Source organism: Anomaloglossus baeobatrachus, chromosome 10 (assembly GCF_048569485.1).
Source record: "Anomaloglossus baeobatrachus isolate aAnoBae1 chromosome 10, aAnoBae1.hap1, whole genome shotgun sequence".
Taxonomy (NCBI): Eukaryota; Metazoa; Chordata; class Amphibia; order Anura; family Aromobatidae; genus Anomaloglossus; species Anomaloglossus baeobatrachus.
In genome coordinates, this window is record NC_134362.1 from 212,827,339 (window position 1) to 212,899,427 (window position 72,089).

Genomic DNA, 72,089 nt, shown 5'->3' on the forward strand with positions numbered 1-72,089 from the left:
GAGGCATCTGAGGCGTCTTCTTCTTGCTGTCGTTGTTGGAGACGTCTTCATCTTGGTGTCGTTGTCCGAGGCATCTGAGGCGTCTTCTTCTTGCTGTCGTTGTTGGAGACGTCTTCATCTTGGTGTCGTTGTCCGAGGCATCTGAGGCGTCTTCTTCTTGGTGTCGTTGGAGGCGTCTTCTTCTTGGTGTCTTGGTCAGAGGGGTCGTCTTCTCAGAATCCTCCTTTTTTTTAAATCAGATCTTTTTTATTAAATCATTAGGGATCAATACAGAGAGTATTTCACTTTTCATATAACTGATAACAATAAACACATATGATTTATAAATCAGGTTCTTTCTCTGCATATATGTAAATATAATAATAGAGTTCTCAAATCATAATTATATTATATAACTTGAGCCTACAAACCTCGTGGCTCTACAAATACAGAATCCTCCTTCACTTTCCTGTTCTACATTCTTGTGTCCCCAGCGTCTGCTGCTCTCTGGGATTCTTTTATGCTCCACTCCATTAACTCTTATACACAGCAGCAAACTCTATATACCATCAGTAACTGACCCTCAAATACAGTAAGGGGCAGCCCCACGTAGAACATCAGTAACTGACCCCCCCCTTATGTACAGTGTGGAGCAGCCCACCGTAGACCATTAGTGACTGACCCCCCTTATATACAGTAAAGGGCAGTCCCCCCCATAGACCATCGGTTACTGATCCCCCCCTTATTTACAGTGGCACCGTATACAGATATTGCCCCCTTATACATGTCACCCCCCCTATACAGGTATTGCCCCCCCCCCCCTATACTCAGTTGTACCCCTCGTATACAGGTATTACCTCTCTCTTATACACAATTGCACCCCCTATATACAGGTATTGCCCTCACTTATACACAGTGTCACCCCCTGTATAGTTTTTGACCCCCATATACAGGTATTACCCCCAGTATACAGCTTTTTCCCCGTATACCCTCAGTGTGTACAGCAGCCTCCCTCCTCCATCCCCAGGTTTGCTGTTACACTCCTTCCGTCGCTCGGTGATCACTTTGCGCACTGCACGGGGCTGGAGGCGGCAGCACCCTAGTATCTGCACGCTGCGAGGGGCTGGAGGCGGCAGCACCCTAGTATCTGCACGCTGCGAGGGGCTGGAGACGGAAGCACCCCGATATCTGCACACTGCACGGGGCTGGAGGCGGCAGCACCCTAGTATCTGCACGCTGCGAGGGGCTGGAGACGGAAGCACCCCGATATCTGCACACTGCACGGGGCTGGAGGCGGCAGCACCCTAGTATCTGCACGCTGCGAGGGGCTGGAGACGGAAGCACCCCGATATCTGCACACTGCACGGGGCTGGAGGCGGCAGCACCCTAGTATCTGCACACTGCGCGGGGCTGGAGGCGGCAGCACCCTAGTATCTGCACGCTGCGAGGGGCTGGAGACGGAAGTACCCCGATATCTGCACACTGCGTGGGGCTGGAGGCGGAAGCACCCCGATATCTGCACACTGCACGGGGCTGGAGGCGGCAGCACCCTAGTATCTGCACGCTGCGAGGGGCTGGAGACGGAAGCACCCCGATATCTGCACACTGCACGGGGCTGGAGGCGGCAGCACCCTAGTATCTGCACACTGCGCGGGGCTGGAGGCGGCAGCACCCTATTATCTGCACGCTGCGAGGGGCTGGAGACGGAAGCACCCCGATATCTGCACACTGCGCGGGGCTGGAGTCGGGGGCCTGGCGGACTCTTGCTGGGGTCAGCGACTGTTTCCATTAATGTACGAGGCTCCGTATCGGCCTCTATGATATCATCTGATGCGGCTGATTAGCTGCTCGGCAGCAGCAGGCGAGGGGTTAATTGCAGCTGTGCGGTGACATAAATACCGGCACACAATGGCCGCCTCCAGCACAAAGCCCTGAGCCGTGAGAACCGTGTCTGAGCCGTGGGAACCAGCTCCCCCCTCCCCCAGCCTAACCCCGCTGCCTCCCACCCAGCAAGGACGCAGACCCCAGAAGATGCTCCGGCCGCCAGTCCCTGCACCCCGGATACACGCAGCGCCCCTCCTGTAATCCGCCACCGGACCTCCGCTTCTGGATTAGTGGAAGGGGCAAATTGAAGGTGAAACAAGCGGACCAGCAGATGCCAGATTACAGGACCCCGACACTACCGCGAGGAGGGGGCTGCCTAGAGCGCGGGGGGGGGGGGGGGGAATGGGATGATGAAGGGGGGGAATGGGATGATGGGGGGGAGGAGAGAGAATGGGATGATGGGGGGGAATTGGATGGAGGAGGGGGAAGAATTGGATGGGATGGGGGGAATGGGACAGTGGAGGGAAGAATGGGATGGGGGGGGAGAATGGGATGGGGGGGCTTTGCTTGATAGGAAGACACAGCAGACACTTCTCAGACTTTATTCATAGAAAAAGCGAGTAGGGAGGACCGCCATCCAGAGCCACCGCCACTGACGACATCCGGCCAATTACAGAGAAGCCTCGGGGATGTGCCGCCATCTCTGACCGGGGGACAACCAGAATGTTGTGCGTCTAGAAGATTGCACGCCCCCCCCCCCAGCCCCTGCACACCGAGGGACCACCCCAGCTCTGTGTGATTGGTGGCAGCGCGAGTTTGGGGTCCAGCCTACGAGGGAGCAGGGATGATCCACATAAACAGAGACGAGGTCACCAGCGTCACCCACCCCCCGGAGGTGGTCCCCAGCATCCCCCACCCCCAGAGGCCAGGTCCCCAGCGTCCCCCACCCCCAGAGGCCAGGTCCCCAGCGTCCCCCACCCCCAGAGGCGAGGTCCCCAGCGTCCCCCACCCCCAGAGGCAAGGTCCACAGCGTCCCCCACCCCCAGAGGCAAGGTCCCCAGCGTCCCCCACCCCCGGAGGCGAGGTCCCCAGCGTCCCCCACCCCCCGGAGGCAAAGTCACCAGCGTCCCAGCTCGGAGGAGAGTCACTGCCCCAGGCGGCGGTCCACGATGTCCCCGCCTCGCTGGTGTCTCACTTCCAGGTGCTTGTTCTGAACTCTCTCGAAGTGCTGCAGCAGCTCCATGTAGTCTATCCTCGCGGTGTCGGACGGTGGGGTGCAGCGGGGTGCGGGCTCAGTGTGCCTGTGGAGAGAACAAACCACAGAGATGACAATGCGCACTTTCTCCGGAGGGTCTCGGGGTCCGGCTTCCACTCACCCGGATCTCATCAGCTGCGGGTCGGGGACACACTGCAGCCGGTGGGACAGCAGCTGGAAGGCGCTGCTCTGGGGCAGCAGCATGAGGAGGCCGTAGAGCGCGCGGATCAGGTACGGGTGATTCTCCACATCCAGGAGCTGCAGCCGCAGATCTACGGGGAGGAGAGCGGTGGTCATCAGCAGATAGACCCCACACCACCGCACATATCCCCATACGTGCTGCCCCGACCATCCCCCACCCTCCACGTGATGCAGCTCTATCCTGACATGCACTGCTCAGATTCTCCCCGTGCAGCGTCTCATCACTTCTGCTCTATTTCCCACCGAGCGCTGAAGGTGCCGTGTACACGGGGGGTGCAGTGTACGCAGGGGGGGTGCCGTGTACGCGGGGGGGGGGGGCGCTGTGTACACGGGGGGTGCAGTGTACGTAGGGGGGGTGCCGTGTACGCGGGGGGGGGGCGCTGTGTACACGGGGGGTGCAGGGTACGTAGGGGGGGTGCCGTGTACGCGGGGGGGGGGGCACTGTGTACACGGGGGGTGCAGTGTACGTAGGGGGGGGTGCCGTGTACGCGGGGGGGGGGGGGGGCGCTGTGTACACGGGGGGTGCAGTGTACGTAGGGGGGTGCCGTGTACACGGGGGGTGCAGTGTATGTAGGGGGGGTGCCGTGTACGCGGGGGGGGGCGCTGTGTACATGGGGGGTGCCGTGTACGCAGGTGGGGCGCTGTGTACATGGGGGGTGCAGTGTACGCAGGGGGGGGCGCCGTGTACGCAGGGGGGCGCCATGTACGCAGGGGGGGCGCCATGTACACGGCCGGCGCTGGTCGCACTCACATGTGAAGATCGGACATTCTATCAACTGCACCAACTTGTCCACTTCAGTCAGGAAATCCACCGTCACCTCCAGGTCTCCACTGCAGGCAGAGTTAAAGAATGGGACCACGAGCAAAGCCCCTCCACCCCCGCCCCCACTCAAATACAGAAAGTGCCCACTCCCCCAGGAACAGCTGACACCGCATAGAGCAGAGCAAGGATACAACTTCTGGATGAGGTGATAAGCGTGGCGGTAATTCTGGGTGAGGAAGCAGAGAGACACGGTGGCCACCGGACTGTGACACCAGGAGCGGTACAGGCAGCAGAACAAGGCGCAGCTCTCCTGGAAGGAAACACTTGTCAGTACACCGAGGCAGGAGGGAAGGTGGAGGCACGTACCGAGGCAGGAGGGAAGGTGGAGGCACGTACCGAGGCAGGAGGGAAGGTGGAGGCACGTACCGAGGCAGGAGGGAAGGTGGAGGCACGTACCGAGGCAGGAGGGAAGGTGGAGGCACGTACCGAGGCAGGAGGGAAGGTGAAGGAACGTACCGAGGCAGGAGGGAAGGTGAAGGAACGTACCGAGGCAGGAGGGAAGGTGAAGGAACGTACCGAGGCAGGAGGGAAGGTGAAGGAACGTACCGAGGCAGGAGGGAAGGTGAAGGAACGTACCGAGGCAGGAGGGAAGGTGAAGGAACGTACCGAGGCAGGAGGGAAGGTGAAGGAACGTTCCGAGGCAGGAGGGAAGGTGAAGGAACGTACCGAGGCAGGAGGGAAGGTGGAGGCACGTACCGAGGCAGGAGGGAAGGTGGAGGCACGTACCGAGGCAGGAGGGAAGGTGGAGGCACGTACCGAGGCAGGAGGGAAGGTGGAGGCACGTACCGAGGCAGGAGGGAAGGTGGAGGCACGTACCGAGGCAGGAGGGAAGGTGAAGGAACGTACCGAGGCAGGAGGGAAGGTGAAGGAACGTACCGAGGCAGGAGGGAAGGTGAAGGAACGTACCGAGGCAGGAGGGAAGGTGAAGGAACGTACCGAGGCAGGAGGGAAGGTGAAGGAACGTACCGAGGCAGGAGGGAAGGTGAAGGAACGTACCGAGGCAGGAGGGAAGGTGAAGGAACGTTCCGAGGCAGGAGGGAAGGTGAAGGAACGTACCGAGGCAGGAGGGAAGGTGGAGGCACGTACCGAGGCAGGAGGGAAGGTGGAGGCACGTACCGAGGCAGGAGGGAAGGTGAAGGAACGTACCGAGGCAGGAGGGAAGGTGAAGGAACGTACCGAGGCAGGAGGGAAGGTGAAGGAACGTACCGAGGCAGGAGGGAAGGTGAAGGAACGTACCGAGGCAGGAGGGAAGGTGAAGGAACGTACCGAGGCAGGAGGGAAGGTGAAGGAACGTACCGAGGCAGGAGGGAAGGTGAAGGAACGTACCGAGGCAGGAGGGAAGGTGGAGACACGTACCGAGGCAGGAGGGAAGGTGGAGACACGTACCGAGGCAGGAGGGAAGGTGGAGACACGTACCGAGGCAGGAGGGAAGGTGGAGACACGTACCGAGGCAGGAGGGAAGGTGGAGACACGTACCGAGGCAGGAGGGAAGGTGGAGACACGTACCGAGGCAGGAGGGAAGGTGGAGACACGTACCGAGGCAGGAGGGAAGGTGGAGACACGTACCGAGGCAGGAGGGAAGGTGGAGACACGTACCGAGGCAGGAGGGAAGGTGGAGACACGTACCGAGGCAGGAGGGAAGGTGGAGACACGTACCGAGGCAGGAGGGAAGGTGGAGACACGTACCGAGGCAGGAGGGAAGGTGGAGACACGTACCGAGGCAGGAGGGAAGGTGGAGACACGTACCGAGGCAGGAGGGAAGGTGGAGACACGTACCGAGGCAGGAGGGAAGGTGGAGACACGTACCGAGGCAGGAGGGAAGGTGGAGACACGTACCGAGGCAGGAGGGAAGGTGGAGACACGTACCGAGGCAGGAGGGAAGGTGGAGACACGTACCGAGGCAGGAGGGAAGGTGGAGACACGTACCGAGGCAGGAGGGAAGGTGGAGACACGTACCGAGGCAGGAGGGAAGGTGGAGACACGTACCGAGGCAGGAGGGAAGGTGGAGACACGTACCGAGGCAGGAGGGAAGGTGGAGACACGTACCGAGGCAGGAGGGAAGGTGGAGACACGTACCGAGGCAGGAGGGAAGGTGGAGACACGTACCGAGGCAGGAGGGAAGGTGGAGACACGTACCGAGGCAGGAGGGAAGGTGGAGACACGTACCGAGGCAGGAGGGAAGGTGGAGACACGTACCGAGGCAGGAGGGAAGGTGGAGACACGTACCGAGGCAGGAGGGAAGGTGGAGACACGTACCGAGGCAGGAGGGAAGGTGGAGACACGTACCGAGGCAGGAGGGAAGGTGGAGACACGTACCGAGGCAGGAGGGAAGGTGGAGACACGTACCGAGGCAGGAGGGAAGGTGGAGACACGTACCGAGGGAGGAGGGAAGGTGGAGACACGTACCGAGGCAGGAGGGAAGGTGGAGACACGTACCGAGGCAGGAGGGAAGGTGGAGACACGTACCGAGGCAGGAGGGAAGGTGGAGACACGTACCGAGGCAGGAGGGAAGGTGGAGACACGTACCGAGGCAGGAGGGAAGGTGGAGACACGTACCGAGGCAGGAGGGAAGGTGGAGACACGTACCGAGGCAGGAGGGAAGGTGGAGACACGTACCGAGGCAGGAGGGAAGGTGGAGACACGTACCGAGGCAGGAGGGAAGGTGGAGACACGTACCGAGGCAGGAGGGAAGGTGGAGACACGTACCGAAGCAGGAGGGAAGGTGGAGACACGTACCGAGGGAGGAGGGAAGGTGGAGACACGTACCGAGGGAGGAGGGAAGGTGGAGACACGTACCGAGGCAGGGGCGGCATGTACCGAGGCAGGGGCGGCATGTACCGAGGCAGGGGCGGCATGTACCGAGGCAGGGGCGGCATGTACCGAGGCAGGGGCGGCATGTACCGAGGCAGGGGCGGCATGTACCGAGGCAGGGGCGGCATGTACCGAGGCAGGGGCGGCATGTACCGAGGCAGGGGCGGCATGTACCGAGGCAGGGGCGGCATGTACCGAGGCAGGGGCGGCATGTACCGAGGCAGGGGCGGCATGTACCGAGGCAGGGGCGGCATGTACCGAGGCAGGGGCGAGGGGCGGCATGTACCGAGGCAGGGGCGAGGGGCGGCATGTACCGAGGCAGGGGTGAGGGGCGGCATGTACCGAGGCAGGGGTGGCATGTACCGAGGCAGGGGCGGCATGTACCGAGGCAGGGGCGGCATGTACCGAGGCAGGGGCGGCATGTACCGAGGCAGGGGCGGCAGGTACCGAGGCAGGGGCAGCAGGTACCGAGGCAGGGGCGGCAGGTACCGAGGCAGGGGCGGCACGTACCGAGGCAGGGGCGGCACGTACCGAGGCAGGGGCGGCACGTACCGAGGCAGGGGCGGCACGTACCGAGGCAGGGGCGGCATGTACCGAGGCAGGGGCGGCATGTACCGAGGCAGGGGCGGCACGTACCGAGGCAGGGGCGGCACGTACCGAGGCAGGGGCGGCACGTACCGAGGCAGGGGCGGCACGTACCGAGGCAGGGGCGGCACGTACCGAGGCAGGGGCGGCATGTACCGAGGCAGGGGCGGCACGTACCGAGGCAGGGGCGGCATGTACCGAGGCAGGGGCGGCACGTACCGAGGCAGGGGCGGCATGTACCGAGGCAGGGGCGGCATGTACCGAGGCAGGGGCGGCATGTACCGGGGTCTGCAGGTCTTTGAGCTGACTCCTCAGCTGGAACAGTTCGGAGGAGGTGAGTAAGATGCTGTTCAGGTTTTGGACCATGGTGGAGGCAAACTTCAGATCCTCCTCCCGCAGCAGGATGTCCGCCATGGAGTGGAAGATGTTCTCCGCATTCAGGAGAAGACACAACTGCCTGCGGGAAGAAGCAGCAGCCATGGAACGAGGGGCCTCTACCCCAGACCAGCCCCTAGATGAGCAAAAGCAACCAGTGGGACCCCCGAAATACCACCTGATTAGGGGGCAGCGGGGTGGGGGCCGAGACCCTGACTTATCATTAAAATAGGGGGCAGAGGTGTGGGGGGGGGGGCCGAGACCCTGACTTATCACCTGATTCGGGGGCAGTTGACACCGCACGGTGTTGCCGGGATCGGGGGGCGCAGCCGCCATGGTTACCTGATGATGAAGGCCCCCCGGGTCTCCAGCAGTTTCCTCTCGCTGCTGAACCTCTTCAGTAGATTCACCATGAAGCGGTGGAAATAGGAGTTCATGGTGGGTGTAGAGGGCGAGACCTCCAGGGTCCGGGCACCTGGCGGAGAAGGTAGACGTGAAGCCCCCCATGAATGACGCCACTCACTGATATCACAACTGTAAAGAGGCGGAGCAGAGAATCCCGGCAACCAATCAGGATGCAGATTCTAACTTAAACGTTCTGACCTGATTGGCTGCTGTCGCTGCAGGGAGGCAGAGAATGACCCGCCTACAAACAAGTGCCCCGCCTCCGATCCCCTCCCCCAGGGACTCCGCACTCCCTCCGCTCCATAATCCCCATAACACAGAGGGGACTAACGAAAGCCGCCACCTGGAGAGCGAGACAAGGTCGGGGGTCTCCACCACAGCCCTCCAGGCACCGCAGAGACTCCCGCCCTCCCGGAACCGCAGAGACTCCATCCCTCCCGGAACCGCAGAGACTCCCGCCCTACAGGCACCGCAGAGACTCCCGCCCTCCCGGAACCGCAGAGACTCCCGCCCTCCCGGAACCGCAGAGACTCCCGCCCTCCCGGAACCGCAGAGACTCCCGCCCTCCCGGAACCGCAGAGACTCCCGCCCTCCCGGAACCGCAGAGACTCCCGCCCTCCCGGAACCGCAGAGACTCCCGCCCTCCCGGAACCGCAGAGACTCCCGCCCTCCCGAAACCGCAGAGACTCCCGCCCTACAGGCACCGCAGAGACTCCCGCCCTCCCGGAACCGCAGAGACTCCCGCCCTACAGGCACCGCAGAGACTCCCGCCCTACAGGCACCGCAGAGACTCCCGCCCTACAGGCACCGCAGAGACTCCCGCCCTCCCGGAACCGCAGAGACTCCCGCCCTCCCGGAACCGCAGAGACTCCCGCCCTCCCGGAACCGCAGAGACTCCCGCCCTCCCGGAACCGCAGAGACTCCCGCCCTCCCGGAACCGCAGAGACTCCCGCCCTCCCGGAACCGCAGAGACTCCCACCCTCCCGGAACCGCAGAGACTCCCACCCTCCCGGAACCGCAGAGACTCCCACCCTCCCGGAACCGCAGAGACTCCCACCCTCCAGGCACCGCAGAGACTCCCACCCTCCAGGCACCGCAGAGACTCCCACCCTCCAGGCACCGCAGAGACTCCCACCCTCCAGGCACCGCAGAGACTCCCACCCTCCAGGCACCGCAGAGACTCCCACCCTCCAGGCACCGCAGAGACTCCCACCCTCCAGGCACCGCAGAGACTCCCACCCTCCAGGCACCGCAGAGACTCCCACCCTCCAGGCACCGCAGAGACTCCCACCCTCCAGGCACCGCAGAGACTCCCACCCTCCAGGCACCGCAGAGACTCCCTCCAGACACCGCAGAGACTCCCTCCAGACACCGCAGAGACTTCCTCCAGACACCGCAGAGACTCCCTCCAGACACCGCAGAGACTTCCTCCAGACACCGCAGAGACTCCCTCCAGACACCGCAGAGACTCCCTCCCACCCTCCAGGAGCCTCGAGATTTGTTATTGGAGCATCTTATTCCTGCAGCTCCTATGAGGCGCACGGTGCCCGCCGTCAGTGGTGTGCGCCCCGCCAGCAGTCAGCGCCGCCATTATTGATGGCTTTGATGGGCCGCGCTCCAGCCCAATTCTCTTTGATTCACTTCTAGTCAGAGATGTCTGATCACACAGCGGAGGTTTGTTACAGTGTGTCAGTGACAACAAGCGGAGATCAATAAACCAGGAAGAGGCGCTGCTGACAATCACTGCAGATATCCATGGTGTGACCCCGCTGTTGGTGTCTGTGAAGCCCCTAATGATGCCTCCGCTCACCCTCACCACAGCCGGCGGGCAGCGCTCCTCGGGCCGGGGACGGCACCTGCAGTCTGGTGTGGACGGCGGCCGGCTCCTCTGCGGCGGCGGCATCGGTCTGTCCGGCAGGAGAGGAGGCGATCTCTGCCAACACCTCCAGATCCTTCAGGATGACCTAAAGAGAGCAGAGAGAGGGGGTCAGAGACGGGGGACCCCCACCCAGAGCAGAGGGTCAGAGACGGGGGACCCCCACCCAGAGCAGAGGGTCAGAGACGGGGGACCCCCACCCAGAGCAGAGGGTCAGAGACGGGGGACCCCCACCCAGAGCAGAGGGTCAGAGACGGGGGACCCCCACCCAGAGCAGAGGGTCAGAGACAGGGGAACCCCCACCCAGAGCAGAGAGAGGGGGTCAGAGACGGGGGACCCCCACCCAGAGCAGAGGGTCAGAGACGGGGGACCCCCACCCAGAGCAGAGGGTCAGAGACGGGGGACCCCCACCCAGAGCAGAGGGTCAGAGATAGGGGGTCAGAGACGGGGGACCCCCACCCAGAGCAGAGGGTCAGAGACGGGAGACCCCCACCCAGAGCAGAGGGTCAGAGACGGGGGACCCCCACCCAGAGCAGAGGGTCAGAGACAGGGGAACCCCCACCCAGAGCAGAGAGAGGGGGTCAGAGACGGGGGACCCCCACCCAGAGCAGAGGGTCAGAGACGGGGGACACCCACCCAGAGCAGAGGGTCAGAGACGGGGGACCCCCACCCAGAGCAGAGGGTCAGAGACGGGGGACCCCCACCCAGAGCAGAGGGTCAGAGACAGGGGACCCCCACCCAGAGCAGAGATAGGGGGTCAGAGATGGGGGACCCCCACCCACCAGAGTAGAGATAGGGGGTCTGCCGCTGACACACGCAGTGACGAGTGTTGACACCCCCCCATCATGTTGTGGGTCCGCAGCCCCCGTCCCCCGCAGGTGACAGCCCCCATTCTGCTGTGTGACTCCTGGGTGCAGCGGACCCCAACAAAGCAGCAGCCAGTGAGCCCAGATATCAGCGCGGACCCCCACACTGACCCGGCCTCGGACCACCACTGCACAAGGGGTTACACGGTGACAAGTGACGGGAGCAGAGCGCGGCGCTGCATTAACATTCAGGACACAGCAGCCGCTGGTGCAATGCTCTGCAGAACAACCCGGCCTCCTGTCACCATGGAAACAAGCCGGCTGCCCGCAGCTCTGCTACAGGAGGGGGGAGCGGGCGCCGGAGCCATTAACTCCTTCCAGTCTGGACACCGCACTGCCAACATACAAGACACAGAGGGGGGCGATCAGGACCCCAGAACCGAGCTCCGCCGGCCGCAGAGAGACGTCACTGCCAGAACCGCCATACCCGGGACACACAGGAGGGGGCGCTGCCAGAACCGCCATACCCGGGACACACAGGAGGGGGCGCTGCCAGAACCGCCATACCCGGGACACACAGGAGGGGGCGCTGCCAGAACCCCAATACCCAGTACACACAGGAGGGGGCGCTGCCAGAACCACAATACCCAGTACACACAGGAGGGGACGCTGCCAGAACCACAATACCCAGTACACACAGGAGGGGGCTGCCAGAACCACAATACCCAGTACACACAGGAGGGGGCGCTGCCAGAACCACAATACCCAGTACACACAGGAGGGGACGCTGCCAGAACCACAATACCCAGTACACACAGGAGGGGGGGCTGCCAGAACCACAATACCCAGTACACACAGGAGGGGGCGCTGCCAGAACCACAATACCCGGGACACACAGGAGGGGACGCTGCCAGAACCGCCATACCCGGGACACACAGGAGGGGACGCTGCCAGAACCACAATACCCGGGACACACAGGAGGGGGCGCTGCCAGAACCCCAATACCCAGTACACACAGGAGGGGACGCTGCCAGAACCACAATACCCAGTACACACAGGAGGGGGGGCTGCCAGAACCACAATACCCGGGACACACAGGAGGGGACGCTGCCAGAACCGCCATACCCGGGACACACAGGAGGGGGCGCTGCCAGAACCACAATACCCAGTACACACAGGAGGAGGCGCTGCCAGAACCGCCATACCCAGTACACACAGGAGGAGGCTGCCAGAACCGCCATACCCAGTACACACAGGAGGGGACGCTGCCAGAACCACAATACCCAGTACACACAGGAGGGGACGCTGCCAGAACCACAATACCCAGTACACACAGGAGGGGGCGCTGCCAGAACCACAATACCCAGTACACACAGGAGGAGGCGCTGCCAGAACCGCCATACCCGGGACACACAGGAGGAGGCTGCCAGAACCGCCATACCCAGTACACACAGGAGGGGGCGCTGCCAGAACCGCCATACCCAGTACACACAGGAGGAGGCTGCCAGAACCACAATACCCAGTACACACAGGAGGGGGCGCTGCCAGAACCGCCATACCCGGGACACACAGGAGGGGGCGCTGCCAGAACCACAATACCCAGTACACACAGGAGGAGGCGCTGCCAGAACCACAATACCCAGTACACACAGGAGGAGGAGCTGCCAGAACCACAATACCCAGTACACACAGGAGGAGACGCTGCCAGAACCACAATACCCGGGACACACAGGAGGGGGCGCTGCCAGAACCACAATACCCGGGACACACAGGAGGAGACGCTGCCAGAACCACAATACCCAGTACACACAGGAGGGGGCGCTGCCAGAACCACAATACCCAGTACACACAGGAGGGGGCGCTGCCAGAACCACAATACCCAGTACACACAGGAGGGGGCGCTGCCAGAACCACAATACCCGGGACACACAGGAGGGGACGCTGCCAGAACCGCCATACCCGGGACACACAGGAGGGGGCGCTGCCAGAACCACAATACCCAGTACACACAGGAGGGGGCGCTGCCAGAACCGCCATACCCGGGACACACAGGAGGAGGCTGCCAGAACCGCCATACCCAGTACACACAGGAGGGGGCGCTGCCAGAACCGCCATACCCAGTACACACAGGAGGGGGCGCTGCCAGAACCGCCATACCCAGTACACACAGGAGGGGGTGCTGCCAGAACCACAATACCCAGTACACACAGGAGGAGGCGCTGCCAGAACCGCCATACCCGGGACACACAGGAGGAGGCTGCCAGAACCGCCATACCCAGTACACACAGGAGGGGGCGCTGCCAGAACCGCCATACCCAGTACACACAGGAGGAGGCTGCCAGAACCACAATACCCAGTACACACAGGAGGGGGCGCTGCCAGAACCGCCATACCCGGGACACACAGGAGGGGGCGCTGCCAGAACCGCCATACCCGGGACACACAGGAGAGGGCGCTGCCAGAACCGCCATACCCGGGACACACAGGAGGGGACGCTGCCAGAACCACAATACCCAGTACACACAGGAGGAGACGCTGCCAGAACCACAATACCCAATACACACAGGAGGGGGCGCTGCCAGAACCACAATACCCAGTACACACAGGAGGGGGCGCTGCCAGAACCACAATACCCGGGACACACAGGAGGGGACGCTGCCAGAACCGCCATACCCGGGACACACAGGAGGGGGCGCTGCCAGAACCACAATACCCAGTACACACAGGAGGAGACGCTGCCAGAACCACAATACCCAGTACACACAGGAGGGGGCTGCCAGAACCACAATACCCAGTACACACAGGAGGGGGCGCTGCCAGAACCACAATATCCAGTACACACAGGAGGAGACGCTGCCAGAACCACAATACCCAGTACACACAGGAGGAGGCTGCCAGAACCACAATACCCAGTACACACAGGAGGGGGCGCTGCCAGAACCACAATACCCAGTACACACAGGAGGAGGCTGCCAGAACCACAATACCCAGTACACACAGGAGGGGGCGCTGCCAGAACCACAATACCCAGTACACACAGGAGGAGGCTGCCAGAACCACAATACCCAGTACACACAGGAGGAGACGCTGCCAGAACCACAATACCCAGTACACACAGGAGGGGGCGCTGCCAGAACCGCCATACCCAGTACACACAGGAGGGGGCGCTGCCAGAACCACAATACCCAGTACACACAGGAGGGGGCGCTGCCAGAACCACAATACCCAGTACACACAGGAGGGGGGGCTGCCAGAACCACAATACCCAGTACACACAGGAGGAGACGCTGCCAGAACCACAATACCCAGTACACACAGGAGGGGGCGCTGCCAGAACCACAATACCCAGTACACACAGGAGGGGGCGCTGCCAGAACCACAATACCCAGTACACACAGGAGGAGGAGCTGCCAGAACCACAATACCCAGTACACACAGGAGGGGGCGCTGCCAGAACCACAATACCCAGTACACACAGGAGGAGGCTGCCAGAACCACAATACCCAGTACACACAGGAGGAGGCGCTGCCAGAACCACAATACCCAGTACACACAGGAGGAGGCTGCCAGAACCACAATACCCAGTACACACAGGAGGGGGCGCTGCCAGAACCACAATACCCAGTACACACAGGAGGAGGCTGCCAGAACCACAATACCCAGTACACACAGGAGGGGGCGCTTCCAGAACCACAATACCCAGTACACACAGGAGGGGGCGCTGCCAGAACCACAATACCCAGTACACACAGGAGGGGGCGCTGCCAGAACCACAATACCCAGTACACACAGGAGGGGGCGCTGCCAGAACCACAATACCCAGTACACACAGGAGGGGGCGCTGCCAGAACCACAATACCCAGTACACACAGGAGGGGACGCTGCCAGAACCACAATACCCAGTATACACAGGAGGGGGCGCTGCCAGAACCACAATACCCAGTACACACAGGAGGGGACGCTGCCAGAACCACAATACCCAGTACACACAGGAGGAGGCGCTGCCAGAACCACAATACCCGGTACACACAGGAGGAGACGCTGCCAGAACCACAATACCCGGTACACACAGGAGGGGGCGCTGCCAGAACCACCATACCCAGTACACACAGGAGGGGACGCTGCCAGAACCACAATACCCAGTACACACAGGAGGAGACGCTGCCAGAACCACAATACCCAGTACACACAGGAGGGGACGCTGCCAGAACCACAATACCCAGTACACACAGGAGGGGACGCTGCCAGAACCACAATACCCAGTACACACAGGAGGGGGCGCTGCCAGAACCACAATACCCAGTACACACAGGAGGAGACCCTGCCAGAACCACAATACCCGGGACACACAGGAGGGGGCGCTGCCAGAACCACAATACCCAGTACACACAGGAGGAGGAGCTGCCAGAACCACAATACCCAGTACACACAGGAGGAGCTGCCAGAACCACAATACCCAGTACACACAGGAGGAGGAGCTGCCAGAACCACAATACCCAGTACACACAGGAGGGGGCGCTGCCAGAACCACAATACCCAGTACACACAGGAGGAGACGCTGCCAGAACCACAATACCCAGTACACACAGGAGGAGGCGCTGCCAGAACCACAATACCCAGTACACACAGGAGGGGGCGCTGCCAGAACCACAATACCCAGTACACACAGGAGGGGACGCTGCCAGAACCACAATACCCAGTACACACAGGAGGGGGCGCTGCCAGAACCACAATACCCAGTACACACAGGAGGAGGCGCTGCCAGAACCACAATACCCAGTACACACAGGAGGGGCGCTGCCAGAACCACAATACCCAGTACACACAGGAGGGGGCGCTGCCAGAACCACAATACCCAGTACACACAGGAGGGGACGATGCCAGAACCACAATACCCAGTACACACAGGAGGAGGCGCTGCCAGAACCACAATACCCAGTACACACAGGAGGGGGCGCTGCCAGAACCACAATACCCAGTACACACAGGAGGGGGCGCTGCCAGAACCACAATACCCAGTACACACAGGAGGAGGCGCTGCCAGAACCACAATACCCAGTACACACAGGAGGGGGCGCTGCCAGAACCACAATTCCCAGTACACACAGGAGGAGACGCTGCCAGAACCACAATACCCAGTACACACAGGAGGAGGAGCTGCCAGAACCACAATACCCAGTACACACAGGAGGAGACGCTGCCAGAACCACAATACCCAGTACACACAGGAGGAGGCGCTGCCAGAACCACAATACCCAGTACACACAGGAGGGGGCGCTGCCAGAACCACAATACCCAATACACACAGGAGGGGGCGCTGCCAGAACCACAATACCCAGTACACACAGGAGGGGGCGCTGCCAGAACCACAATACCCGGGACACACAGGAGGAGACGCTGCCAGAACCACAATACCCAGTACACACAGGAGGGGGCGCTGCCAGAACCACAATACCCAGTACACACAGGAGGGGGCGCTGCCAGAACCACAATACCCAGTACACACAGGAGGGGGCGCTGCCAGAACCACAATACCCAGTACACACAGGAGGAGGCGCTGCCAGAACCACAATACCCAATACACACAGGAGGGGGCGCTGCCAGAACCACAATTCCCAGTACACACAGGAGGGGGCGCTGCCAGAACCACAATACCCAGTACACACAGGAGGGGGCGCTGCCAGAACCACAATACCCAGTACACACAGGAGGGGGCGCTGCCAGAACCACAATACCCAGTACACACAGGAGGGGACGCTGCCAGAACCACAATTCCCAGTACACACAGGAGGAGGAGCTGCCAGAACCACAATACCCAGTACACACAGGAGGGGGCGCTGCCAGAACCACAATTCCCAGTACACACAGGAGGAGGAGCTGCCAGAACCACAATACCCAGTACACACAGGAGGGGGCGCTGCCAGAACCACAATACCCAGTACACACAGGAGGGGGCGCTGCCAGAACCACAATTCCCAGTACACACAGGAGGAGACGCTGCCAGAACCACAATACCCAGTACACACAGGAGGAGGAGCTGTCAGAACCACAATACCCAGTACACACAGGAGGGGGCGCTGCCAGAACCACAATACCCAATACACACAGGAGGGGGCGCTGCCAGAACCACAATACCCAGTACACACAGGAGGAGGCGCTGCCAGAACCACAATACCCAGTACACACAGGAGGGGGCGCTGCCAGAACCACAATACCCAGTACACACAGGAGGAGACGCTGCCAGAACCACAATACCCAGTACACACAGGAGGGGGCGCTGCCAGAACCACAATATCCAGTACACACAGGAGGAGGCGCTGCCAGAACCACAATACCCAGTACACACAGGAGGGGGCGCTGCCAGAACCACAATACCCAGTACACACAGGAGGGGACGCTGCCAGAACCACAATTCCCAGTACACACAGGAGGAGGAGCTGCCAGAACCACAATACCCAGTACACACAGGAGGGGGCGCTGCCAGAACCACAATTCCCAGTACACACAGGAGGGGACGCTGCCAGAACCACAATACCCAGTACACACAGGAGGGGGCGCTGCCAGAACCACAATATCCAGTACACACAGGAGGGGGCGCTGCCAGAACCACAATTCCCAGTACACACAGGAGGGGACGCTGCCAGAACCACAATACCCAGTACACACAGGAGGAGGCTGCCAGAACCACAATACCCAGTACACACAGGAGGGGACGCTGCCAGAACCACAATACCCAGTACACACAGGAGGGGGCGCTGCCAGAACCACAATATCCAGTACACACAGGAGGGGGCGCTGCCAGAACCACAATACCCGGGACACACAGGAGGGGGCGCTGCCAGAACCACAATACCCAGTACACACAGGAGGGGGCGCTGCCAGAACCACAATACCCAGTACACACAGGAGGAGACGCTGCCAGAACCACAATACCCAGTACACACAGGAGGGGACGCTGCCAGAACCACAATACCCAGTACACACAGGAGGAGACGCTGCCAGAACCACAATACCCAGTACACACAGGAGGAGACTGCCAGAACCACAATACCCAGTACACACAGGAGGGGGCGCTGCCAGAACCACAATACCCAGTACACACAGGAGGAGACGCTGCCAGAACCACAATACCCAGTACACACAGGAGGAGACGCTGCCAGAACCACAATACCCAGTACACACAGGAGGAGACGCTGCCAGAACCACAATACCCAGTACACACAGGAGGGGACGCTGCCAGAACCACAATACCCAGTACACACAGGAGGAGGAGCTGCCAGAACCACAATACCCAGTACACACAGGAGGGGGCGCTGCCAGAACCACAATACCCAGTACACACAGGAGGAGGCGCTGCCAGAACCACAATACCCAGTACACACAGGAGGAGGAGCTGCCAGAACCACAATACCCAGTACACACAGGAGGAGGCGCTGCCAGAACCACAATACCCAGTACACACAGGAGGAGGCTGCCAGAACCACAATACCCAGTACACACAGGAGGAGACGCTGCCAGAACCACAATACCCAGTACACACAGGAGGGGGCGCTGCCAGAACCACAATACCCAGTACACACAGGAGGGGGCGCTGCCAGAACCACAATACCCAGTACACACAGGAGGAGGCGCTGCCAGAACCACAATACCCAATACACACAGGAGGGGGCGCTGCCAGAACCACAATACCCAGTACACACAGGAGGGGGCGCTGCCAGAACCACAATACCCAGTACACACAGGAGGGGGCGCTGCCAGAACCACAATACCCAATACACACAGGAGGGGGCGCTGCCAGAACCACAATACCCAGTACACACAGGAGGGGGCGCTGCCAGAACCACAATACCCAGTACACACAGGAGGGGGCGCTGCCAGAACCACAATACCCAGTACACACAGGAGGAGGCTGCCAGAACCACAATAACCAGTACACACAGGAGGGGGCGCTGCCAGAACCACAATACCCAGTACACACAGGAGGGGGCGCTGCCAGAACCACAATACCCAGTACACACAGGAGGAGGCTGCCAGAACCACAATACCCAGTACACACAGGAGGAGGAGCTGCCAGAACCACAATACCCAGTACACACAGGAGGGGGCGCTGCCAGAACCACAATACCCAGTACACACAGGAGGAGGAGCTGCCAGAACCACAATACCCAGTACACAAAGGAGGGGGCGCTGCCAGAACCACAATACCCAGTACACACAGGAGGGGGCTGCCAGAACCCCAATACCCAGTACACACAGGAGGGGGCGCTGCCAGAACCACAATACCCAGTACACACAGGAGGGGGCGCTGCCAGAACCACAATACCCAGTACACACAGGAGGAGGCTGCCAGAACCACAATACCCAGTACACACAGGAGGGGGCGCTGCCAGAACCACAATACCCAGTACACACAGGAGGGGGCGCTGCCAGAACCACAATACCCAGTACACACAGGAGGAGACGCTGCCAGAACCACAATACCCAGTACACACAGGAGGGGGGCTGCCAGAACCGCCATACCCAGTACACACAGGAGGGGGCGCTGCCAGAACCACAATACCCAGTACACACAGGAGGGGGCTGCCAGAACCACAATACCCAGTACACACAGGAGGAGGCTGCCAGAACCACAATACCCAGTACACACAGGAGGAGGCTGCCAGAACCACAATACCCAGTACACACAGGAGGAGGCTGCCAGAACCACAATACCCAGTACACACAGGAGGAGGCTGCCAGAACCACAATACCCAGTACACACAGGAGGCGGCGCTGCCAGAACCACAATACCCAGTACACACAGGAGGGGACGCTGCCAGAACCACAATACCCAGTACACACAGGAGGAGGCGCTGCCAGAACCACAATACCCAGTACACACAGGAGGGGGCGCTGCCAGAACCACAATACCCAGTACATACAGGAGGGGGGCTGCCAGAACCACAATACCCAGTACACACAGGAGGGGGCGCTGCCAGAACCCCAATACCCAGTACACACAGGAGGGGGCGCTGCCAGAACCACAATACCCAGTACACACAGGAGGGGACGCTGCCAGAACCACAATACCCAGTACACACAGGAGGGGGCGCTGCCAGAACCACAATACCCAGTACACACAGGAGGAGGCGCTGCCAGAACCACAATACCCAGTACACACAGGAGGGGGCGCTGCCAGAACCACAATACCCAGTACACACAGGAGGGGGCGCTGCCAGAACCACAATACCCAGTACACACAGGAGGAGGCTGCCAGAACCACAATACCCAGTACACACAGGAGGGGGCGCTGCCAGAACCACAATACCCAGTACACACAGGAGGAGGCGCTGCCAGAACCACAATACCCAGTACACACAGGAGGGGGCGCTGCCAGAACCACAATACCCAGTACACACAGGAGGAGGAGCTGCCAGAACCACAATACCCAGTACACACAGGAGGAGGAGCTGCCAGAACCACAATACCCAGTACACACAGGAGGAGGAGCTGCCAGAACCACAATACCCAGTACACACAGGAGGGGACGCTGCCAGAACCACAATACCCAGTACACACAGGAGGGGGCGCTGCCAGAACCACAATACCCAGTACACACAGGAGGAGGAGCTGCCAGAACCACAATACCCAGTACACACAGGAGGGGGCGCTGCCAGAACCACAATACCCAGTACACACAGGAGGGGGCGCTGCCAGAACCACAATACCCAGTACACACAGGAGGAGACGCTGCCAGAACCACAATACCCAGTACACACAGGAGGGGGCGCTGCCAGAACCACAATACCCAGTACACACAGGAGGAGACGCTGCCAGAACCACAATACCCAGTACACACAGGAGGAGGAGCTGCCAGAACCACAATACCCAGTACACACAGGAGGGGGCGCTGCCAGAACCACAATACCCAGTACACACAGGAGGAGGCTGCCAGAACCACAATACCCAGTACACACAGGAGGGGGCGCTGCCAGAACCACAATACCCAGTACACACAGGAGGGGGGCTGCCAGAACCACAATACCCAGTACACACAGGAGGGGGCGCTGCCAGAACCACAATACCCAGTACACACAGGAGGGGGCGCTGCCAGAACCACAATGCCCAGTACACACAGGAGGAGGCGCTGCCAGAACTACAATACCCAGTACACACAGGAGGGGACGCTGCCAGAACCACAATACCCAGTACACACAGGAGGGGGCGCTGCCAGAACCCCAATACCCAGTACACACAGGAGGGGGCGCTGCCAGAACCACAATACCCAGTACACACAGGAGGAGACGCTGCCAGAACCACAATACCCAGTACACACAGGAGGGGGCGCTGCCAGAACCACAATACCCAGTACACACAGGAGGGGGCGCTGCCAGAACCACAATACCCAGTACACACAGGAGGAGACGCTGCCAGAACCACAATACCCAGTACACACAGGAGGGGACGCTGCCAGAACCACAATACCCAGTACACACAGGAGGAGACTGCCAGAACCACAATACCCAGTACACACAGGAGGGGGCGCTGCCAGAACCACAATACCCAGTACACACAGGAGGGGGCGCTGCCAGAACCACAATACCCAGTACACACAGGAGGAGACGCTGCCAGAACCACAATACCCAGTACACACAGGAGGGGACGCTGCCAGAACCACAATACCCAGTACACACAGGAGGGGGCGCTGCCAGAACCACAATACCCAGTACACACAGGAGGGGGCGCTGCCAGAACCACAATACCCAGTACACACAGGAGGAGGCGCTGCCAGAATCACAATACCCAGTACACACAGGAGGAGACGCTGCCAGAACCACAATACCCAGTACACACAGGAGGGGGCGCTGCCAGAACCACAATACCCAGTACACACAGGAGGAGGCGCTGCCAGAACCACAATACCCAGTACACACAGGAGGGGGCGCTGCAGGATGAAAACAGAAGTACTGCAGCCCCCTGAGGACAGAAGACCCCCGGTTACTCACCTCATCAGACTCATCAGACAAGGTCTTCAGTAAGATGGGGAACAGGAGATCCGTGTGCCGAAACATCTGCAGCAAGAGGGGACACGGGTCAGGATGGCTGCGGCCCCCGATAGTGTCTATACACTGCCCCCGTATATACCGGGAGGGGTGCACCGCTGTATACAGGGGCCATCTTCAGGCTAATATTGGGGTACGCACCTTGCGGGGGGTCTTGATGTACAGATGATACAGCCACTTCAGCACACAGATTCGGGTCATCATCCCGGTGCTCGGCTCATGAAGGTAGCGGTCTAGGACCTGCACAATGCCGTCCAGGTTAAGGGTCACCGCTGCACCCGCGGAGCTGTGGACGTAGGAGAGAGTGATGGCGGGGTCCCGGGGGCGGCAGCAGAGGGACCAGCGGGGGGGGCGGCAGCAGAGGGACCAGCGGGGGGGGCGGCAGCAGAGGGACCAGCGGGGGGGCGGCAACAGAGGGTGGTTTCTGTTAAGACCGCCGGGGGGGAGCTGTTAACACCAGGGAGGCAGTGACCATTATACCCTCGCCCTGCAGGAGCGGCTGCAGACGCTCTGTAAGACTTGTTTCCATCACCTATGGCTAAAGATCTCTGCTTGCTGTCAGCAAATTGGAACAGTGTTTCATTTAGGCTGGGGCCACACGGGGATTACTGCGATCCCCTTGCATGAGACTCGGCTTGTGCTGGCAGTACAGCAGAGCCGAGTGTCATGCGTGTGTCCTTGCTACTGAGGTCCGTTCGTGCGAGCACACCTCAGCTGCGGGGGGCGGGCCGGCACTCAGGAGGGGAGGGAGGGATTTCTCTCCCTCTCTCCTCCATAGCCGGCTATAGCCATTCTCGCACTGCACTGGCAGTACACCGGTGTACCGCGAGTGCAGTGCGATTTTTCTCTCGCCCCATTCACTTGAATGGGTGCGAGAGAAAGAGTCTCGCATTACAGTCGCTGCGATTGTTTTCTCGGTCTGATTAGGGCTGAGAAAATAATCGCTCATGTGCGCTGACACACAGGCTAGAATTGGTCCGAGGGGAATGCGAAGTTTTATCGCACTCCACTCGCACTGTTTTTCTCGCCGTGTGGCTTAGGCCTTAGAGGCGGACTGGGGTCTGAGCGGCTGTCCCGGCGGGCTGAGCTGGGGTCTGAGCGGCAGTCCCGGCGGGCTGAGCTGGGGACTGAGCGGCCGTCCCGGCGGGCTGAGCTTGGGTCTGAGCGGCCGTCCCGGCGGGCTGAGCTTGGGTCTGAGCGGCCGTCCCGGCGGGCTGAGCTTGGGTCTGAGCGGCCGTCCCGGCGGGCTGAGCTTGGGTCTGAGCGGCCGTCCCGGCGGGCTGAGCTTGGGTCTGAGCGGCCGTCCCGGCGGGCTGAGCTTGGGTCTGAGCGGCCGTCCCGGCGGGCTGAGCTTGGGTCTGAGCGGCCGTCCCGGCGGGCTGAGCTTGGGTCTGAGCGGCCGTCCCGGCGGGCTGAGCTGAGGTCTGAGCGGCCGTCCCGGCGGGCTGAGCTGGGGTCTGAGCGGCCGTCCCGGCGGGCTGAGCTGGGGTCTGAGCGGCCGCCCCGGCGGGCTGAGCTGGGGTCTGAGCGGCCGCCCCGGCGGGCTGAGCTGGGGTCTGAACGGCCGCTCCGGCGGGCTGAGCTGGGGTCTGAGCGGGTCATGTGACTGCTCCGATCAGCAGAGTCCCCGGAGATTTAACACTAAGGATCAGGAGGAGCCGGAGGAGAACTGCGAGCGCTCACTGCCATCTGCTGGTAACAGACACTACTGAGGGGACCCACCCACGTACTGCTGAACCCCTCACCTCCTGGGGGCGAACACACCGAGGTCACTGGAGTCATTGTCCGTGTCCGGAGTCCCTGAAACAAAGCAGAAGAATCAATCACAGCAGAAGAACCAGAGGAGTCCTTGGGAGAGCCCTACACTGGGGGATCAGAAGATGCATCTAATTCATCCATACCGCCGATCAGCCCCATCCTCAGAAGTGCCATACTGCCGATCAGCTCCATCCTCAGAAGTGCCATACCACCGATCAGCCCCATCCTCAGGGGTTCAGCACCACCGATCAGCCCCATCCTCAGAGGTGCCATACCACCGATCAGCCCCATCCTCAGAGGTTCAGCATCGCCGATCAGCCCCATCCTCAGAGGTGCCATACCACCGATCAGCCCCATCCTCAGACGTTCAGCACCTCCAATCAGCCCCATCCTCAAGGGTTCAGCACCGCCGATCAGCCCCATCCTCAGGGGTTCAGCACCGCCGATCAGCCCCATCCTCAGGGGTTCAGCACCGCCGATCAGCCCCATCCTCAGGGGTTCAGCACCGCCGATCAGCCCCATCCTCAGGGGTTCAGCACCGCCGATCAGCCCCATCCTCAGGGGTTCAGCACCGCCGATCAGCCCCATCCTCAGGGGTTCAGCACCGCCGATCAGCCCCATCCTCAGGGGTTCAGCACCGCCGATCAGCCCCATCCTCAGGGGTTCAGCACCGCCGATCAGCCCCATCCTCAGGGGTTCAGCACCGCCGATCAGCCCCATCCTCAGGGGTTCAGCACCGCCGATCAGCCCCATCCTCAGGGGTTCAGCACCGCCGATCAGCCCCATCCTCAGGGGTTCAGCACCGCCGATCAGCCCCATCCTCAGGGGTTCAGCACCGCCGATCAGCCCCATCCTCAGGGGTTCAGCACCGCCGATCAGCCCCATCCTCAGAGGTGCCATACCGCCGATCAGCCCCATCCTCAGAAGTGCCATACCGCCGATCAGCCCCATCCTCAGAAGTGCCATACCGCCGATCAGCCCCATCCTCAGAGGTGCCATACCGCCGATCAGCCCCATCCTCAGAGGTGCCATACCGCCGATCAGCCCCATCCTCAGAAGTGCCATACCGCCGATCAGCCCCATCCTCAGAAGTGCCATACCACCGATCAGCCCCATCCTCAGGGGTTCAGCACCACCGATCAGCCCCATCCTCAGGGGTTCAGCACCGCCGATCAGCCCCATCCTCAGGGGTTCAGCACCACCGATCAGCCCCATCCTCAGAGGTGCCATACCGCCGATCAGCCCCATCCTCAGGGGTTCAGCACCGCCGATCAGCCCCATCCTCAGGGGTTCAGCACCACCGATCAGCCCCATCCTCAGAGGTGCCATACCGCCGATCAGCCCCATCCTCAGAGGTGCCATACCGCCGATCAGCCCCATCCTCAGAAGTGCCATACCGCCGATCAGCCCCATCCTCAGAAGTGCCATACCACCGATCAGCCCCATCCTCAGGGGTTCAGCACCACCGATCAGCCCCATCCTCAGGGGTTCAGCACCGCCGATCAGCCCCATCCTCAGGGGTTCAGCACCGCCGATCAGCCCCATCCTCAGGGGTTCAGCACCGCCGATCAGCCCCATCCTCAGGGGTTCAGCACCGCCGATCAACCCCATCCTCAGAAGTGCCATACCGCCGATCAGCCCCATCCTCAGAAGTGCCATACCGCCGATCAGCCCCATCCTCAGAGGTGCCATACCGCCGATCAGCCCCATCCTCAGAAGTGCCATACCGCCGATCAGCCCCATCCTCAGAAGTGCCATACCACCGATCAGCCCCATCCTCAGGGGTTCAGCACCACCGATCAGCCCCATCCTCAGGGGTTCAGCACCGCCGATCAGCCCCATCCTCAGGGGTTCAGCACCGCCGATCAGCCCCATCCTCAGAGGTGCCATACCGCCGATCAGCCCCATCCTCAGAAGTGCCATACCGCCGATCAGCCCCATCCTCAGGGGTTCAGCACCACCGATCAGCCCCATCCTCAGGGGTTCAGCACCGCCGATCAGCCCCATCCTCAGGGGTTCAGCACCACCGATCAGCCCCATCCTCAGAGGTGCCATACCGCCGATCAGCCCCATCCTCAGAAGTGCCATACCACCGATCAGCCCCATCCTCAGGGGTTCAGCACCACCGATCAGCCCCATCCTCAGGGGTTCAGCACCGCCGATCAGCCCCATCCTCAGGGGTTCAGCACCACCGATCAGCCCCATCCTCAGAGGTGCCATACCGCCGATCAGCCCCATCCTCAGGGGTTCAGCACCGCCGATCAGCCCCATCCTCAGGGGTTCAGCACCACCGATCAGCCCCATCCTCAGAGGTGCCATACCGCCGATCAGCCCCATCCTCAGAGGTGCCATACCGCCGATCAGCCCCATCCTCAGAAGTGCCATACCGCCGATCAGCCCCATCCTCAGAAGTGCCATACCACCGATCAGCCCCATCCTCAGGGGTTCAGCACCACCGATCAGCCCCATCCTCAGGGGTTCAGCACCGCCGATCAGCCCCATCCTCAGGGGTTCAGCACCGCCGATCAGCCCCATCCTCAGAGGTTCAGCACCGCCGATCAGCCCCATCCTCAGGGGTTCAGCACCGCCGATCAACCCCATCCTCAGAAGTGCCATACCACCGATCAGCCCCATCCTCAGGGGTTCAGCACTGCCGATCAGCCCCATCCTCAAGGGGTTCAGCACCACCGATCAGCCCCATCCTCAGAGGTACCATACCGCCGATCAGCCCCATCCTCAGAGGTTCAGCACCGCCGATCAGCCCCAGCCTCAGAGAACATTCCCTTAAAGGAGCAGTGCTCCACAGACAGCACCAGTCTCACCGTGGAATGATGGCAGCTCTTCCTGGCTTGGTAGCTGACTGGTGTCATCACTCTCATCATCCTCGGGGGTCACCAGCTTCATCAGGCTCAGGTTACACACATTTGCCACCTCCTTGATACCTGGAGTCACAAGATGTAAGGAAGACGCAGGCGGAGAAGGCGCGGGTGTCACCAGCGGGGAGCGTGCACCACAAAGGATAAGGAAGATGCAGGCGGAGAAGGCGCAGGTGTCACCAGCGGGGTGCGCGCACCACAACGGATAAGGAAGACGCAGGCGGAGAAGGCGCGGGTGTCACCAGCGGGGTGCGCGCACCACAACGGATAAGGAAGACGCAGGCGGAGAAGGCGCGGGTGTCACCAGCGGGGAGCGCGCACCACAACGGATAAGGAAGACGCAGGCGGAGAAGGCGCGGGTGTGACCAGCAGGGAGCGCGCACCACAAAGGATAAGGAAGACGCAGGCGGAGAAGGCGCGAATGTGACCAGCGGGGAGCGCGCACCACAAAGGATAAGGAAGACGCAGGCGGAGAAGGCGCGGGTGTGACCAGCGGGGAGCGCGCACCACAAACGATAAGGAAGACGCAGGCGGAGAAGGCGCGGGTGTGACCAGCGGGGAGCGCGCACCACAGCGGATAAGGAAGACGCAGGCGGAGAAGGCGCGGGTGTCACCAGCGGGGAGCGCGCACCACAAAGGATAAGGAAGACGCATGCGGAGAAGGCGCGGGTGTGACCAGCGGGGAGCGCGCACCACAAAGGATAAGGAAGACGCAGGCGGAGAAGGCGCGGGTGTCACCAGCGGGGAGGGCGCACCACAAAGGATAAGAAAGAAGCAGGCGGAGAAGACGCGGGTGTGACCAGCGGGGAGCGCGCACCACAAAGGAAAAGGAAGACGCAGGCGGAGAAGGCGCGGGTGTGACCAGCGGGGAGCGCGCACCACAAAGGATAAGGAAGACGCAGGCGGAGAAGGCGCGGGTGTGCCCAGCGGGGAGCGCGCACCACAAAGGATAAGGAAGACGCAGGCGGAGAAGGCGCGGGTGTCACCAGCGGGGAGCGCGCACCACAAAGGATAAGGAAGACGCAGGCGGAGAAGGCGCGGGTGTGCCCAGCGGGGAGCGCGCACCACAAAGGATAAGGAAGACGCAGGCGGAGAAGGCGCGGGTGTCACCAGCGGGGAGCGCGCACCACAAACGATAAAAAAGACGCAGGCGGAGAAGGCGCGGGTGTGACCAGCGGGGAGCGTGCACAACAAAGGATACCTTTCTTGCGGTCGTCATAGGACAGACATGGCAGCACGGCGGTCAGGATGCCGGAGGAATATGGCAGCATCACTCTGCCGGCCAGCTGCAGGAACTCCCGCATCCAGGACATGGCGGTCAGCTGGATCAGGTCGTCTGTCAACAGCAGGGACACGTGAGAGGCGGCAGCACCACAGCCACAGCTGCCACCGCCACAGCCACAGCTGCCACCGCCACAGCCGGCACCGGCGGCACACGGCACTCACCTGACGACTGGCAGTGGATCACCAGGATATTGGCCATGTCTGCAAACTTCACACTGTCTGGAAACTTCTTGATCTCCTTCAGAAACTCACCGAGAGACACCTCACACCTGCAGGACCAAGCAAGAGGTCAGGGGGCGCAGCCGTCCACGCACCTCCCCACCCTCCTACTGACACAATGATCCCGAGAGCGGGGGGGAGGGGGGCACAGAGAGAGCGGGGGGGAGGGGGGCACAGAGAGAGCGGGGGGGAGGGGGGCACAGAGAGAGCGGGGGGGAGGGGGGCGCGGCGCAGGAAAAGGGGGAACACAGAGCGAGGAAAAGGGGGGACACAGAGCGAGGAAAAGGGGGGACACAGAGCGAGGAAAAGGGGGGACACAGAGCGAGGAAAAGGGGGGACACAGAGCGAGGAAAAGGGGGGACAGAGCGAGGAAAAGGGGGGGACAGAGCGAGGAGGGAAGGGGGGACAGAGCAGAAGGAGGAGGGGGCACAGAGTGGGGGAGCACTGCAGGCTTAAAGGGAAGCTCTGGAAATGCAATACATTGCTGCAGTCACAAAAATGATGACTGTGACATTACATCTACAGGAGCGGCAGAGACCCCCGCAGAGGAGAGACGCCACCAATGCAGTGCGGAAGGAGAGGACACCATACACCATGCTGAAATACCCCCTCCCCCGCCACACACAGAAGCCAGCACTCACATCTTCCGGATCTCTTTACTGTTATCGCCAAGTATTTGAAACAAACCATCCAGAATCTCCGGCAAATACTCCAGAAGGTGGATGTCAGGAACGTTCTCCAGAACAAGAATCTGAGAAAGAAACACACCACTAGGGGGAGCTCCCTGTATACAGAGATACATGATAAGATCCTGTCTGCAGCCACCACTAGGGGGAGCTCCCTGTATACAGAGATACATGATAAGATCCTGACTGCAGCCACCACTAGGGGGAGCTCCCTGTATACACAGATACATGATAAGATCCTGTCTGCAGCCACCACTAGGGGGAGCTCCCTGTATACAGAGATACATGATAAGATCCTGTCTGCAGCCACCACTAGGGGGAGCTCCCTGTATACAGAGATACATAAGATCCTGTCTGCAGTCACCACTAGAGGGAGCTCCCTGTATACAGAGATACATGATAAGATCCTGACTGCAGCCACCACTAGGGGGAGCTCCCTGTATACACAGATACATGATAAGATCCTGTGTTGTGAATGTCAGTTATGGTTTTGCTGCTGTGAGGCTCCCTCTTGTGGCCCGGAATGGTTTGGACAGAGACCAGGTGTGTTGAGCAATGGGCGTTTCCATTGCTAACTCTCTGCTTATTTAAACCCTGGTCTGCTGGCAGGCTATGCCGGATGTCAGTTGTTCTTTGTTCACCAGCCTGCTTCACCCTGCTCCACACCACATCTACCCCAGATAAGTGCTTTGCTCTTTATTTGTTGTTTGGTTCTTTTTACTCTTATCTGAGTTTGTCATTTGCTGTGGTTGTTTTCAGTTTATTTGCATGCAGGAATCTTCCCTCTCAGTTGCTTAGCTGGGAAGCTCCCTGCAGCTATGTTTGGAGTATAGCTCCTATAAGTCCATGTGTTTGTGGCTTTTTGAATTTGTAATGATTCTTGTTTTCTGTTCATTGGTATGACAAGAGTGCCTGGTATAGGACGGAGTGAGATCAATGCCTCAGAGATCGGAGCAGGAGCTCTTCTGTCTCAACGAGACGCTACTTCGGGTAAACTTAAGCCCTGTGCCTTTTTCTCTCGGAAGTTTGCTCCTTCTGAACGGAATTATGATGTGGGGAACTGGGAATTATTGGCTATGAAGTGGGCATTTGAAGAGTAGAGGCATTGCTTGGAGGGGACTAGGCATCAAGTTCTGGTGCTTACGGACCACAAGAATCTCATCTATCTGGAATCGGCCAAGAGGTTGAATCCTCGGCAGGCCAGGTGCGCTTTGTTTTTTACCCGGTTTAATTTTGTGGTCTCTTTTTTGCCGGGCACCAAGAATGTTAAGGCTGATGCCCTTTCCAGGAGTTTCTGCGCGGACTCTTTGGAGGTTGTTGAGCCGTCTACTATCCTGAATGATGGTGTTGTTTTCTCGGCTATTTCGACTGATCTGCGGTTGGCACTGGCGGAATTTCAGGGGGATGAACCTGAGAGATGTCCTACGGGGAAACTGTTTGTCCCGGACCAATGGAGAGACCGAGATGTCTCTGAGGTTCATTGCTCTGTTTTGGCGAGTCATCCTGGCATTTTTGGTACTCGGGATCTTGTGAGACGCTCTTTTTGGTGGCCTCCCTGTCCAGAGATGTCCGTCGTTTTGTGCAGTCGTGTGGAGTTTGTTCTAGGTCCAAGCCCTGTTGTTCACGTTCTAGTGGGCTATTATTGCCTTTGCCGGTACCTAAGAGACCTTGGACGCACATCTCTATGGATTTTATTTCAGAGCTTCCCGTCTCTCAGAAAATGACTGTGATTTGGGTGATCTGTGACAGATTCTCCAAGATGGTCCACTTGGTTCCCCTATCTAAGTTGCCGTCTTCATCAGAGTTGGTGCCTGTGTTTTTCCAACATGTTGTCCGTTTGCATGGTATTCCCGAAAACATTGTTTCTGACAGAGGGGTGCAGTTTGGAGTAAAAAATCCTCCAAAACCTGGTGTGAGGAAAATCCTGGGATATGAAGAGGAATTCACAGCACAACAAATAAACACTTTTTGTCTGCTACTTGGCAAAACCCATGTGCGCTATACTAAATCGAATGCGCTGAATCCAAATCTGAAGTTAGTTTTTTTGTAGGACGTCAGGATATTAAGTTATTCCAATTTTTGTGAAAATTAAAATAAGCAATTAATAAAGATACAGAATCGTTATGTCCCACAGTTTCACAACATGTATTATCATTTTTATTGAAAAAGAAGTATAGGTAAATAAACCAAAAAACTTAAAAATCACTTATAGTAGCTTAAGAAATCGCCTTGAACTCAGCAGAGTACTTTTAAAAGTGCTTCAGGCACTTGCTTTTGCGCTTGTGAGTGGTCCTAGTGGCCCGTTGCAAAAACCAGCAGTAATCGCCCATCATGTTGGGGTTAAAGCGACCTGGGTATCTTTTTTCCATAGTAGAAATGTCCTGGTGGAATCTCTCACCATGTTCGTCACTGACATTACCCATATTTGGAGGAAAGACGTCAAGATGTGAATGTAGGAAATGCATTTTCAATGACATTCGGGCACCATGCATTTCGTATGCTTGAAGCATATTGTCTATTAGTTCAGCAGAGTTTTCTGCTCTTTCGTTTCCAAGGAAGTTTTGAACTACTACTATAAATGCATCCCATGCAGTTAGTTCAAGTGGGGCGAGTTCTTTCTTGAAGATTTCATCATGGATTAGTTGGTGGATTTCAGGACCAATAAAGATTCCTGCTTTGAGTTTGGCCTCAGTTTTCAATGCACTAAACTTTTCTTTCAGATACTTAAATCCATTCCCTTGACGATCCATTGCTACTACAAAATGTTTCATTAGTCCTAGTTTAATGTGAAGAGGTGGAAGATAAACTTTATGTGAATCGACAAGTGATTCGTGTTGAACATTGTGCTTACCAATCTTATGTTCATCTCTATTGGGCCACCGTTTAATTTTATAATGGTTGTTGTCATCTCGACTGTTCCATAGGCACAGAAAGCACATATGCTTAGTGTAACCTAACTGCAAACCAAGGACTAGTGCAACAACTTTGAGGTCAGCACAAATGTTCCATTGATGTTCTGAATATTTAATCAATTTCAGAATGATCTGCATAGAAGCATAGGTCTCTTTCATTCCAACCGCATGTGCAATGGGGACAGATGGCTTTTCATTGCCATTGTGCAACAGAACAGCTTTCAAGCTTGCTTTACTAGAGTCTATGAACAGTCTCCATTGATCTGGAAAATGTCTACAACCCAACTCTAGCATAAGCCCATTCACATCAGTACAGAAGCAGACACCATTTTCCATGACATAGTATGAAGCTAACTTTGTGTGTCGATAACGAAAGTGTGATATTGATGTGCCTTCTTGTAACAAATTCCATTCCTGAAGTCTAGAGGCTAACAGTTCTGATTTCTCTTTAGACAACGACAGATCAGGTCAACGAATGTGTGTAAGAATATCTTCAACAATGCCTGAATAGGCGTATGGCTTTTTCTAAGTATAACTCAAAATCTGGACGTGCTGTGCAAATTCTGAGTTCATATTTGGAATCAGCATGTTCAAATTAGTAAAGAACACGTTTTACCCTCAGTAGCAAAAACATTGTTGTGCTGTGATGATTTCCAGTCATAATCGCTCTCATCACTCCATGGCCGTGCCCCCTCCCTTCTTGTTCTCAATGTCCAACATCTGGGAAGGTGTCACATCCCAGCAACACATCCCATGGCCATCTCCTGTGATATGGAGATTAGATGATCTGGGAACAGTGGACACAGGATGCCCCCCTGCCATCACCCTGTAACAGGGGCTGCTATCTAATTATAAGGCTATGGAAGTATCCAGACAGAACGACTCCAGTAAAATATGGTTCATATCTCGCAAGCCATATTTCCCATAAAAATGGCAACCATAAAAATGGTGTCTCCGCATGCGGACGATGCTGGCACACCCTTTTTATGGGAGTAAGACCTGGGGAAATACCCCAGGCGTGATATCAGCCAATGGGGAACTGGCAGACAAGTCATGAGTTCTCTCGTTCTGTAGCTAAATTCATAACTGTCACAATGAGAGTGTTGGCGTCCGCCTACGACGTCCCCAGGCCAAGTTATGGCCCGTATCCCCTGTTGTGGATATTATCCATAACTCCAGCCAGGGGTGGAGCAGTGCTCCCTCTGAGGTCACTAAGGTAGGAGGGGACCTGGATTTGCCCAGGTTGATAACCCTACTTCGGCCATTTTCCAGTGTTCTTTTGCTCAGGGGTCTGGTCAGGGAAGACCTGTGAGGGAGATCCTGGAAACCTGGTCCACGGCGCCCCCCTGTGGCCAGACGCACAAGGTAACTGCTGGAACTGTGTATGCCTGTTTGTAAACCATGCTTTGATTGTAACTGTACTCTGACCTATGTATATATTCTGTAGATTCCCTATTGTATATATTGTAGTTTCTAGTGTGCTTTAGGCTGATTAAATTATATAATTAATCTTGGGCTGTTCTGTTATCTCGATCTTGAATCCCACGTCTGTGTGTTCGGCTAATAGTTACCGTGAAGCGGTTGGTGGCAGCGAGTTGTGCCAAGGATTATTGTGGGGAGGCCAGTGAGATTCGGGGAGATTTTATATATTCCGTCCGCGGAGGTCGGGGGAATATATACCCTACTCTCACCGGGGACCCTTCAATAATCGGCATAAGTAGTATAGCGGCCTCCTTGCTTATTGTCGGGCAATTCCATAATTGGCCTGACTATAAGAGGGGCGCTAGAGAGCGCGTCACGTGCTCTGTCTGTCGGTCGGGAGGTATAAAGGAGGGGTGACCCCAACTTGTTACCCCCCGATCGTGACATTGGTGGCCAGCCCGGGGTATTTCTGAGTGACCCTCCCTGGTGGTTCGTGACATATTGGTGGCATAGCGGTGGGATCGAGATAATAGTGTGTGTGAGTGTGAGACCCATACTCCCAGACACTAAAGACTGCCTGCAGCAGCTGTGGCTGCTGGGGTCTTCAGACCAGACCAACACTAGAGTGTCAGAGTGCAGGTACTGTAAGGTGTGTGGGTGCATCAGGTGTCAGTTCTGTGTCAGTGACCAAAGTCTGCAAGAATGGCAGAGAGCACCAGGAGCAAAGCCACAGGAATGGCTCAGGCCAGAGACGATGAGGAGGTTGTCCACGAGCCCTCCAGGAGCCCGACGCCAGAGAACAGCTCTGCAGAGGACATCGCACAACCTGGCACTGCTGGACAAAATGAGGAGGAGCTCGCCCAAGGGTCCTCAACGAGCCAGATGCCAGTCCTCCGCTCTGAAATGGACAGTGAATCACCTGGCTCTGCAGCGTGCCGCAGATCACCACTAGCAAATCCCTCCGGCCTGAGAGGTTCGGAGGCCCTCTGTGAGGCAAATCCCGGGATATGAAGATGAATTATGACTCCAGTCATAATCCCTCATCACTCCCTGGCAGTGCCCCCTCCCTTCTTGTTCTCAGTGTTCCACTTACACCTCCATGGCCATGTCCTGTGATATGGAAATGAGGTGGTGTGGGAACAATGGACACAGGATGACTCCCTGCCGTCACCCTGTAACAAGAGTTGTATCTCATTAGCAAGGCTATGGAACTAGCAGACAGAACGACTCCAGTAAAAAATGGTTCATATCTCGCAAGCCATATTTCCGATAAATATGGCAACCATAAAAATGGTGTCTCCGCATGCGGACGATGCCGGCACACCCTTTTTATGGGAGCAGGACATTGGGAAATGCCCCAGGCGTGATATCAGCCAATGGGGAACTGGCAGACAGGTCATGAGTCCCCTCGTTCTGTAGCTAAATTCATAACTGTCACAATGAGAGCATTGGCGTCCGCCTACGACGCTCCCAGGCAAAGTTATGGCCCATATTCCATGTTGGGATATTGTCCATAACTCAAGCCAGGGGTGGAGCACTGCTCCCTGTGAGGTCACGAAGGTAGGAGGGGACCTGGATCTGCCCAGGTTGATAACCCTACTTCGGCCATTTTCCAGTGTTCTTTTCGCTGGGGGCACGTGTAGGAAACATCTGTGGGAAGGATCCTAGAAACCTGGGTACAGCGCCCCCCTGTGGCCAGACGCAACAAGGTAACTGCTGGAACTGTGTATGCCTGTTTGTAACCCATGCTTTGATTGTAACTGTACTCTGACATATGTATATTCTGTAGATTCCCTATTGTATATATTGTAGTTTCTAGTGTGCTTTAGGCTGATTAAATTATATAATTAATCTTGGGCTGTTCTGTTATCTCGATCTTGAATCCCACGTCTGTGTGTTCGGCTAATAGTTACCGTAAATCGGTTGGTGGCAGCGAATTGTGCCAAGGATTATTGTGGGGAGGCCAGTGAGATTCGGGGAGATTTTATATATTCCGCCCGCGGAGGTCGGGGGAATATATACCTTACTCTCACCGGGGACCCTTCAATAATCGGCATAAGTAGTATAGCGGCCTCCTTGCTTATGGTCGGGCAATTCCATAATTGGCCTGACTATAAGAGGGGCGCTAGAGAGCGCGTCACGTGCTCTGTCTGTCGGTCGGGAGGTATAAAGGAGGGGTGACCCCCACTTGTTACCCCCCGATTGTGACGTACTGGTAGCCAGCGCGGGGGATTTCTGAGTGACCCCCCCGGTGGTTTGTGACATATTGGTGGCATAGCGGTGGGATCGAGATAATAGTGTGTGTGAGTGTGAGACCCATACTCCCAGACACTAAAGACTGCCTGCAGCAGCTGTGGCTGCTGGGGTCTTCAGACTAGCTCAACACTAGAGTGTCAGAGTGCAGATACTGTAAGGTGTGTGGAGGCATCAGGTGTCAGTTCTGTGTCAGTGACCAAAAGTCTGCAAGAATGGCTGATGGCACCAGGAGCAGAGCTAGGCAACTGGCCAATGCTAAAGCAGGAGCCGAAGAGAGGGAGGACGGTGCTGTGGGCAGTAATGAGGAGGTTGCCCACGAGTCCTCCAGGAGCTCGACGCCAGAAAACCGTTCTGCAGAGGACAGCGCACAAGCTGGCAATTATGGACAAGATGAGGAGCAGCTCACCCAAGGTTCCTCAACGAGCCAGATGCCAGCCCTCCGCTCTGAAAGGGACAGTGAATCACCAGGCTCCGCAGCGTGCCGCAGATCACCACGTGCCATTCCACCGAGCCTGGGAGGCTCGGATAGCCTTCTTCAAATGGCTATGGCCCTTCTCCAGGCTGGAGACCAGAAGGGCTACAAGGAACTCCTGGCAGAGCGCAGGGCAGAGCGGCACGCAGAGCGTGAGGCTGCGGAGCGAGAGCGGCAGGCAGCGCGTGAAGAGCGAGAGCGACAGGCAGACCGTGACTACCAGCTGCAGCTAGCTCAGCTCCGGCCCTCATCAGCCACACGTGACCTTCGAGACACCAAACTTCCAAAGGTCCGTGTTGAGGACTTCCCAGTGCTGGAGAAGGATGGAGACTTGGACTCTTTCTTGACTGCTTTTGAACGGACTTGCTTGCAGCACCATCTGGACAAGGACCAGTGGGCCAAATACCTGACCCCCCGTTTAAGGGGTAAGGCCCTAGATATCCTTGGGGACTTGCCTGCTGAGGCAGATCAGGGCTACGACACCATCAAGCGGGCCCTGATCCAACAGTACAACCTCACTCCAGAGTCCTACCGCAAGAAGTTCCGGAGCCTACAGAAGGGACCAAAGGACTCCTGGGCTGACCACCGGCGGGCACTTGCCCGAGCTGCCGACCACTGGACCCAAGGCCTGCAGCTTTCCACCGGACCGGAGATCCTGGACTTGTTCATCACAGAGCAACTCTTGTGGAACTGCCCTGAGGATCTCCGCCAGTTCATCCGAGACCAGAAGCCAAAGGGGTCCACGGCTACAGCTGCCCTTGCCGATGACTACACCAACAACCGGGCCCCTGAGGCCAGGAGAGCGGCCACCAGCAGCACCTGGAGAGGGGGTAAGATGAATTCTGCGACTGCCCCACCTGCCCCTAGACTGCAGGGGGTGTCCCCCTCAACTCCCCTCTCCAGGCCCGTGGCGGAACCAAGACGGTGCCACCAGTGCAACCTACCTGGACACTTCAAGGCCATGTGCCCTCAGCGTCCCAAGGCCCCGGCTCCGTCCCCGTCCCAAGGGCCGCCCAAGGTGTATTGTGTGGGTGGGGGTGGTGGTAGGTCCCTGGACAGCTTCCAACCTGTCACCGTCGGCCGGTCTGTGACCATAGGACTGCGAGACAGCGCCTCGGAGGTGACTCTGGTGCGGCCTGAGATGGTGTCCCCCCAAGACTTGATCCCTGGAAAAACCCGCGCTGTCTCCGGGATTGGAGGCATTGACCCGGCGCTGCCTGTTGCTGACATTTATGTGGACTGGGGCGCAGGGCGAGGGGTGAGAGAGGTGGGGGTAACTGATCGGATCCCTGCAAACGTGCTACTTGGGACAGACTTGGGGCAGATAACCTCCCAGTTTGGGCCCCAACCAAGGGCTGAACCTTCAGCCCGTACTGACATGCCTCCGGACAATGTTAATGTGTTATCTATGAATGATGTAAGGGAGGAGGGAGTGAACTCTGATATTTCTGCTTGCACAGACACCATAGACACACACACAGCTGCAGCTGTGACAGGGGAGGGGGTCAGAGAAAGGTGTGACAATGCCTCTACAAGTAACCAGCCTGTGAGCTGGGATCTGTTGCCCTCTGCAGGGATAAGCAGAGAGCAGGGTGCTGCAGGGGGAGGACCAGTGTGTGGGGTGGGGGCTACCACAGCAAATGTGGGGTCCCCAGAGATTTCACAGCGGGGTTCTGTTGCTGCAGGAGGGGAACAGGCAGGTGAGATTGGGGCCGGTCCAGGAGCGGAAGTGCTCCCAGGTAAGATCTCGGTGCATGGTTCCCCCACAACCGGGGTGTCAGGAAGCCAGGTAGGTCTGCCTGAACCGGCGACTTGGTCAGGAACGGAGGAGGAGCAGGCACGACCCACGGTCGCAGCGGCTGTGGCCGCTGTCACCCGCAGTGGGAGTGCTGGAAGCCAAGGGGCCTCCCGGAGGTCCGATAGCTCTTCCCCTTCTGACCAAGTGGCAGCCGAGTCAGGTGGAGGCCAGGACACAGGTCCCGGGGTACTGACTGAAGATGTGACAGTCTCGTCGATTCTGGCCACATCTAGTCAGGGGTTTCAGGCAGCGTTAGAAGCTGACGACAGCCTGAAAGCTCTTAAGGAGCAGGCGGCACAGCCTCCCTCGGACTCGGACCCGGAGCGAGTGGTCTGGGACCAAGGACGGCTGTACCGGGCCACGGTCCAGCAGGGTTCACCGGAGGCGTGGCCCAGGGACCGACAGTTGGTGGTACCCTATCCGTTCCGGACGGAGTTGTTGCGGATCGCACATGAGATTCCGATGGCCGGACACCTAGGGATCGCTAAGACCAAGGCCAGGTTAAACCAGCATTTCTACTGGCCAAAAATGGGGGCCGATGTGGCTGCCTACTGCCGTTCGTGTGAAACCTGTCAGAGAGTGGGGAAGGCGGGGCCACGCCCCAAAGCCCCACTGGTATCTCTGCCCATCATCGATGAGCCTTTCAGGAGGGTGGCTGTGGATCTGGTCGGCCCGCTGGCCATCCCCAGCAGCTCCGGGAAACGCTTCATACTGACGGTAGTGGACTATGCCACCCGGTACCCAGAAGCAGTGGCCTTGTCGTCCATTCGGGCTGACAAGGTGGCCACCGCATTGCTGGAGATTTTCTCCCGAGTGGGTTTTCCCCAGGAAATGCTCACTGACCGGGGGACCCAATTCATGTCACAGCTGATGGAGGCCCTCTGTAAGCAAGTCCAGGTGCAACATCTGGTGGCCAGCCCGTACCATCCACAGACTAATGGCCTGTGCGAGCGGTTCAATGGCACCTTAAAGCAGATGCTTAAGATGTTGGTCAACTCCCACGGGCGTGACTGGGAGCGGTATCTCCCACACCTGTTATTTGCTTACCGGGAGGTTCCACAGGCCTCAACAGGATTCTCACCGTTAGAGCTCCTGTACGGGCGACGTGTGCGGGGCCCCCTGGCTCTGTGAAAGAGGCTTGGGAAGGGGATTTGGCCACCCCTGGAGTGTCGGTTATCGAGTATGTCATGCGCTTCCGGGACAAAATGCAGGCCTTGACGCAACTGGTACACGACAATATGGCTCAAGCCCAGGCAGATCAGAAGCGTTGGTACAACCAGAACGCTTGTGAGAGGACCTACCAAGTGGGTCAAAAGGTGTGGGTACTGGTCCCCGTACCACAGGACAAGCTTCAGGCAGCCTGGGAAGGCCCATACCTCGTGTACCAGCAGCTCAACCCTGTAACGTACCTGGTCACCATGGACCCTGCCCGTGGAAGGCGGAAGCCCTTCCATGTGAACATGATGAAGGCACATCATGAGCGGGAGGCATGTGCGCTCCCCGTGCGCAACCTGCCCGAGGAGGGAGAAGCGGAAACCCTCTTGGATATGCTAGCCCAGGTTAGGGCAGGCGGATCCATTGAGGATGTGGAGGTTGGCCACCAGCTCTTGGAGGACCAACGGTCCCAGCTGTGGGCCACCCTACACCCCTTCCGGGGGTTGTTTACCAACCAGCCCGGAAGGACTGACTTGGCTGTCCATCACGTGGACACTGGGGATCATCCCCCGATCCGGCGTTCAGCATATCGAGTCTCCCTGGAGGTGCAGCAACACATGCGCCAGGAGATTGACGAGATGCTGAAGCTGGGGGTGATCCAGGCATCCAACAGCGCTTGTGCCTCGCCTGTAGTCCTCGTCCCTAAGAAGGACCGAACCACTCGGTTCTGCGTGGACTACAGGGGGCTCAATGCTGTCACGGTCGCCGATGCGTACCCAATGCCACGCATCGATAACCTGCTCGATCAGTTGGCCGGGGCTCAGTACCTGACCATCATGGATCTGAGCCGGGGATATTGGCAGATCCCCCTGACTCGCAAGGCCAGGGAACGCTCTGCCTTTATTACCCCATTTGGACTGTACGAATCCACGGTGATGCCATTCGGGATGAGGAATGCCCCTGCCACTTTCCAGCGGATGGTCAACACCCTGCTCACGGGACTTGAAGGGTACGCGGCCGCATACCTGGATGACATTGCCGTCTTCAGTCCCACCTGGGAGGACCACCTAGAGCATCTAGCACAGGTGCTCAGGCGGATCCACCAGGCAGGTTTGACCATCAAGCCGGGAAAGTGTCAGCTGGCCATGAGCGAGGTCCAGTACCTCGGTCACCGGGTAGGCGGGAGAACACTGAAGCCCGAGCCTGAGAAAGTGGAGGCCATCGCATCCTGGCCCACCCCCAGGACCAAGAAGCAGGTGATGTCCTTCTTGGGGACCGCTGGGTACTATAGGAGGTTTGTTCCACGCTATAGTAGCCTGGCAAAGCCCTTGACGGACCTCACCAAGAAGAAGCTGCCCTCTGCAGTCGATTGGACAATGGACTGCGAGACAGCTTTCCGGGCCCTAAAGGACGCCCTGTCCAGCCCGCCCGTGCTACAGGCAGCCGACTTCACGCGGCCGTTTGTAGTACAGACCGACGCCAGTGACTTCGGCCTCGGTGCGGTGCTCAGCCAGGTGGACTCTGCGAGCCAGGAGCACCCAGTCTTGTACCTGAGCAGGAAGCTGTTACCAAGGGAAGTGGCCTATTCCACGATGGAAAAGGAATGCCTGGCCATAGTGTGGGCCCTGCAGCGTCTGCAACCCTATCTATACGGGCGCCACTTCATCGTGGAGACGGACCACAATCCCCTCAGCTGGTTGCACACCGTCTCTGGGACGAATGGACGGTTGTTGCGATGGAGCCTTGCGCTCCAGCAATACAACTTCCCCATTCGCCACAAAAGGAGCCGGGACCACGGTAACGCAGACGGGCTGTCCCGACAAGGAGAGGGCGCGGACGGGCGCACGGGGGAACACCGGAGTGTGCTGCCTCATAGCGCCCTCAAAAGGGGGGCGGTGTGAGGAAAATCCTGGGATATGAAGAGGAATTATGATGTCCAGTCATAATCGCTCTCATCACTCCATGGCAGTGCCCCCCTCCCTTCTTGTTCTCAATGTCCAACATCTGGGAAGGTGTCACATCCTAGCAACACATCCCATGGCCATCTCCTGTGATATGGAGATTAGATGACCTGGGAACAATGGACACAGGATGCCTCCCTGCCGTGACCCTGTAACAAGAGTTTGTATCTCATTATAAGGCTATGGAAGTATCCAGACAGAACGACTCCAGTAAAATATGGTTCATATCTCGCAAGCCATATTTCCGATAAAAATGGCAGGCATAAAAATGGTGTCTCCGCATGCGGACGATGCTGGCGCACCCTTTTTATGGGAGTAAGACCTGGGGAAATACCCAAGGCGTGAGATCAGCCAATGGGGAACTGGCAGACAAGTCATGAGTCCTCTCGTTCTGTAGCTAAATTCATAGCTGTCACAATGAGAGCGTTGGCGTCTGCCTACGACGCTCCCAGGCAAAGTTATGGCCCATATACCCTGTTGTGGATATTGTCCATAACTCCAGCCAGGGGTGGAGCAGTGCTCCCTCTGAGGTCACAAAGGTAGGAGGGGACCTGGATTTGCCCAGGTTGATAACCCCAATTTGGCCATTTTCCAGGGTTCTTTTGCTCGGGGGTCTGGTCAGGGAAGACCTGTGAGGGAGATCCTGGAAACCTGGTCCACGGCGCCCCCCTGTGGCCAGACGCACAAGGTAACTGCTGGAACTGTGTATGCCTGTTTGTAACCCATGCTTTGATTGTAACTGTACTCTGACATATGTATATTCTGTAGATCCCCTATTGTATATATTGTAGTTTCTAGTGTGCTTTAGGCTGATTAAATTATATAATTAATCTTGGGCTGTTCTGTTATCTCGATCTTGAATCCCACGTCTGTGTGTTCGGCTAATAGTTACCGTAAATCGGTTGGTGGCAGCGAGTGTGTGCCAAGGATCATTGTGGGGCGGCCAGTGAGATTCAGGGAGATTTTATATATTCCGCCCGCGGAGGTCGGGGGAATATATACCCTACTCTCACCGGGGACCCTTCAATAATCGGCATAAGTAGTATAGCGGCCTCCTTGCTTATTGTCGGGCAATTCCATAATTGGCCTGACTATAAGAGGGGCGCTAGAGAGCGCGTCACGTGCTCTGTCTGTCGGTCGGGAGGTATAAAGGAGGGGTGACCCCCACTTGTTACTCCCCAATCGTGACATTGGTGGCCAGCACGGGGGATTTCTGAGTGACCCTCCCTGGTGGTTCGTGACACCTGGATACAAATTGGGTGTTCAGCTGTCTTTCTCCTCGGCGTTTCATCCTCAGACCAACGGTCAGACTGAAAGGGCTAACCAGACCCTGGAGACCTATTTACGGTGCTTTGTTTCTGCGGATCAGGATGACTGGGTTTCGTTATTGTCTTTGGCTGAATTTGCCCTTAACAATAGAGCTAGCTCTACCACGTTGGTGTCCCCCTTTTTCTGCAATTTTGGGTATCACCCTAGGTTCCTCTCAGGGCAGCTTGAGGCGTCTGACTGTCCGGGGGTGGATTCGGTAGTCAACAGAATGCAGCAGATTTGGGGGCAGGTAGTGGATAAATTGTTTCAGTCCCAAGAAACTGCCCAAAAGTTTGCCAACCGGCGTCGGACTGTTGGTCCCCGGTTTAACCCCTTAACGACCCATGACGTACTGGGTACGTCATGGATCGTGTGCCGGTAAGCCCCGCCCCCTGCCGCCGGCAGGCGGCCGAGATCCGCACACATATCAGCTGTTAACAGCTGACGTGTGCCTGCTAGCCGCGGGTGGAATCGCTTCCACCCGCGGCCATTAACCCCTCACATTTCGCTGCCAAAATCTGGCAGCGATATGTATATGGGCGCCGCCATTACAGTGACTTACCCCGCCCCCACCGGAAGTCACGTGACATGATCACGTGACTTTCGGCGGTTGCCATGGTAGCACAGGGTCATGTGATGACGCCTGTAGCTAACATGACTCACTTCCTCTCAATGCCGGAATACAGCCGGCATTGAAAGTAAAGCAGCAAATCTGCAGTTCTCAGCTCTGTAGCTGTGATCTGCAGATAGGGCAGAGTGATCAGATTGCTGATCGCTATAGCCCCCTAGGGGGACTAGTAAAATAAAAAAAAAAAAAAAAAAAGTTTTAAAAAAATTTAAAAAAATAAAAAAACCTAAAAGTTCAAACCACCCCCCTTTCACCCCATTGAAAATTAAAGGGTTAAAAAAATACAAAATACACACATATTTAGTATCGCCACGTTCAGAAATGCCCGATCTATCAAAATATAAAATCAATGAATCTGATCAGTAAACGGCGTAGCGGCAAAAAAATTCCAAACGCCAAAATTACGTTTTTAGGTCACCGCAAATTTTGCGCAAAATGCAATAACAGGCGATCAAAACGTAGTATCTGCGCAAAAATGGTATCGTTAAAAACGTCAGGTCGAGACGCAAAAAATAAGCCATCACTGAGCCTCAGATCCTGAAAAATGAGAACGCTACGGGTTTTGGAAAATGGCGCAAAAAGATGCGCCACGTTTTTTGGACAAGCTTGTGAATTTTTTTTAACCCCTTAGATACAAGTAAACCTATACATGTTTGGTGTCTACAAACTCGCACTGACCTGAGGCATCACACCCACACATCAGTTTTACCATATAGTGAACACAGTGAATAAAATATCCCAAAAACTATTGTACGATCACACTTTTTTTGCAATTTTTCCGCACTTGGAATTTTTGCCGTTTTCCAGTACACCATATGGTAAAACTTATGGTTTCATTTAAAAGTACAACTCGTCCCGCAAAATACAAGCCCTCATATGGGAAGATTGACGGAAGAATAAAAAAGTTACGCCTCTCGAAAGAAGGGGAGCAAAAAACAAAAACGCAAAAACGGAAGGTGTCCGGGGGCTGAAGGGGTTAAAGTAGGGGACATGGTGTGGTTGTCCTCTAAAAATATTCCTATGAGAGTTCCATCTCCTAAATTTAAGCCCAGATTTATTGGCCCTTATAAGATTTCGGAGATTATTAATCCTGTATCTTTCCGTTTGACTCTGCCTGCGTCATTTAAGATTCACAATGTCTTCCATAAGTCCTTGTTGAAGAAACATGTGGAGCCGGCAGTTCCTGCAGCAGCGCCTCCTGACCCTGTTTTGGTACAAGGGGATCTGGAGTATGAGGTTGAAAAAATTCTGGATTCCCGTCGCAGTAGGCGTCAGCTTCAGTACCTTGTGAAATGGAAGGGTTATGGGCAGGAGGATAACTCTTGGGTTGTGGCTTCTGACATTCATGCGGACAGGTTGGTTCGCGCCTTCCATCATGCTCATCCCGAGCGACCCGGTGGCATGGGTGAGGATTCGGTGCCCCCTCCTCAAGGGGGGGGTACTGTTGTAAATGTCAGTTATGCTTTGGCTGCTGGGAGGCTCCCTATTGTGGCCAGGAATGGTTTGGACATAGACCAGGTGTGTTGTGCAATGGGCGTTTCCTTTGCTAACTCTCTGCTTATTTAAACCCTGGTCTGCTGGCAGGCTATGCCGGATGTCAGTTGTTCTTTGTTCACCAGCCTGCTTCATTCTGCTCCAGACCACATCTACCCCAGATAAGTGCTTTGCTCTTTATTTGTTGTTTGGTTCTTTTACTCTTATCTGAGTCGGTCTTTTGCTGTGGTTGTTTTCAGTTTATTTCCATGCAGGGATTTTCCCTCTCTGTTGCTTAGCTGGGAAGCTCCCTGCAGCTATGTTTGGAGTATAGCTCCTATAAGTCCATGTGTTTGTGGCTTTTTGAATTTGTAATGATTCTTGTTTTCTGTTCATTGGTATGACAAGAGTGCCTGGTATAGGACGGAGTGCAGATCGTGCGATCTGAGGGCCTTTTTGTACTATCAGGAATTTGGAATTTTGCAGGGTTTTTTTCTCTGGCCACCATCAGCCCCTTTCCTGTCCTTTCCTATTTTAGTCAGTAGGGCCTCACCTTTTGCTAAGCCTATCATCTATCTGTGTATTGTGTCTTCCTATATCACCGCAGTCTTTGAATGTGTGGGGCTTGCTATTCTTTATCTATTTTCTGAGGCAGAGAGTTGTTCATCTTTCCTTCCTTTAGGATAGCTAGTTCTCGGGCTGGGTTCGCGGTGCACAGGATGTTAGTTCACCCCTCGGCTACTTCTAGTGTTGATGGTTAGTAAGGGGATGGCAGCCAGATTAGTTGCCAATGCTCTTGTCACCTTTTACCAATGAATATGGTGGTCTTCCATGGTTTCGGATCATAACAATCCTGTCTGCAGCCACCACTAGGGGGAGCTCTCTGTATACAGAGATCCGCGATAAGATCCTGTCTGCAGTCACCACTAGGGGGAGCTCCCTGTATACAGAGATACATGATAAGATCCTGTCTGCAGTCACCACTAGGGGGAGCTCCCTGTATACAGAGATACATGATAAGATCCTGTCTGCAGCCACCACTAGGGGGAGCTCCCTGTATACAGAGATACATGATAAGATCCTGTCTGCAGCCACCACTAGGGGGAGCTCCCTGTATACAGAGATACATGATAAGATCCTGTCTGCAGCCACCACTAGGGGGAGCTCCCTGTATACAGAGATACATGATAAGATCCTGTCTGCAGCCACCACTAGGGGGAGCTCCCTGTATACAGAGATACATGATAAGATCCTGTCTGCAGCCACCACTAGGGGGAGCTCCCTGTATACAGAGATACATGATAAGATCCTGTCTGCAGCCACCACTAGGGGGAGCTCCCTGTATACAGAGATACATGGTAAGATCCTGTCTGCAGCCACCACTAGGGGGAGCTCCCTGTATACAGAGATACATGATAAGATCCTGTCTGCAGTCACCACTAGGGGGAGCTCCCTGTATACAGAGATACATGATAAGATCCTGTCTGCAGCCACCACTAGGGGGAGCTCCCTGTATACAGAGATACATGATAAGATCCTGTCTGCAGCCACCACTAGGGGGAGCTCCCTGTATACAGAGATACATAAGATCCTGTCTGCAGCCACCACTAGGGGGAGCTCCCTGTATACAGAGATACATGATAAGATCCTGTCTGCAGTCACCACTAGGGGGAGCTCCCTGTATACAGAGATACATGATAAGATCCTGTCTGCAGCCACCACTAGGGGGAGCTCCCTGTATACAGAGATACATGATAAGATCCTGTCTGCAGCCACCACTAGGGGGAGCTCCCTGTATACAGAGATACATGGTAAGATCCTGTCTGCAGCCACCACTAGGGGGAGCTCCCTGTATACAGAGATACATAATAAGATCCTGTCTGCAGCCACCACTAGGGGGAGCTCCCTGTATACAGAGATACATAATAAGATCCTGTCTGCAGCCACCACTAGGGGGAGCTCCCTGTATACAGAGATACATAATAAGATCCTGTCTGCAGCCACCACTAGAGGGAGCTCCCTGTATATAGAGATACATAATAAGATCCTGTCTGCAGCCACCACTAGGGGGAGCTCCCTGTATACAGAGATAATAAGATCCTGTCTGCAGCCACCACTAGGGGGAGCTCCCTGTATACAGAGATAATAAGATCCTGTCTGCAGCCACCACTAGAGGGAGCTCCCTGTATACAGAGATACATGATAAGATCCTGTCTGCAGCCACCACTAGGGGGAGCTCCCTGTATACAGAGATACATAATAAGATCCTGTCTGCAGCCACCACTAGGGGGAGCTCCCTGTATACAGAGATACATGATAAGATCCTGTCTGCAGCCACCACTAGGGGGAGCTCCCTGTATACAGAGATACATGATAAGATCCTGTCTGCAGCCACCACTAGGGGGAGCTCCCTGTATACAGAGATACATGATAAGATCCTGTCTGCAGCCACCACTAGGGGGAGCTCCCTGTATACAGAGATACATGATAAGATCCTGACTGCAGCCACCACTAGGGGGAGCTCCCTGTATACAGAGATACATCATAAGATCCTGTCTGCAGCCACCACTAGGAGGAGCTCCCTGTATACAGATATACATGATAAGATCCTGTCTGTAGCCACCACTAGGGGGAGCTCCCTGTATACAGAGATACATGATAAGATCCTGTCTGCAGCCACCACTAGGAGGAGCTCCCTGTATACAGATATACATGATAAGATCCTGTCTGCAGCCACCACTAGGGGGAGCTCCCTGTATACAGAGATACATGATAAGATCCTGTCTGCAGTCACCACTAGGGGGAGCTCCCTGTATACAGAGATACATGATAAGATCCTGTCTGCAGCCACCACTAGGAGGAGCTCCCTGTATACAGATATACATGATAAGATCCTGTCTGTAGCCACCACTAGGGGGAGCTCCCTGTATACAGAGATACATGATAAGATCCTGTCTGCAGCCACCACTAGGGGGAGCTCCCTGTATACAGAGATACATGATAAGATCCTGTCTGCAGCCACCACTAGGAGGAGCTCCCTGTATACAGATATACATGATAAGATCCTGTCTGCAGCCACCACTAGGAGGAGCTCCCTGTATACAGATATACATGATAAGATCCTGTCTGCAGCCACCACTAGGGGGAGCTCCCTGTATACAGAGATACGTGATAAGATCCTGTCTGCAGTCACCACTAGGGGGAGCTCCCTGTATACAGAGATATATGATAAGACCCTGTCTGCAGACACCACTAGGGGGAGCTCCCTGTATACAGAGATACATGATAAGACCCTGTCTGCAGCCACCACTAGGGGGAGCTCCCTGTATACAGAGATACATGATAAGAGCCTGTCTGCAGCCACCACTAAAGGAAGCTCCCTGTATACAGAGATACATGATAAGAGCCTGTCTGCAGTCACCACTAGGGGGAGCTCCCTGTATACAGAGATACATGATAAGACCCTGTCTGCAGCCACCACTAGGGGGAGCTCCCTGTATACAGAGATACATGATAAGAGCCTGTCTGCAGCCACCACTAGGGGGAGCTCCCTGTATACAGAGATACATGATAAGACCCTGTCTGCAGCCACCACTAGGGGGAGCTCCCTGTATACAGAGATACATGATAAGAGCCTGTCTGCAGCCACCACTAGGGGAAGCTCCCTGTATACAGAGATACATGATAAGATCCTGTCTGCAGCCACCACTAGGGGGAGCTCCCTGTATACAGAGATACATGATAAGATCCTGTCTGCAGCCACCACTAGGGGGAGCTCCCTGTATACAGAGATACATGATAAGATCCTGACTGCAGCCACCACTAGGGGGAGCTCCCTGTATACAGAGATACATCATAAGATCCTGTCTGCAGCCACCACTAGGAGGAGCTCCCTGTATACAGATATACATGATAAGATCCTGTCTGTAGCCACCACTAGGGGGAGCTCCCTGTATACAGAGATACATGATAAGATCCTGTCTGCAGCCACCACTAGGAGGAGCTCCCTGTATACAGATATACATGATAAGATCCTGTCTGCAGCCACCACTAGGGGGAGCTCCCTGTATACAGAGATACATGATAAGATCCTGTCTGCAGTCACCACTAGGGGGAGCTCCCTGTATACAGAGATACATGATAAGATCCTGTCTGCAGCCACCACTAGGAGGAGCTCCCTGTATACAGATATACATGATAAGATCCTGTCTGTAGCCACCACTAGGGGGAGCTCCCTGTATACAGAGATACATGATAAGATCCTGTCTGCAGCCACCACTAGGGGGAGCTCCCTGTATACAGAGATACATGATAAGATCCTGTCTGCAGCCACCACTAGGAGGAGCTCCCTGTATACAGATATACATGATAAGATCCTGTCTGCAGCCACCACTAGGAGGAGCTCCCTGTATACAGATATACATGATAAGATCCTGTCTGCAGCCACCACTAGGGGGAGCTCCCTGTATACAGAGATACGTGATAAGATCCTGTCTGCAGTCACCACTAGGGGGAGCTCCCTGTATACAGAGATATATGATAAGACCCTGTCTGCAGACACCACTAGGGGGAGCTCCCTGTATACAGAGATACATGATAAGACCCTGTCTGCAGCCACCACTAGGGGGAGCTCCCTGTATACAGAGATACATGATAAGAGCCTGTCTGCAGCCACCACTAAAGGAAGCTCCCTGTATACAGAGATACATGATAAGAGCCTGTCTGCAGTCACCACTAGGGGGAGCTCCCTGTATACAGAGATACATGATAAGACCCTGTCTGCAGCCACCACTAGGGGGAGCTCCCTGTATACAGAGATACATGATAAGAGCCTGTCTGCAGCCACCACTAGGGGGAGCTCCCTGTATACAGAGATACATGATAAGACCCTGTCTGCAGCCACCACTAGGGGGAGCTCCCTGTATACAGAGATACATGATAAGAGCCTGTCTGCAGCCACCACTAGGGGAAGCTCCCTGTATACAGAGATACATGATAAGATCCTGTCTGCAGCCACCACTAGGGGGAGCTCCCTGTATACAGAGATACATGATAAGACCCTGTCTGCAGCCACCACTAGGTGGAGCTCCCTGTATACAGAGATACATGATAAGATCCTGTCTGCAGTCACCACTAGGGGGAGCTCGCTGTATACAGAGATACATGATAAGATCCTGTCTGCAGTCACCACTAGGGGGAGCTCCCTGTATACAGAGATATATGATAAGACCCTGTCTGCAGACACCACTAGGGGGAGCTCCCTGTATACAGAGATACATGATAAGATCCTGTCTGCAGCCACCACTAGGGGGGGCTCCCTGTATACAGAGATACATGATAAGATCCTGTCTGCAGCCACCACTAGGTGGAGCTCCCTGTATACAGAGATACATGATAAGATCCTGTCTGCAGTCACCACTAGGGGGAGCTCGCTGTATACAGAGATACATGATAAGATCCTGTCTGCAGTCACCACTAGGGGGAGCTCCCTGTATACAGAGATACATGATAAGATCCTGTCTGCAGTCACCACTAGGGGGAGCTCGCTGTATACAGAGATACATGATAAGATCCTGTCTGCAGTCACCACTAGGGGGAGCTCCCTGTATACAGAGATATATGATAAGACCCTGTCTGCAGACACCACTAGGGGGAGCTCCCTGTATACAGAGATACATGATAAGACCCTGTCTGCAGCCACCACTAGGGGGAGCTCCCTGTATACAGAGATACATGATAAGAGCCTGTCTGCAGCCACCACTAGGGGGAGCTCCCTGTATACAGAGATACATGATAAGACCCTGTCTGCAGCCACCACTAGGGGGAGCTCCCTGTATACAGAGATACATGATAAGATCCTGTCTGCAGCCACCACTAGGAGGAGCTCCCTGTATACAGATATACATGATAAGATCCTGTCTGCAGCCACCACTAGGGGGAGCTCCCTGTATACAGAGATATATGATAAGACCCTGTCTGCAGACACCACTAGGGGGAGCTCCCTGTATACAGAGATACATGATAAGACCCTGTCTGCAGACACCACTCGGGGGCGTTCTCGCGGCTGCACTTACCCAGGAGATGATGAACTGTCGGGCATACTGATTGTTGGAGTAAATTCTTTCTCGCAGAAGTGGAACAAACCCAATAAGATCAAATTTGTTGCTTTCGGTCACAATATCCTGAAGGAGGAATGTGACACATTAGTGGAGCCCTCACCATGGAAGCAGCAGTGTGTGACCTCCCCCGGCCAGTGCTATGTAGGGGGCTGCGGTCACACCGGGCTATGGTGGCTACTAACCTTCAGCAGCCGGTCCAGGAGCTCGGAGCCGCTCTTCACATTGGGGTCTGGATCTGCGGCGAGCTGTAATAAAGAGAGCTATCACTTCCACTGGAGGAGCCCCCGCGTGCGCACATCGCCAGGGTGGAGCCCCCGCTCGTACGTCGCCAGGGTGGAGCCCCCGCGCGCACGTCGCCAGGGTGGAGCCCCCCCGCGCGCACGTCGCCAGGGTGGCAGAAGTGTACAGGGCAGATCAGCTCTCTACTCCGCATAGTGTCCGCTCTCGGTACTGCAGCTGAAGTCTGGCGGACGGACACCCCGCGGCGTGCAGAGCGAGAGTCTGGGGGAGCGGGGCGGGGGAGCGGGGCAAGGGGGGGGGGGGGATGTCGGAATCCACTGATCAATATTAATGATCTAAGGAGAAGTTCTGGAGAATGCGCACAATATTCCCGGGAGGACGCGACGCCATCATGTGACCGCTACTCATAGCAATGTATTCATGCAAAGCACAGGTCACATGACAGGAAGTGTGTTGGTGTTACCATGGTAACTGCAGAGCAAGCATAACCCATGGCGGAGTGCACGGATCGGCGTCTTTTTACCTTACTGAGTCCATCAAACAGAACATTGAAGTGCGGCAGGACGGCGCCGCGCGCCACCTTCACTATGTTGTAGAGCGCCTCGCAGGCGTAGTACCGCAGCCGGCTGTCCGCATCATTAAAGCAGGTGAGGACGGGCTCAATCAGCTCCCGCAGGTACTGGCCCGAGTCCTGCAGGGAGAGGAGAGGGTTAATCCAGGCCCAGAGCCCCCCCTTCCTGCTCCACAGCGCCACTCACCTTGCCCAGTGCGATGGAGCAGGCGGCCAGCCCGATCAGCCCCCCCTTCCTGCTGTGCGGGTGCTGCGACAGCGCAAACTCCTGCGACAGGATCTGGATCACGTGTTTAATCTGCGCCGCGTTATTCTGCACCACAAACTCACGCACCAACCTGTGGAGGCAGAGGAAGACGTGGTGCACGCCGAGCACTGCCCGGGTCTCCCCGCCCCTCCCCGCCCCCTCCCCCGGTGTCTCCTCGCCCACCTCCCCGGTGTCTCCTCGCCCACCTCCCCGGTGTGTCTCTCCCCGCCCACTCCCCCCGGTATGTCTCTCCCCGCCCACTCCCCCCTGGTATGTCTCTCCCCGCCCACTCCCCCCCGGTATGTCTCTCCCCGCCCACTCCCCCCCGGTATGTCTCTCCCCGCCCACTCCCCCCCGGTGTGTCTCTCCCCGCCCTCCCCCCCCTGTATGTCTCTCCCCGCCCTCCCCCCCCTGTATGTCTCTCCGCCCCCTCCCCCCCCGGTATGTCTCTCCGCCCCCTCCCCCCGGTATGTCTCTCCCCGCCCACTCCCCCCCGGTATGTCTCTCCCCGCCCTCCCCCCCCTGTATGTCTCTCCCCGCCCACTCCCCCCCCTGTATGTCTCTCCCCGCCCACTCCCCCCCCGGTATGTCTCTCCGCCCCCTCCCCCCCCGGTATGTCTCTCCGCCCCCTCCCCCCCCGGTATGTCTCTCCGCCCCCTCCCCCCCGGTGTGTCTCTCCCCGCCCCCTCCCCCCCGGTGTGTGTCTCCGTGCCCTCTACCCCGGTGTCTCCCCGCCGGTGTGTCTCTCCGCCCCCTCCCCCCCGGTGTCCCCCCGCCCTCTCTCCCCCGGTGTGTCCCCGCCCTCTCTCCCCCGGTGTGTCTCCGCCCTCTCTCCCCCGGTGTGTCTCCGCCCTCTCTCCCCCGGTGTGTCTCCGCCCTCTCTCCCCCGGTGTCTCCCCGCCCTCTCTCCCCCGGTGTGTCTCCGCCCTCTCTCCCCCGGTGTCTCCGCCCTCTCTCCCCCGGTGTGTCCCTGCCCTCTTTCCCCCGGTGTGTCTCCTCCCTCTCTCCCCCGGTGTGTCCCCGCCCTCTCTCCCCCGGTGTGTCTCCGCTCTCTCTCCCCCGGTGTGTCTCCGCCCTCTCTCCCCCGGTGTGTCTCCGCCCTCTCTCCCCCGGTGTGTCTCCGCCCTCTTTCCCCCGGTGTCTCCGCCCTCTTTCCCCCGGTGTGTCTCCGCCCTCTCTCCCCCGGTGTGTCTCCGCCCTCTCTCCCCCGGTGTGTCTCCGCCCTCTCTCCCCCGGTGTGTCCCCGCCCTCTCTCCCCCGGTGTGTCCCCGCCCTCTCTCCCCCGGTGTGTCTCCGCCCTCTCTCCCCCGGTGTGTCTCCGCCCTCTCTCCCCCGGTGTGTCTCCGCCCTCTTTCCCCAGGTGTGTCTCCGCCCTCTCTCCCCCGGTGTGTCTCCGCCCTCTCTCCCCCGGTGTGTCTCCGCCCTCTTTCCCCAGGTGTGTCTCCGCCCTCTCTCCCCCGGTGTGTCCCCGCCCTCTCTCCCCCGGTGTGTCTCCGCCCTCTCTCCCCCGGTGTGTCTCCGCCCTCTCTCCCCCGGTGTGTCTCCGCCCTCTTTCCCCAGGTGTGTCTCCGCCCTCTTTCCCCAGGTGTGTCTCCGCCCTCTCTCCCCCGGTGTGTCTCCGCCCTCTCTCCCCCGGTGTGTCTCCGCCCTCTCTCCCCCGGTGTCTCCCCGCCCTCTCTCCCCCGGTGTGTCTCCGCCCTCTCTCCCCCGGTGTCTCCGCCCTCTCTCCCCCGGTGTGTCCCTGCCCTCTTTCCCCCGGTGTGTCTCCTCCCTCTCTCCCCCGGTGTGTCCCTGCCCTCTCTCCCCCGGTGTGTCTCCGCCCTCTCTCCCCCGGTGTGTCTCCGCCCTCTCTCCCCCGGTGTGTCTCCGCCCTCTTTCCCCAGGTGTGTCTCCGCCCTCTCTCCCCCGGTGTGTCTCCTCCCTCTCTCCCCCGGTGTGTCCCCGCCCTCTCTCCCCCGGTGTGTCTCCGCTCTCTCTCCCCCGGTGTGTCTCCGCTCTCTCTCCCCCGGTGTCTCCGCCCTCTCTCCCCCGGTGTGTCTCCGCTCTCTCTCCCCCGGTGTGTCTCCGCCCTCTCTCCCCCGGTGTCTCCGCCCTCTCTCCCCCGGTGTGTCTCCGCCCTCTCTCCCCCGGTGTGTCTCCGCCCTCTCTCCCCCGGTGTCTCCGCCCTCTTTCCCCCGGTGTGTCTCCGCCCTCTTTCCCCCGGTGTGTCTCCGCCCTCTTTCCCCCGGTGTCTCCGCCCTCTCTCCCCCGGTGTCTCCGCCCTCTCTCCCCCGGTGTGTCTCCGCCCTCTCTCCCCCGGTGTGTCTCCGCCCTCTCTCCCCCGGTGTGTCTCCGCCCTCTTTCCCCCGGTGTGTCTCCGCCCTCTTTCCCCCGGTGTGTCTCCGCCCTCTTTCCCCCGGTGTGTCTCCGCCCTCTTTCCCCCGGTGTCTCCGCCCTCTTTCCCCCGGTGTCTCCGCCCTCTCTCCCCCGGTGTCTCCGCCCTCTCTCCCCCGGTGTGTCTCCGCCCTCTCTCCCCCGGTGTGTCTCCGCCCTCTTTCCCCCGGTGTGTCTCCGCCCTCTTTCCCCCGGTGTCTCCGCCCTCTTTCCCCCGGTGTCTCCGCCCTCTCTCCCCCGGTGTCTCCGCCCTCTCTCCCCCGGTGTGTCTCCGCCCTCTCTCCCCCGGTGTGTCTCCGCCCTCTCTCCCCCGGTGTCTCTCCGCCCTCTTTCCCCCGGTGTGTCTCCGCCCTCTTTCCCCCGGTGTCTCCGCCCTCTTTCCCCCGGTGTGTCTCCGCCCTCTCTCCCCCGGTGTGTCTCCGCCCTCTTTCCCCCGGTGTGTCTCCGCCCTCTTTCCCCCGGTGTCTCCGCCCTCTTTCCCCCGGTGTCTCCGCCCTCTTTCCCCCGGTGTCTCCGCCCTCTTTCCCCCGGTGTCTCCGCCCTCTTTCCCCCGGTGTCTCCGCCCTCTTTCCCCCGGTGTCTCCGCCCTCTTTCCCCCGGTGTCTCCGCCCTCTTTCCCCCGGTGTGTCTCCGCCCTCTTTCCCCCGGTGTGTCTCCGCCCTCTTTCCCCCGGTGTGTCTCCGCCCTCTTTCCCCCGGTGTCTCCGCCCTCTTTCCCCCGGTGTCTCCGCCCTCTTTCCCCCGGTGTCTCCGCCCTCTTTCCCCCGGTGTGTCTCCGCCCTCTTTCCCCCGGTGTGTCCCGGGCGCCCCTCACTTCTCTATCTCCAGCGCCGCCACCTTCCTCTTCTCGTACATCTTGTCGTTCAGCGCCCGCACGATGTTCGGGGTCAGGGGGCTCAGGTCCCGCTCCGCGTTCATCCTCCCGACTCTCTCCACAACAACCGGGCACAGCGGCCGCAGTCACATGTCCTGGACACGCCCCTCGGTCACATGACCAGCGCCGCGCTGCAGCACGGGATATGCAGTCCTGAGAGGATTCCACGTGACCAGAACCGGTCTCATCACTGAGAGAGCCGCGCGGCGACCACCTGACACCCGAGGACACCAGGCCCTAACCCCCCCCCCCCCGACAACCGAGGACCCCCCCAGACTGACACCCGAGGACACCAGGACCCCCCCCCCCGACAACCGAGGACCCCCCCCAGACTGACACCCGAGGACACCAGGACCCCCCCCCCCCGACAACCGAGGACCCCCCCAGACTGACACCCGAGGACACCAGGACCCCCCCCCCCCGACAACCGAGGACCCCCCCCAGACTGACACCCGAGGACACCAGGACCCCCCCCCCCCCGACAACCGAGGACCCCCCCAGACTGACACCCGAGGACACCAGGACCCCCCCCCCCCCGACAACCGAGGACCCCCCCCAGACTGACACCCGAGGACACCAGGACCCCCCCCCCCCCCCCCGACAACCGAGGACCCCCCCAGACTGACACCCGAGGACACCAGGACCCCCCCCCCCCCCGACAACCAGGACCCCCCCCAGACTGACACCCGAGGACACCAGGACCCCCCCCCGACAACCGAGGACCCCCCCCAGACTGACACCCGAGGACACCAGGACCCCCCCCCGACAACCGAGGACCCCCCCAGACTGACACCCGAGGACACCAGGACCCCCCCCCCCCGACAACCGAGGACCCCCCCCCAGACTGACACCCGAGGACACCAGGACCCCCCCCCACGACAACCGAGGACCCCCCCAGACTGACACCCGAGGACACCAGGACCCCCCCCGACAACCGAGGACCCCCCCCAGACTGACACCCGAGGACACCAGGACACCCCCCCCCGCCCGACAACCGAGGACCCCCCCCCAGACTGACACCCAAGGACACCAGGACCCCCCCCGCGACAACCGAGGACCCCCCCCAGACTGACACCCGAGGACACCAGGACCCCCCCCGCGACAACCGAGGACCCCCCCCAGACTGACACCCGAGGACACCAGGACCCCCCCCCTCCCGCCCGACAACCGAGGACCCCCCCCAGACTGACACCCGAGGACACCAGGACCCCCCCCCCCCCCCGACAACCGAGGACCCCCCCAGACTGACACCCGAGGACACCAGGACCCCCCCTGACAACCGAGGATCCCCCCCACCCCCCCGACAACCGAGGACCCCCCCAGACTGACTCGCGAGGACACCAGGACCCCCCCGACAACCGAGGACCCCCCCCCAGACTGACACCCGAAGACACCAGGACCCCCCCGACAACCGAGGACCCCCCCCAGACTGACTCGCGAGGACACCAGGACCCCCCCTGACAACCGAGGACCCCCCCAGACTGACTCGCGAGGACACCAGGACCCCCCCTGACAACCGAGGACCCCCCCAGACTGACACCCGAGGACACCCGGAACACCCCCCCGATTGACACCCAAGGACACCAGGACCCTTCCCAGACTGACACCCGAGGACCCCCCATCCTCCTGACACCCGAGGACACCAAGACATCCCTCCACTGACAGCCGAGAACCCCCCCAGACTGACACCAGAGAAAACCCTCTCTTCCCCCACAGACTGACACCGGAGGACACCCCCCCTCCCCCCACAGACTGACACCGGAGGACACCCCCCCTCCCCCCACAGACTGACACCGGAGGGCACCCCCCCTCCCCCCACAGACTGACACCGGAGGGCACCCCCCACAGACTGACACAGGAGGGCACCCTCCCCCCACAGACTGACACCAGAGAAAACCCCCTCTTCCCCCACAGACTGACACCGGAGGGCACCCCCCCTCCCCCCACAGACTGACACCGGAGGGCACCCCCCCTCCCCCCACAGACTGACACCGGAGGGCACCCCCCCTCCCCCCACAGACTGACACCAGAGGGTGTAACATTATATCCCCCCAGCCTGTACCATATTGCAATCAGGCTTCAGCAGTAGCTATTGTCCTTATTTGGTGGGGGTTGCATATACATTGTTCTCCTCTGCAGGGGGCTTCCCTAGTACACAATCTCTGGAGACTGTGTCTAGGAACTTCTTTCTAAGGGGTGCTTCACACACAGCGAGCTCGCTGCAGAGATCGCTGCTGAGTCACGCTTTTTGTGACGCAGCAGTGACCTCATTAGCGATCTCGCTGTGTGTGACACTGGATCTGGCCCCTGCTGCGAGATCGCTGCTCGTTACACACAGCCCTGGTTCGTTTTCTTCAAAGCCGCTCTCCCGCTGTGACGCACAGATAGCTGTGTGTGACAGCGAGAGAGCGACAAATGAAGCGAGCAGGGAGCAGGAGCCGGCGTCTGACAGCTGCGGTAAGCTGTAACCAAGGTGGTTACCCGATATTTACCTTAGTTACCAGCCTCTGCAGCTCTCACGCTGCCTGTGCTGCCGGCTCCGGCTCTCTGCACATGTAGCTGCATTACACATCGGGTTAATTAACCCGATGTGTACAGCAGCTAGGAGAGCAAGGAGCCAGCGCTAAGCAGTGTGCGAGGCTCCCTGCTCTCTGCGCATGTAACTGCATTACACATCGGGTTAATTAACCCGATGTGTACTGTAGCTAGGAGAGCAAGGAGCCAGCGCTCAGTGTGCGCGGCTCCCTGCTCCCTGCACACACAGCTAAGCGGTGTGCGCTGGTAACTAATGTAAACATCGGGTAACCATACCCGATGTTTACCTTAGTTACCAGTCTACGCAGCTTCCAGACGGCGGCTCCGTGCAAGCGCAGCGTCGCTTGCACGTCGCTGCTGGCTGGGGGCTGGTCGCTGGTGAGATCTGCCTGTTTGACAGCTCACCAGCGACCATGTAGCGATGCAGCAGCGATCCTGACCAGGTCAGATCGCTGGTCGGATCGCTGCTGCATCGCTAAGTGTGAAGGTACCCTAACTAGTAGCTACAAGTAGCAAATGTTAAGGGGGTGGATGTAAGGAGAGGTGGGAGATTCAGCCACGTTTTTAGTTTTTTTATGCTTTGTTGGGTGAAGGGCTAGGACCTGTGCTGAGGCCAGCTCCTCTTGGCCCGTACATGGACGATTGGACATTGAGGATCAGCTGCCACGCTGCTGGATTTAGGGAACGCATCTGAGGACTGTTGCATTCTCCTTAGCGTCGGATTGCCCCAGATCTGTTTCCTTTGTGTGGAATCTAAAGAACTCATTCAATCTTCTTGAATTGTTCCTTGGCCTGGCGTCCCTTACTCCTCTGTCGCATACCCCGTCACAAACTGGTGGCAGCGGCGGGATCAGAGCCGAAGAAATGGCGGACAACGGCCCATTAACATCTGAAACCAGAACCTCAGGATACAAGAAATGGACTGTGGTGAGCCTACAAACAAAGGCCCATGAATTAGGAGTCGGCTACAAAGGACTCTCTAAGGAGCAACTAATTGAGGCATTGGAAAACACTTGCCTGCAAGATGGCACCAAGGAACAATTTCCACAGCAAGGGGAGGAAATACGGGAGCTGGAGGTAAATACGCAAAAAAGTCAATGGGTTGTGTGGTACGAGGAGGAGATGGCACTGCTTGGAGATGAGGCCACCATAGAAGATAAGATGGAGGCCATTCGCAGAGCTCAAGAGAGGGCAGCATTGCTGGAGAGGAGGCTTGCTGTGGAAGCAGTTAGAGGCTCCAGACAAACTTTAACCACAGCACCCACTATGAGGGAATTCTCCAGAGTGTCCCACAAGGACTTTAAGCCATTTAATGAAGCTGCAGGTGACATTGAGGGCTTCTTCCAGGACTTTGGCATCAGTGCCGATTTAATTGAAGTCCCAGAAAGAGAGCGAGTCAGACACCTGGTTGGCCTCTTGGAGGGTAGAGCTACCGACGCCTATAGAGCTATGGACCCTCAGTGGAATTGTGAGTATGGGGAGATAAAACAGACCATTCTAGAACATTATGCCGTGACCCCAGATACTTATAGGACTCAGTTCCGTACGTTAGCTTGTGATGGGGAAGTGTCTTTCAAGATGTATGCCCACAGACTGAAACAAGTATGCCATCGCTGGCTGGAGGGAGAAGGGGCCTTAACTTGGGAGATCTTCCTCCAGGTCATCCTGAAAGAGCAGTTCTATGCCAGGTGTCCTGCTGAAATCAGGGAATGGGTGCGTGAGAGGAGACCAGAGACAGTGGAACAAGCTGCCGCTCTAGCTGATGAGCTTCTCACCATCAAGCCTCAATGGGAAAGGCTACTAGTCAGTGAGAAAAAAAAACTACCAGCTCCCCAACACCAGTGGTCCCTTGTCCTTTGGCCTCCAATGTTCACCGTCCCATTAGACTACCAACACATGGCGGACCCCGTGTGAATGTGCCTCCTACTACTCCTGCCTCCTCTTTGGGAGTACGACGTGGAGAAAGACTCATAGAACGTAGATGTTATGGATGTGGGCAGCCTGGTTATCTGCAAGCTCACTGTCCAGGAGTTCGGAGGCAAAACAGTTACAGACCCCCTTTGCCTGTCCATTATCTACAGACAACCTCAACAGGAGAAGAGCTGGATTCAGGCCCTGATGATTTGCCAAGTGACTCTGATATGTTGACTTCCCTACCAGGAGTCTATGGAGTGCGAGCCACAGCCACCCGTTCTTCTGATCTTCAGCATAAACATCTACAGGAGGTCGTGCTGGATGGCCAAAAAGTTGTTGCCTTTCGTGACACTGGGGCTTTTCTCACCATCGCAGATCCCCGAGTAATTCAACCAGAAGCAATGCAAAAGGGACCAGGAATTGCCATTGAATTGGCTGGAGGTACTCAGAGGTATATTCCAAGAGCGAGTGTGACCCTGGATTATGGCTTTGGAGCAAAACTATTGAAAATAAACATAGAAGAAAATTTAACCTGACCAAATCTGAAATGGATTACTTGATTGGATTGGAAAATGATAATGAGATCGTAATCAAGCAATCCGACAAAGGCGGCAATGTCGTCTTAATGGATGCTTGTAAATACAGGAGTGTATGTCTTTGTATCCTTAATGACGCAGACAATTATGAAAGGCTAAATGGTAATCCCACAACAGAATATTTCATTAGACTCCATGATAATCCTCTACAGGGCACGCGAGAGAGGCCTCATAGATAAGACTGAGTATGAATTCCTGCTCCCCACATCTCCGGTGATCCCTACCTTCTACTGTCTCCCCAAGGTGCACAAGGGGCTGGAACCCTTACACGGTAGACCAATTGTATCTGGTATTGGGAGTATTACCCAGAATGTTGGTATTTATGTAGATAGGATCCTGAGGCATTTTGTTGTATCCTTGGGATCATATCTAAGAGACACCACTGATCTACTGAAGAAATTGGAGGGAGTGACCATTGATGATGACACCCTGCTCGTAAGTAAAGATGTTGAATCACTTTACTCTTCTATCAAACATGATGTTGGCTTAAGGGCAACAGAGTACTATCTTAGGAGCAGATTGAGGCAGTTTGATGGTCACAATCTTTTCATCTTGGAATTGCTTGAATTTGGTTTAAAGTGTAATACCTTCATGTTTGGAGGCGTTTTCTTCCACCAGCTCAGGGGTACTGCAATGGGGAGCCCTAGTGCCCCATCGTATGCTAATCTTACCCTGGGCTGGTGGGAGGAGACTGTAGTTTTTGGAGAAGAATCACCCATTCCAACGGACAAGATCATTCTTTGGTGTCGTTATATTGACGATGTGTTTCTGCTGTGGAAAGGTACTGATGTGGAGTTATCAGAGATGGTGGGTGTTTTGAATAACAATACGCTTGGTTTAGTTTTGACTTTTGAATGGAATAGAAAGAGGCTACCTTTTTTGGATGTTCTAATTGAGAGAGGTGAGAGGGGTGAGTTAACAACGAGTACCTACCGTAAACCCACGGCCAGAAACTCACTGTTCAGGTGGGAGAGTGGCCATCCTGTGAGTCAAAAGAGGGGGATCCCTAAGGGTCAGTTCCTTAGAATAAAAAGGAACTGCTCTGATGACCCCCTTTTTTTGAAACAGGCTAAAGATTTGAGTGGGATACTGAAAAATAGAGGTTACCCTGAGAAGGTCATCAATCAGGCTTTTTTGGAAGCAAAGGGTAAAAATAGGACGGCCCTCCTCTACTCTTGCCCTCAAAACAATGAAAAAGAGGAAGTGGTACGGTTTATCACTACCTTTAACAGTGGCGCGGAGGATATCCGTAAGATTTTGAATAAACATTGGTCTGTTTTGAGGATGGATGATGACCTTGCCCCTCATTGACATCTTTACCCACCATCACATTCAAAAAGGCACGTTCGTTGAGAAATAGGCTGGTACATAGCCATTTTGTCCCTGGCAATAACTCCTGGCTTTCTAACAACACAAAGGGATGTTATAGGTGTAGCGGATGTGTGGCATGTGGCTCTATAAAAACAGGAAAACCATTCCATTCCAGCGTCACTGGAAAAGACTACGTGATTAAGAGTTTCATCAACTGTAGAACAAAATGGGTCATATATAAAGCTACATGTATCTGCTCAAAAGAATATGTTGGTAAGACCAAGAGAGAGTTCAGGCGTAGAGTGGGTGAACATCTTAGAGATATCCGAAAAAAGTTGGATACTCCCTTGGCACGACATATTGATGAAAAACATAATGGTGACACTAGTGTAGTCTTCTTTCAGGCCATTGATAAGGTGCCACCACCCGCAAGGGGCGGTGACTGGGACAACAAGATTCTAAGACAGGAAACAAAGTGGATTTTTTTGGCTTAGAACGGTAAAACCCCTGGGCCTGAACGAAATACTATCTTTTGCACCCTTTGTGTAACCCTACAATAGGTTATTATAGGAGGGTCATTCGACGGCCGAGTGGGGGCACCAAAACACCGTTCTTTTAGGGTGCCGACCCCCACATGATAAGTAGGGTTGATGTTAATATTAGGGCCCTTAGTTGTAGGCCCCTAAGGTGGTTTTTTTTTTTCTCTCGTTTTTGTCAGGCCCAGAAGGTTTGGGGGTGTGCTGCCTCTGCCGAATCTCCTTGGATTAAGGGCCTTTTTTGTATCTGAATATTTTTTGCCCCCTTTTTTTTTCCCATTCCCGATGTATATCCTGTACTTGAGCAATACAGCCTATTCTCATCTGGATCTATTGTACATGTGGCAGCGGTTTGCCCTGTACAATACTAATATGTATTGGTAGTTTCTATTCATTAAGTTAGGTTGTATTGTGAAGAAAAAAAAGTTGCGTTCCTGACATATGAGTGAATGGCTATACTGCGCATGCGCAGGTTTCCTGCGCTCCAATACTCCGTCCCCTGTATCACGTGTGCTTTTCAGCACAGGGCGGCTCGCAAGAGTTGGGCCGGCATTTGCGATGCGGACGTGAGCGGTAAGGATGCAGTTTAAATGAGCAGCGTCTGTGACTGGCATGGCTGCGCAGCATTCATGCATGCCACGTGTCTGGACCCTGGTGAGTACGCTGCCTGCAGTTATACCGGTTGTGGTGTAACGCTTCCTTTGATATGCTTAATGGGTTATTTATCTTGTTTATACAGTGGCTTTTGTGCCGGCCCTCTGATGGACACCTATGATTATTGGACATGTTTTATACTCTCCTGAGGATATACTGAAATGCGTTGAGAGGAAAGTCCTATACCATTTGTCTGCTGGAACCTTTATTTGTGGATACTTTTGAATACCTGGAAAAACTAGGGGATCCATTTGGTGGTAACAGTTTGACTTGTGAGGAACGCCCACTTTCAGTGTTTTGAAGACTGGTGAGATCGTTCCGGTTATTCCCTGTTAAATACCTCGGTTAGGCTAGTTTCACACTTGCGTTGAACAGTATCCGTTGCATTGCGTTGTGTGACGGATGCAACGGATGTGTTGCATATAGTGGCACAACGGATGCTGCAAAACAACGGAATCCGTTTTTATTTTTTTTTTTTATACAGTTTTTACCGGCGGCAGACTATTGTGAACGATCAGCTGATCGCTCCCTGCAGCCGGCCGCCGGGTGATCGGCTGATCGCTCCCTGCAGCCGGCCGCCGGGTGATCGGCTGATCGCTCCCTGCAGCCGGCCGCCGGGTGATCGGCTGATCGCTCCCTGCAGCCGGCCGCCGGGTGATCGGCTGATCGCTCCCTGCAGCCGGCCGCCGGGTGATCGGCTGATCGCTCCCTGCAGCCGGCCGCCGGGTGATCGGCTGATCGCTCCCTGCAGCCGGCCGCCGGGTGATCGGCTGGTCGCTCCCTGCAGCCGGCCACTGGGTGATCGGCTGATCGCTCCCTGCAGCTGGCCGCCGGGTGATCGGCTGATCGCTCCCTGCAGCCGGCCGCCGGGTGATCGGCTGATCGCTCCCTGCAGCCGGCCGCCGAGTGATCGGCTGATCGCTGTCACTTTCCGGCGCCCGGGCATGCCGGCGGGCGGGCGCTCAGTTGAGCGCTGTCACTTGCCGGTGCCCAGGCATGCCGGTGGGCGGGCGCTCAGCTGAACGTTCGGCCACCGCAAGCCAAAATAAAGTTTGTGATTTTAAAAAAAAAAAAGCATGCGCAGTGAAATCCAGAGGATTCCGCTGCTCAAAACAACGTTACATGCTGCGTTCCTCCCGCTGGGCGGAAGCAACAGAGCGTCGCCCAGCGGAAGCAACGCAGGTCCTTTTGGTACAATCCGTCAACCATACAAGCCTATGGGAAACAGCGGAATCCGTTAACGGATTCCGCTGTTTTCCAAAAGGGCGGTTTGTAACGGAAGGAAAACAACGCAAGTGTGAAAGTACCTTACAGGGAATTCATTGCTGCTGTTACTAGTGCCACATTCCCTGTCTATTATCTCGGTTATAGGGAGTTTGCTGCTACTAGTAAATTGTCCTTCTGTGATTAACCCCTTTAAGAAATACCCTATTAGAAAGGGAACACAGTTAGTGACGATTTTTAATTTTTGTGTATTGTTTTTGTTGGTCTTTTTTAAACTGATCATTATTAAAGGTTATATTTTAGGCGTGGATTTATCTGGGTAACCTAGCTTTTTCCAAAATAATTTTTGTATACCCCATCCAGTGGCTTTATCTATACTTTGGAGCAAAACAGTACATGATTCGTGTGATGAGCGGCCTTCCTGCAGACATTCTTCTATGACAGTCATGGTGAACCTTTCACAGGCCGAGTGCCCAAACTGTAGCCCTAAACCCAGGGCTGTGGAGTCGGAGTCGGAGTCGTGGAGTCGGAGTCGGAGTCGGAGCTCATTTTGGTGGAGTCGGAGTCGGAGTCGGAGTCGGAGTCGGTATAAAATGCACCGACTCCGACTCCTAAAATATATAATAAATTGGGGACAGGAGTGCAATGCAGAATGTGCTGAATATTTTACTAAATAACAACATTTAGTATAATGCTTATATTTAAGTGAAAAATTTATTGTAGTACAATGTGAACATCAGACATTTAATTGTTTTTATGATACAATAATCAAGATATTTGGATAGAACATAAAATATTTATTGGAATACAACTTTAGAACACAAAAAAACTAATAAATTGTAAATATGTAATATATATATATATATATATATATATATATATATACACACAGTGTATATACACACACACGATATATATGTAATCTACTGTATATTACATAGTGTATTACATATTTACAATTTATTACAGTTTTTTGTGTTCTAAAGTTGTATTCCAATAAATATATTTTATGTTCTATCCAAATATCTTGATTATTGTATCATAAAAATTATTAAATGTCTGATGTTCACATACACATATTCATGTACTACAATAAATTTTTCACCTAACTATAAGCAATATATGTAGGAGCCGGAGTCGGAGCCGGAGTCGGAGTCGGAGCCGGAGTCGGAGTCGGTGCAAGAGAATTTGAGGAGTCGGAGTCGGAGTCGGAGTCGAAGGTTTGGCTTACCGACTCCACAGCCCTGCCTAAACCCATTTTTTTTTTTCCTCCAAAGTGCCAACCAATCCTATTATGTAAATAGTTGATTGTAACCTTTCCTTTGCCGTCTTCCCTTCTCTTCAGCAGGGGGCATCACGCTCATTCGTGCTTACCACACATTGCAGCTGAGCCCTTTCCAGACACAGCAGTTGGATTGATCTTTCTGGAATAAATTGCAGCATATTAGACAGAGAGTTTAGCCTGGAATGCAATCAGATGTCGCCCTGTAATCCACATCTACATTTCAAAGTCTGAACATCTCGAAATCCCATAAAGACGTATGAGTTGCTCCCCTCCCTTTCATTGTGTAGTTATGTCCCCTTCCTGGCTACTTCCCGGTAAACATCACCCCCATCCTGATATATATTTCCTACATTCTGGTATATTTGTCCACATCATGGCCCCATCCTGGTAAATGTACCCCATCATTGTAAATGAATCCCATCCTGGCATGTTCCCCCATGCTGTTAAATGACCCCATCCTGCTAAATGTTCCCCATCCTGGCATTTTTCCTCATCCTGGTATGTTCATGTACCCCAATCCTGGCATGTGTCCCCCCCATCCTTTCATGTTTCCCCCCATTCTGGTAAATGTATCCCCCCCCATCCTGGTAAATGTACCCCTTCCTGGCATGTTTCCCTTCCTGCTAAATATACCCCACCCTGGCATGTTTTCCCCATCCTTGCAGTCATGTTTACCCCCCATCCTTGCAGTCATGTTTACCCCCCATCCTTGCAGTCACGTTTACCCCCCATCCTTGCAGTCACGTTTACCCCCCATCCGTGCAGTCACGTTTACCCCCCATCCTTGCAGTCACGTTTACCCCCCATCCTTGCAGTCACGTTTACCCCCCATCCTTGCAGTCACGTTTACCCCCCATCCTTGCAGTCACGTTTACCCCCCATCCTTGCAGTCACGTTTACCCCCCTATCCTTGCAGTCATGTTTACCCCCATCCTGGCATGTTTTCCCCCATCCTTGCAGTCATTTTTCCCCCATCCTTGCAGTCATTTTTCCCCCATCCTTGCAGTCATGTTTCCCCCATCTTTGCATGTTTCCCTCATCTTTGCACGTTCCTCTCCATCTTAGTTTCCCCCATCCTTGCTCCCCATGTTTGCCCTGTGCTGTGTTTGCCCCGTACTGTTTGTATATGCCCCGTGCTCCCATGTTTGCCCCGTGCTCTGTTTGTATATCCCCCGTGCTCCCATGTTTGCCCCGTACTCTGTATATGCCCCGTGCTCCCATGTTTGCCCCGTGCTCCCATGTTTCCCCCGTACTGTTTGTATATGCCCCGTGCTCCCATGTTTCCCCCGTACTGTTTGTATATGCCCCGTGCTCCCATCTTTGCCCCGTGCTCCCATGTTTGCCCCGTGCTCTGTTTGTATATACCCCGTGCTCCCATGTTTGCCCCGTGCTGGCTCTGTCCCCCCACACCTTGGCACAGCCGCACATAGCTTAAAAAAAACCTCACCTTCTAGCCCCCGCTCCTCCGCTGCGTCCTCAGTCACTTTAGTTCCCGCCCGGCCACAAGACATCGGCGCCACCTACTGACGCTCCTAGGCAACAGGCCTGCAGCCCAGGAGAGGAGGCGTGTCAGAGTGCAGAGAAATGTCTCCTCTGCTAAACACCACTTTGAATGCTGGCGCGATCACACCGGCAGTTCAAAGTGGCGCAGTGTGGTGACAGTGCGCGTGCCAGCTCAAAGGGCTCTGCGTGCCCTGTCTGGCACGCGTGCCATAGGTTCGCCATCACTGTTCTAGGTAATGATGTGGGGAATCTTCATTGCCACTTTGTCGGTGCGGTAACCAGAAGTCAAGCCAAGAGAGCAGCCCATGTGGACGTGTTCAACCCATCAATGGAAATGAGGCCACCCGAACTGCCGTCACAGCCGGTGAGTGATTCTTCTTGTGGGTCTCATATGAATGTCACTTGGGATAAAGTTCAGTTTAGAAAAAGAGGTAGAGACTGACCCCACCCTGGCTAGCTTTAGAGCTCGGGCTGAAGTAGGGCAATTAGGAGAAAATGGAGAAATAATTATCAGAGAAAATGGACTTCTATATCGGGTTACCAACGCTGATCCCTAGATAAGCCCTGGACTTATAGCAAACAGCTGATTGTTCCTCAGAAGTACAGAATTCCCCTATTACACCTGGCTCATGACATTCCTACTGCTGGCCATCAAGGCAAAACCCGCACCGAGAGACGATTGACTCAAATTTTCTATTGGCCTGGAATTTCTCAAGCAGTGGCGCATTTCTGCCGAACTTGCGACATATGTCAGCGTAGAGGGCGACCCGGAGATCACCCAAAGGCACCCTTGCAACCACTCCCTATCATACAAGAACCCTTTCAAAGAGTAGCTGTCGATATCTTTGGACCTCTGGCTAAACCAAGTAAATCTGGAAAGCAGTACATTCTCACTGTTGTGGACTACGCCACCCGATATCCAGAAGTCGTGGCCTTGTCAAGTATTTCTGCAGCCAAAGTGGCCGAGGCCCTTGTTACCATTTTCCCCCTGTTAAGGTGAACTCTTAACCAGAGATCACTAGTTGCCTACTGCCTGGTCTAATTGGTGTGGGTCGAGTGCATCCTTGAAAAATGAGATCAGACACAGTCGGATATTCATCTTTCCTCGACAGAAGTCAGCCCATGCTCTGCTTTATTACAACTGAGCTTGCTCTGATATAACCTTGCAAAGGGGCATGTCCGGATGTGTTCATTGGTCAGTGGGTCGAACAATGTATTAGTCCATGAGCTGATTGGTAGGCGTCATTGTAGGCGGGTCTATGACATCATTGGATGGATCCATGGTGATGGTGATGGGAGGGACGTCATCTGGTGGATCCATGCTGGATGGTCTGGTCTGTAATGTCATCTCATCTTTGGTTTGGTGTTCTCTTATATGGTATCTTCTTACACCTGGACATTCCTTGCATTCCAGGCAAGGTGTGGAGAAACAGGCAATGACAGCCACCTTTATATCTGTGTCATGTATATGATCTGAAACCTGAATTATGTAAGGCAAATCGACATATTTCCCACAATGCTCTATGTCCAGAGGTTAATTAAGTATTTCATTTTATGGCTCTCCTCAACAGTCCCCCCTAAATACTTTATTAACCTTCTGACCCTAACGTGGTCCTCTAACACATCAGCTCTAATGCTTTAACTGCAACTTTTTCATTTTTCTATCCGCTATACAAGCAATGCTAAGCCTTTGCCCCCGCTGGTACAGACTGCTGATCAGAGAGTTGATCACATCCCGCACACACAGTTCACAGAGGCACAGGTAACGAACCAGTCCTTAGAACAGACTATTTAATACCGAAGATTTTGAGATTAATCGATTAGAAAGAGTAAAGCAATTGTAAGAATAAGCTTCTTACCGTTATGCTGCAGCTTTTAGCGTTACTGTTTCTGAAAGACTGAATCTCAGTCAACATCTGAGTGCTGTCCGCGTCTTCGAGACTTTTCTACCCAAATACACCTGATTGTATCACAACACTAATGGATCTCTTCTTGTCTCGGGTCTATAATCTACCACCAGGAGGCCTTTAACAAGATTTCCCTTACACATGGATCCGATTACCTTCAGTAACACAGAGTAGCACTTTTACGGCTTCAAATACCAACAAATAAAACAATACCAGTTACCTACAAGTGTATATTATCCTTAAAAAGTCACTTAAACCCTTAAAATAATTGATTGGTTCAGGTCAGATAATGTTTTTTTCCACCATGAGCCCTTATTTGTGTAATGTTCCTGTACCCATTGTTCCCTTATGGTTATTTCCCATGTATCATCCCCAATCTAGAAATTCTCCATAAAGTTCTATGTGAGATAATCCAGCACTATGTGTGTTGTGACCCTCATTCTGCCGGTACGATGGACTCTTTACAGTGGTTGTTGTCTCCAGATGGGTTTTCCCTCAAGCTTCATGGAAGTCGCTGTGGTTGGGATAAGCTGGATCCGTCCACCTGATTCTGACTCATTCTGACTTGTCTTTTTAGGATCACCCAGTCTCCTGGCTGGAGACCACGTGCTCCTGACACTGATTTAGGATCTGGAATTGGAGGATACACATGTATAACACACTATATAGGCAGTTGTATACGGCTCATACATCACTGGTCAGGATATCACACTGTATCTGCAGTATCTGTGAGAAATATAATCACGTTCTAGGTACTAAATCAAAAATACCTTATGTAAAGATCTAATTATTAAGGAAAACGAACATTTGTTACATGATTTGCAGCGTTCACCATTATCTTGTGGATCGTTACATGTTTATGTTATAATCATTAAAATTCCAAACAACATCCACCCATGTGACTATAGACACAATTAAATATTCCAATAAAGGAGGGGGCAGGGATTGGGGCAATAGCCCTAAACTCTCCCTACCTCGCAGCGGAGGTCGGCACCCTATAAGGCGAATTGGCGCCCCCGCTCACCGACGGCTCACCCTCTCTATCCCTACACTGCTAAGCTAATACGTGCTGCTAAAGTCAGTGAGGGAATATAGAAACCGTGAGATACCGGGGATAAAGAGGCGTCAATATGCAATTATATATTTCTTTGTCGCTCCATTGGGAGACCCAGACAATTGGGTGTATAGCTTCTGCCTCCGGAGGCCACACAAAGTATTACACTTTAAAAAGTGTAACCCCTCCCCTCTGCTATACACCCTCCCGTGCATCACGGGCTCATCAGTTTTTATGCTTTGTGCGAAGGAGGCACACATGCACGCAAGCTCCACAATTTAGTCAGCAGCAGGTGCTGACTATATCGGATGGAAGAAAAGAGGGCCCATAACAGGGCCCCCGGCATGCTCCCTTCTCACCCCACTCTGGTCGGCGGTGCTGTTAAGGTTGAGGTACCCATTGCGGGTACATAGGCAGGAGCCACATGCTGTTTTCCTTCCCCATCCCTTAGGGGCTCTGGGTGAAGTGGGATCCTAACCGGTCACCAGGCACTGGGACCGTGCTCCCTCCGCAGCCCCTGGGGGAATCTGCTGGACAGGAGACCGGGTATCGTCAGGGACAAGGCCCTGCTCCTCTGAGGTACTCTGTGTCCCCTTGGGGACGGCGCATAGAGCGCCTGTGTTATGGACGCTGCAGCAGCTGCTGGGTGTGTTGGTGCGCCGGGACTACCGCGCTGACCGCGCTTGTTTGCCGGCCGCGCTTATAACTTTACTCCCCGGCTTTTGCGGCCTAGTACCGCATACTCCCGCCCCCGGGCCTGCCAGTCAGGGGGAAGGGCGGGACGGTCGGTCTAACGCCGACAGTGAGAGCTGGAGCACACTTGGCTGTCCTCCGCCCCCCTCACTAAGCACTCTACGGCACAGATCCCCGCACAGGTACTCAGTGTCCCCTTGGGGACGGTGCATGGAGCACCTTGGCCTCAGATTTGGCAGTGACTGCGGGGTTGGTACGGGACTACCGCGCCGACCGCGCCTGCCTGCCGGCCGCGGTGTTTAACTTTAGCCCCTGGCTTTTGCGTCCTAGTGCCTTAAACTCCCGCCCCCGGACCTGCCAGTCAGGGGGAAGGGCGGGACGGTCGGGCTGACGCCGACAGTGAGGGCCGGAGCACACTTGGCTGTCCTCCGCCCCCCTCACTAATCACTCTACGACACTGATCCCCGCAAGGTACTCAGTGTCCCCTTGGGGACGGTGCATGGAGCACCTTGGCCTCAGACTTGGCAGCGCCTGCGGGGTTAGTACAGACTACCGCGCCGACCGCGCTTGCTTGCCGGCCGCGGTTTTTTAACTCTAGCCCCCGGCTTTTGCGGCCTAGCGCCTTAAACTCCCGCCCCCGGCCCTGCCAGTCAGGGGGAAGGGCGGGACGGTCAGTCTGAGGCCGACAGTGAGGGCTGGAGCACACTCGGCTGTCCTCCGCCCCCCTCACGTTTTCACTCGGGGCACCAGATTCCCGCACTTTTGGGGTTACGCCCACGGCTCCCCCCTCCACTGTAAACGCCGACAGCCATGTTTTTAAGCAGCAACTGCTTGAGCGGTCGGTACGCCAGGGGGCTTCTCCTCGGTGCTGGGCCCCCTAGAGTGCTGAACTGTATATATAGATATATAATGTTTGTATGCATTTTCACAGTTCGGCTGTACATATGTATCCCTCAGTGATCATTGTGAGCATTGCTTCGGCCATGTGGCACTCGCTCAGCCGGAGCCGGGGGCACTGGTTGAGCTCTGCCGGCGTCCCCTGTCCATAGTTTCATAGTTTCATAGTTTTTAAGGTTGAAGGGAGACTCTAAGTCCATCTAGTTCAACCCGTAGCCTAACATGTTGATCCAGAGGAAGGCAAAAAACCCCCAATGTGGCAAATAAGCTCCAATGGGGAAAAATGTCCTTCCTTCGTCCACATCCGGCAATCAGACTAGTTCCCTGGATCAACACCCTGTCATAAAATCCAATATACATAACTGGTAATATTATATTTTTCAATTAATGCGATCAGGCTCTGCTTAAATTTTACTTGTGAATCCCTCAATACAACATCATACGGCAGAGAGCTCCATAGTCTCACTGCTCGTACAGTAAAGAATCCTCATCTGTGATTATGATTAAACCTTCTTTCCTCAAGACGTAGCGGATGCCCCCGTGTTCCAGTCGCAGGCCTAGGTGTAATAGATCTTTGGAAAGGTCTCTGTACTGTCCCCTCATATGTTTATACATTGTGATTAGATCCCCCTAAGCCTTTGTTTTTCCTAACTAACTAACCCCAAGTTTAATAACCTGTCTTGGTATTGCAGCCCCGCCCATTCCTCTAATAATCTTGGTCGCTCTTCTTTCTACCTGTAAGATTATGCTATTTATAACCTTCTATACTTTTGCTAACAAGAAATGCATCCATTCCTCTCTTAAATTCATTCAGTGAGTGGCCATCACCACTTCCTCAGGAAGAGAGTTCCAGAGCCTCACTGCTCTTACCGTGAAGAACCCTCTTCTATGCTGATGTAGGAATTTTCTTTCCTCCAATCGAAAAGAATGCCCCCTTGTTCTTGTCATAGTCTTTGGTACAAACAGATCATGGGAGAGATCTCTATATGGCCCTCTGATATATTTGTACATATTTATTAGGTCTCCCCTAAGTCTTCTCTTTTCTAGAGTAAATAGACCTAATTTTGATAGCCTTTCCGTGTATTGTAATGCACCCATTCCATTTATTATTTTAGTAGCCCGCCTCTGAACCCTTTCAAGTTCAGTAATGTCTTTCTTCAGCACCGGCGCCCAAAATTGCACACAATACTCCAAGTGTGGTCTGACTAGTGATTTGTACAGAGGGAGAATGATGTTTTCATCTCGTGCCCCCAGACCTCTTCTAATGCATCCCATCACCCTATTTGCTTTGGTGGCTGCTGCCTGACACTGGGCACTCCAATTTAGATTCTTATTCACTAAGATGCCTAAGTCTTTTTCCATGTCTG

General features: G+C 56.1%; 1 protein-coding gene across 2 annotated transcripts; it reads right to left on the reverse strand.

Moving 5' to 3' along the window:
* Positions 1-2,887: 2,887 nt before the first annotated feature.
* Positions 2,888-54,717, reverse strand: VAC14 (VAC14 component of PIKFYVE complex). 2 transcript variants are annotated; one of them, XM_075325340.1, is made up of 19 exons: positions 54,554-54,717; positions 51,308-51,458; positions 51,073-51,240; positions 50,492-50,554; positions 50,265-50,372; positions 28,761-28,870; positions 28,063-28,169; positions 27,818-27,952; positions 26,563-26,682; positions 23,728-23,782; positions 22,124-22,268; positions 21,926-21,991; positions 10,075-10,222; positions 8,196-8,328; positions 7,761-7,935; positions 4,214-4,332; positions 4,011-4,090; positions 3,180-3,330; positions 2,888-3,104 (listed from the first exon to the last, which is right to left on the reverse strand). In XM_075325340.1, exons 1-19 carry the CDS (start codon positions 54,655-54,657, stop codon positions 2,948-2,950), a joined length of 2,295 nt encoding a protein of 764 aa, XP_075181455.1. In that variant the 5' UTR covers positions 54,658-54,717; the 3' UTR covers positions 2,888-2,947. The 2 variants fall into 2 exon arrangements, with proteins under 2 accessions (XP_075181455.1, XP_075181454.1); XM_075325339.1 differs by having other exon boundaries at positions 10,069-10,222.
* Positions 54,718-72,089: the final 17,372 nt, after the last annotated feature.

Excerpts from the sequence above, each read along its gene's own strand:
- VAC14 (XM_075325339.1), bottom strand. The coding sequence starts at position 54,657 with ATGAACGCGGAGCGGGACCTGAGCCCCCTGACCCCGAACATCGTGCGG. Across the intron at positions 10,223-21,925 it reads TGTCTGATGAGTCTGATGAG|GTCATCCTGAAGGATCTGGA; the intron begins GTGAGTAACCGG and ends TGCTCTCTTTAG. Across the intron at positions 7,936-8,195 it reads CGGGGGGCCTTCATCATCAG|GCAGTTGTGTCTTCTCCTGA; the intron begins GTAACCATGGCG and ends TTCTTCCCGCAG.